Here is a 60948-nt window from a genome sequence, read left to right as displayed (position 1 = left end):
ACTAGTTGATGTTAGTTCACACATTGCTCTAAACGCGGATTTAGGCACAGACCCCGGAGGGAGTGTACGCAGGGAAGCCCGACCTGGTGGTCAAGGAACACAAGGAGTGGGTGATGGGGGAATCAGCCTCCAAGTGATATTCGAGATGTTGCAAGCTCAACAGATCGCCATTGCTCAACTTCAAAGTCAAAATAAGACTCCAAGTGTAGCTGGACATGAAAATAATCGACGTGCTGAGCCAGCGCCAGAAAGGTCAAATGGAAATGACTTGGGGACTGATCCCACCATTATGAGGATGCTCGAAGAGATTACCAAGAGGATCGAGTCCGGAGAAAAGAAGATTGAAGACAATGACAAAAAGGTGGAAACTTATAACTCCCGTGTTGACCAAATACAGGGGGCACCTCCAGTTTTGAAAGGATTAAATGCCAAAAAGTTCATACAAAAACCATTCCCTCAAAGTGCAGCTCCGATGCCTATTCCTAAGAAGTTTCACATTCCCGATAAACCCAAATATAACGGGACGACCGACCCTAACGAGCACATTACTTCATACACTTGCGGGATCAAAGGAAATGACTTGAATGACGATGAGATCGAATCAATCTTATTGAAAAAGTTTGGGGAAACATTGTCGAAATGAGCTATGATTTGGTATCATAACTTACCTCCTAACTATATTGACTCAATTGCTATGTTAGCAGACGCCTTCGTGAAAGCACACGCCGGGGCCATAAAGGTGGCCACGAGAAAATCGGATGTCTTCAAGATAAAACAAAGGAACGAAAAGATGTTGAGGGAGTTCGTGTCCAGGTTTCAGATGGAAAGAATTGAATTACCACCGGTCTCCGATGACCGGGCAGTACAGGCCTTTATGCAGGATTTGAACGAAACGAGTTCGATTGCATCTCGGCAGTTAAAGCGGAACTTGATCGAATATCCAGCTGTAACGTGGTCAGATGTACACAACCATTATCAATCAAAAATCAGGGTCGAGGACGACCAAGCCGTATGTTGATCGGAGGAACAATGGTTCAGGTCGAAACACCCCCAGAAATGATTGGAGAAACGATCGAGGTCAAAGTTCTCGAGGACTCGTGAGTAGGAACGGGTTCGATAAACACACCGATCCCGCGGAGGTACCTCGATTGTCAGAGTATAATTTCAGTGTAGACGCATCAAGGATCGTCTTAGCTATTGGAAGAATCAAATATACCAGGTAGCCCGGGCCAATCCAAGCCGATCCGTCTCAGAGGAATCCAAATTTAATGTGTAAGTATCATGGCACGCATGGTTATAAAACAGAAGATTGCAGGCAACTAAGGGAAGAAGTGGCTCGATTGTTCGACGAGGGCCATCTTCGAAAATTTCTAAGCGATCGAGCCAAGAATCACTTCAGGGAGAGAGATGCGAGAAAAAATGAAGAAGAAGAACCACAACATTTAATCCACATGATCGTTGGCGGCGTCGATGTCCCGCAAGGACCAGTGTTCAAACGCACCAAGGTGTCGATCACAAGAGAAAAACGTACTCGGAGCTACGTGCCCGAGGACGCCTTATCATTCTACGACGAAGAAGCAGAGGGCATATCTCAACCACACATCGACGCCCTGGTAATTTCTATCCTTTTAAATAAAATTCAAGTTAAACGTGTTTTAGTGGATCTAGGTAGCTTAACGAACATAATCAGATCGAGGGTCATAGAGCAACTCGGCCTGCAAGATCAGATTGACCTACATCCCGGGTCCTAAATGGCTTCAACATGGCAAGCGAAACAACAAAGGAAGAAATTATCTTGCCAGTAAACATAGTCGGGACCCTACAATATACTAAATTCCATGTCATCGAAGGTGACATGAGGTATAACGCACTCCTCGGGAGACCATGGATACACAACATGAGAGCAGTACCTTCAACTCTTCATCAGATGATGAAGTTACCAACGGAGGATGGAGTAAAAACATTTTACGAGAGCAACATGTTGCAAAGGAGATGTTTGCTGTCGAGGAAGTGGTGCCGATACTAGAGCCTTCGACCTCGGAGAAATCGAGCACCAAAGGTAAGCAGGCGGCCAAATAGCAATCACCGTCACCAGCCTCGACAGAATCGGAGCAATAGGTAATCGAGGACGAAGAAGAGGATTTCCTTACTCCTCGAACCTTCGTCTCTCCCGAAGAGTCCGATGCAACCAAGTCGACGGTCGAGGAGCTGGAACATGTCATACTGATCGAGTACATGCCCGAGAGAAAGGTATACCTGGGAAAGGGATTAACCCCCGAACTCAGGAAAAAACTCATTCAATTTCTTATTGATAATATGGGTTGCTTTGCTTGGTCCCATTTAGATATGACAGGGATTCCACCGGAAATCACCACACATCGGCTAAGCAGCAATCTGAGGTTCAAACTGGTGAAGCAAAAAAAAAGGCCCCAGTCCGAGGTGAAACATGCGTTCATAAAGGACGAGGTAACCAAACTCCTTAAAATAGGGTCTATTCGGGAGGTAAAATACCCCGAGTGGTTAGCTAATGTAGTTGTAGTTCCTAAAAAAGGAAACAAACTTAGAATGTGTGTAGACTATAAGGACTTGAACAAAGCATGTCCGAAAGTTTCTTTCCCACTGCCCAACATCGATCGTATGATCGATGCTACGGCCGGCCACGAGATCCTAACTTTTCTCGATGCCTACTCCGGGTATAATCAGATTCAGATGAACCTGAAGGACCGGAAAAAGACTTCATTTATTACTAAGTTTGAAACTTATTGTTACAATGTAATGCCCTTCGAGCTAAAAAATGCAGGAGCTACATACCAACGCCTAGCTAACCAAATGTTCGAAGAACAAATAGGTAAAATAATGGAAGTTTATATTAATGATATGTTGGTTAAGTCCCTGCGCGCAGAGGACCATTTAGTTCATTTGCAGGAAATATTCAAAATTTTGAGGAAATATAACATGAAGCTTAACCAGGAGAAATGTGCCTTTGGGGTTGGCTCGGGTAAGGTCTTCGGCTTCATGGTATCGAATCGGGGTATCGAAATTAACCCCGATAAGATCAAAGCTATCGAGGATATCACAATCGTGGATAGCGTGAAGGTCGTGCAAAGGCTAACAGGAAGAATTGCTGCCCTGGGTCGGTTCATTTCAAGGCATCGGATCGGAGTCACCAATTCTTTTCCTTGCTCAAAAAGAAAAAGGATTTCGCATGGACCCCGGAGTGCCAACAAGCCTTAGAAGAATTAAAGCGATATTTGTCAAGCCCGCCTTTGCTTCACACCCCGAAGGTAGATGAAAAACTTTACCTATACTTGGCGGTATCCGAGATAGCGGTAAGTGGGGTACTAGTTCGAGAAGAGCAAGGTACGCAATTCCCTGTTTATTATGTAAGCCGAACTCTAGGAGACGCTGAAACTAGGTACCCTCACTTGAAAAATTAGCACTTGCATTAATAAGCGCATCTAGAAAGCTGAAGCCATATTTTCAATGCCATCCCATACGTGTATTAACCACCTACCCCTTCGAAATGTTTTGCATAAGCCCGAGCTATCGGGCCGATTGGCCAAATGGGCCGTCGAACTTAGCGGGTACGATATCGAATATCAACCCCGAACGACCATCAAAGTCTCGAATCCTAGCTAACTTCGTGGCCGATTTTACGCCGACCCTCGTACCCGAAGTGGAGAAAGAACTCCTGCTAAGTTCGGGTACATCATCGGGGGTATGGACCCTTTTTACAGATGGTGCCTCGAATGTGAAGGGGTCCGGGCATCGCATTGTCTTGAAGCCACCCACGGGTGATACCATTAGACAATCTATTAAAACTTCTAGATTGACTAACAATGAGGCCGAGTATGAGGCCATGATTGCAGGTCTCGATCTAGCTAAAAGCTTGGGAGCAGAAGTCATCGAAGCTAAGTGCGATTCTCTATTGGTGGTAAACCAAGTAAACAAAAGTTTCGAAATTCGAGAGGATAGAATGCAATGGTACTTGGATAAACTACAGGTAACTTTGCACCACTTCAAGGAATGGACGCTAGATCATGTGCCTTGGGAACAAAATAGCGAGGCCGATGCACTTGCTAATCTGGGATCCTCGGTCGAAGAAGACGACATCGTCTCGGGGACTGTCGTCCAGTTATCGAGGTCTGCGGTTGAAGAGGGTCATGCCGAGATAAATTCAACAAGTTTGGCGTGGGACTGGAGCAATAAGTACATCGACTATTTTGAATAGTGGAAAACTCCCATCGGACCATAAAGAATCGAGGGCCCTACGAACCAAAGCTGCTAGGTTTGCATTAGATGAAGGTGGAACATTGTACCGGAGAACATTCGATGGGCCACTAGCGGTATGTTTGGGGCCGGGGGACACCGATTATGTTCTACGAGAAATCCACGAAGGCACTTGTGGGAATCACTCCGGCGTCGAGTCCTTGATTCGCAAAATCATCATAGCAGGAAATTACTGGGACAGTATGGAATAAGATACTAAGGAATTTGTCAAAAAATGTGATAAGTGCCAACGATTTGCACCGATGATCCTTCAGCCCGCAGAATAACTCCATTCGGTCCTATCCCGGTGGCCTTTTATGAAATGGGGAATGGATATAGTTGGACCCCTACCAACGGCCCTAGGTAAAGCTAAGTTTATCTTGTTTATGACTGATTATTTTTCTAAGTGGGTGGAAGCACAGGCCTTCGAGAAGGTCCGAGAAAAAGAAGTTATTGACTTCATCTTGGACCACATCATATGTCGATTCGGGATACCTGCCGAGATTATATGTGACAATGGAAAATAATTCATCGGCAGCAAGGTGACGGAGTTCCTCGAAGCACATAAAATAATGAGGGTTTTATCGACACCGTACCACCCAACTGGAAATGGACAGGCCGAGTCAACAAATAAAACTATCACTCAAAACTTGAAGAAAAGATTGAACGATGCAAAAGGGAAATGGAGAGAAGTCCTACCCGAGGTTCTTTGGACATATCGAACAACATCAAAGTCTAGCACCGGGGCTACCTTGTTTTCTTTGGTATATGGCTCCTAGGCTCTTATCCCTGTCGAGGTTGGGGAACCCAGTGCCAGGTTTCGACATGCATCAGAAGATTCAAATCACGAGGCTATGAATACCAGTCTCGAGCTATTAGATGAAAAACGAGAAGCAACACTCGTTCGGATGGCCACGCAGAAGCAAAGGATCGAAAGGTATTACAATAGAAGGACCCATCTTCGATATTTCAGAATCGGGGACTTAGTTATACGGAAAGTCACCCTCAATACTCGAGACCCGAATGAAGGGAAACTGGGCCCGAATTGGGAAGGACCGTACCGAGTCCTCGGAGTTGTCGGTAAAGGATCTTACAAACTTAGCACGATGGAAGGTGAGCCAAATAATTGGAACGTATCATTGCTCAAACGATACTACTGCTAAGGTATGACTTTATCCTTTTGTCCATTTGAGTTTAAAACTAACTCATTGCAGATTTTAGATCAAAGCTATCGAAGACACCTTTTTTACACGAAGGCCTTAGGTTTTAAAGCATGCGTTGCACTCTTTTTCCCTTAGACCATATTTTGTCCCAAGTGGGCTTTACCGGCAAGGTTTTTAACGAGGCAACGACTATATGCTACCTAAGGAAAACTCGAACAGTATCCAAGGCTTCTTTTCAATCAACCTCGAATACTGGGGGGCATCACTCTCGGAGACCATATTTTTGAGGAAAATACTTCACGCCTAAGAGGGCCTCGATAGGAATAATGGGCCAAACGGTTAGATGAACCGTGTCCATTTAGAATAGTCGAAGCCCCGACGGCAAAACATGTATGCATGTATCAATTATTGGAAGAAGCTTTCTGTTTATATCAAAAACACTTTATGTCTCAAAGAAGACTACTATTATGCGAGCTCTACACTTATAATCCTACGGGAAACGGCTCAAGGGCCAAAGCACGAATACAACCCCGAGATACTCGGGGCACATCCGAGTCATCAAAAACTCGGACTCATAAGACCTCAAAGAGGCATCCCCTCGAAACAAAGGCCAAGGCCAATATACTCGGGGACTAACTTTTTGAACAAGTTTGAAAGGTTACCGGGAAACAAGTCCAGGAGACATACCCGAAAGCTACGGCCATATTAAAGACTACGGTCATATAAAAAGGCTACGGCTAAAATAACGCGGCTCAGAGACGTCCGACTTCTGCCATAAATTAAAGGCCTTCAACACTTTGAAAAAACCGGTTAAATCAGGCTACCCTCGGAAAAAGCAATATATAAAGGGCTTCGATAAATTCAACCCTCGAATAATTTAAAGGCTTCGATAACATCAGCCTTCGAAAAAACCTCAAGAGGTATTCGATTATGTTTACACAAACTAGTTAGGTTCCGATTCGTGGAACCTTCTAAAAACCCAATGGGTACGAAAAATACATGCTAAGGAATAATCAAATTTTCACTAAGTCTTTTAGCCTAAAAGAGGGAAAAATTATATAGCCACCCTAGAGGCTGAATCGGCCCAACTTAAAATCCTAAGGGCCAACTTAAAGAGCCTAAGGGCCGATATATAAGAGCCTAAGGGCCAACTTCAAAAGCCTCAAGGGTCAAAACATATAGAGTTCGAGACCCCATTCTCACTCAACTCGGACTCGAGAGTCCCGACATCCCGAACTCGCATCAAATCGATTTAAACTTAGCTCGAGGACTATTATATTTATCAATATAAACCTAAGGGTTTGTTATGTTCCAAGTCTGAACTAGTACTCAGACCGATCATTCGAGTTATACAATCGAATTTTCCACAAATGCGGATAAAATGAAGTTCAACACAAGTCAAAGTTGAAACAAAGATGTCTTTCTGTATTTCCAAGAAATGTTTGCAAAAGATATTTACAAATACCCACGAGGGATCCTTACACAAAAACACTAAGGCAAAATAAAGAAACCTAAAACTACTCCGGGGCCACATCTTCGGCAGCTGCGTCTTCGGGAGCCTCTTCCTTGGGGACTTCATCTTCATCCCCTCCGCTCTCGGAGCCACTAGATGAGTCATCCTCATCAGAAAGCAAAATGGCAGACTCTTCTTCCAAAGTCTTCACCCTTTCAATATCGGCTTAGAGATTGAAGCCGCGAGCGTGCATCTCCTTGAGGGTTTCCCTCCGGGACTGCCGCCTGACATGGTCAAGTGCACATGATACTTAACTTCAGCCGCAACAGAGATCTCCTTTGCCCGGGCATTAGCTGCTTCAGCGTCGGCTCGGTATGAAGATATGATTGCCTCAACATCAGATTTGGCCTTGGCCAGCTCAACAGCAGACTTAGCTTTAAGCTGCTCGATTTTGCGGCCTCGAGCCAGGCTCTCCTCCTTCACACTTTGAAGCTGGCGTTCGAGTGAAGCTAGCTCCTCCCGAAGAGTTTCTTTCTCAGAGGAAAGACTGTCCATGCCTTGCCTCCACCCTAGGGTCTTGGCCTCCTTCATCTTGAGCTCCTCTCGGAGCTGCTCCACAAGCTCGACCTTTTGTTGAAACTGCAAATTAGAAGACCGATCAGGCAAATCCATAACAAAACTTCGGAGGGAATATTACCTTTTTGATGAGATCGGTTTTTTCTTGGCGAGCCTTTGCCAGTTCGGCCCGAAGATTGCTGATCTACTCCTCTTTCTTGACATAGAGGGTTTTAAGATTGTCCATCTCTTCCGAGATCTTCTTAAGCTCGGCCTCACATCGGGCAAGCTCAGCTCGAGACTTGGAGAATGCTTCCTTATGGAGCACGACGGCCTTCACAAAAACGGATAGGTCAAACTCAGAACGACAAGGATAAAGCACAAGCGTAATTTTAGAGGACAGAAACTTGCTTATTTTAAGAGCCGACAGGCCTCGTCGAAAATAAAAGAAGCATCTGGGTCGGGGCCATCTTCGATCCCTGCAAGGCATTCTCGAAAGATGTCATGCCCTTCGTGGCTCGTCCCCACATCAAAAGTTTTCATGTTCCGAGCATCTCGGATTTGCCCCTCTGAGAACTCAGGACCAGACGGCGACTCATCCACGTTTATCACCCCTAGAGACCCACTTAGGGTATTCTCTTCTCTTTGAGGTACCTCGGGACCAGGCCCCTCGGCCTCACCCTCCAAATGACCTCCGAGATGAGGTGCCTTTTTGCTGCCCGATAGCTCGGGGACTTTCCTTGAACTGCCTTCGGAGATCTCTTCGATTCTAGAATGAACCACGTCAGCCACCACCGGTTCTACAGACTTCGAAGCATCGGTACTTCCTCTTTTACGAGCTACCAACAGGCAGTCGTCATCTTCTTATTCTTCCTGTTCCCGAAGGCGTTGGGCCATTTCTGGAGATAAGACACCGTGTCGGCCTTAGGCTTTCGAGCTGCGCGTTTCTTGGGCTTTGGGGGATTTGCAGGCGACCCCCTTTTTCTTTTCTTTTCTTTAGAAAGCTTCGGGATCTCTTCTTCACCAGCCGGGGGCGGCCGTATAGCAACGCCGTCTCCGAGGCCTGCATAAAAACAAAGTAAGTATTCCACCAAAGAAATACAAGTAAACAAACAAGGGAACTCACCATGATTTTTAGCCTCCCATCGGCCCTTGGCCAAGTCTCGCCAGCAACGCTCCGCATACGAGGAAGTGGAAGCCAGTTTTTGGACCCAACCTTCGAGGTCTGGGACCGCACAAGGAAACCAAGCAGCAGCTACACCATCGAAAAAGGGTTAGACCAAGGGAAAAGATGAAGTCGAGAAAAAGAAGAGAGAGCACGGTATAAAGTTACTATGTACTTACGTTTCATGTTCCATTCCTCGGGAATGGCATCCTTTCAGCAGGAATCAGGTCAGAGGTCCTGACTCGGACAAACCGGGTCATCCATCCTCGGTCTTTGTCCTCATCGATGCTGGAGAAGAGAGATTCTGAGGATCGGCGTTGTAGTTTTATCAAGCCACCTCGATAAAGTCGGGGACTATATATCCTGATAAGATGGTCGAGGGTGAAAGGCATCCCCTCGACCTGGCTGGAGAAAAATCTGATCAAATGAACGATTCGCCAGAATGAAGGGTAGATTTGGCCAAGGGTCACTTGGTATTGTTGGCAGAAGTGAAGAATAACTGGATGGGACCCAGAGCTGGATTTGCAGGGCCCACCGTGAATGGGTAGGTATACACACTTAAGTACCCCGCTTTATATGTAGTGATGCCCTCCTTGGGGGAAGGGATCACTATGTTCTTTGTTCTCCCACTTGCAGTCCTTTCTTACCTGATCAAGCTCGCCCTCAATTATCAAACAAATGTATCGGTACATGGGCTCACATCGACTTGGTGTCGATACAGGTTTTTCAATTTTGAATATCAGATGTTGTTTTGCACGGCGGGGGAATACACTCCTCGATACGAGGTGGTACTACTGTTTTACTTTTGGCTGGTCGCGATAATGAAGAGGCTTTTTCTTTTTGCAGCACAGATTTAGATGTTTTGGCCCTTATGGTGTAGAAATTCAGAGAGGAAATGAAGTAAAGGTGAGCTAAAGAGAAGGATGAACTCAGAGAAGTTGAAGGAGCTGATGAGATTTTGAAAACGATTAGAGAAATAAAGTTTGCAAATTTGTGAAGTTGGCCTATTTATAGAGGTCGCTAAAGCGTATTGGGGAAGCCAAGTAGTCGACCGTCAACTGCCTCCAATTAATGACTTTGGGAACTGCACGAAAGCGACGTTTCAGTCACTTCGAGCGTTCACGTCACGGGAATGACATCGTCATTAGAGACTCCGGAGAATTAGGGTTCAAATCGTTTCTTATCGCCTTGCTTTAAGAAACGCTGGGACTATCTGTATACGGTTGAAATCGTATGCCTCCAACCTATAGGCTCGAGGGGTCGTCTTAAGCCCGAGTCCAAGCAAGTTCGAGTTCAAGCTCGAGGGCCCAGATCCGAGCTCGAAAACATGATGCAATGCCCGAAGATAGGAGTGCGAGGAATACCGAAGTCAAGTATGTTTGACCTCGAAATTGTACCGTTATGGGTTTGTAACAGAATGAGACTCCTGCCACGTCCCAAGATCATGACGCAAATCCCGGGAATAGGATTGTACGATTCCGTACTAGGTGGTTAGACAGCTGTATCAAGAATATTTCTTACTGTAAAATAGAAATGTACCTTATTTAGGGTTCCCCTATTATATAAAGGGGACCCCAATCATTTGTAACATCATCTCATCATTAGCAAGAATATACTATCCTGCCTTTTTCTCTTACTCTTCATCAGAATTGTTCTTTACTGTCCTTTATATTTTTTGTTCTTACTTTATTGCTCTTAGTCCATCTCGAGGTCACTAAGCTCGAGGTCACCACTGCTGAGTAACATTGGTTTGATTCACTTATTCCTTTTATTTCTATTTCATATTTCTTGAATACTAATTGGTATTGAATTTAATCACATATCTTTAAAACCACAAATCAAATTTAATTGTTACTCGTATTTTCGAGGTAAACAGAAAATAATGAGGTATCATGCAGAAGTTAGTAAAGCAAACCTTGAATGACGAAAAATCAGATAACAGAAGAGAAATATATCAAAAGAGACACAAATATTTAATGTGGTTCGGTCAATTGACCTACGTCCACAGGCGGAGATGAGCAATCCACAATATAAAAGAGAGCACAAATATCGAGAGAACAACCTCACAAAGAGGCAAACACAAGTAGCACGCTAATATTTGTCCCGCAATTCTCCCCCTAAAAAAGACTCTCAAAACCCATATGGCTACATTGTGGATGTTGATGAATGAGAAGGAAGGATCCTCGATTTATAGATGTCCAAACATTTTCCTCCAAGAAAATAGACTAGCCAAATATGGGAGATTTATAATTTCATTGTAAAAGAGGAAACCCCAGCTATGGTAAATATGTTGCCCTTTCGTTTAAGAAATAGAAAAACCAAATATGGTAAGAAAACCAGAACAACCGCCTAACACTTTGATCAATACAAATCTTTTTGACTTTATCGAGCATATAGGAAATGTAGCTTCCCTATTGGTATGAAATATTGAATTTGTCTCTTAACCATTTTTTAGTAGGAAAAATTACGTGACACAACAAACATAAACATTTTACCATTCGTAGCTATACTTTTCAGAAAATTTCAATTCATAGTTATATTTGATTTTTTATAGCAAATCGACATGTAATATTGAAACAAGAGATCAATTGTTTTGAAATGAAACAAGAGAGCAACAAGTTCTCGTAGCTCAGTTGGTTAGACCTCCCCGAATACAGTCGATACAGGTTGTATCCTTTGTCTCACCCTTGTACTTCGTCTTGGTTTTATTCGTTACGCAAACGCATAAAGTTGATATAGGTTGTGTTCATTTGATACGGGTTGCATTAATTGCTCAAAGGAATACAGTTGATATAGGTTATGTTCGTGGATACCGGTTGTATCCTTTGTATACACCCCTATATTTCACCTTGGTTTTATTCGTCGCATGAATGAATACAGTTGATATAGGTTGTGTTTGTTGATACAGAGCGCGAAGGAATACAATTGACACAAGCTATATTCGTTGCTCGTCTGAATACAAGTGATGCAAGCTGATAACAAATAAACATCAATTATGAATGGTAATTAGGTAAACTATAGGTAGATATGGTAATTAGGCTCTAGATTGTAGTGCTTTATGAAAATTCCTCTTTTTAATATTGATGGTATTCTATTATATCGACATAATACTCTTCCTAGAAGGTGGTCGAGGGATAAGGTGCTCTTTAGGTGTATCAAATTTTTGTTTTTGTCTGGGTAATTTCGCAATTATTAACAAAACAAATTCTTAGTATTCTATTCTTTATTAATTATTAATGTTTGTAGTATAACCTCATTTTCACATAGACAATATTCTATTCATCACATTTTAATTTTATTGAAAAATATTTAACTGAGTACTAGTTAACGTTAGTTTGACTTTATATTATGTTGGTAATAACAATAGACTAAGGGGTCGTTTGGTTGGAACATGATTTATACCGGTATAAGTTATGCCGGTATAAGTTATATTGGATAAGTTATGCTGGGAATAGTGATGCTGAGATTGTTGTTTATTCATTGTATGGTATATTGTATTAAGAATGACAATTGCATAATTTCTAAGAAGAAGGTATAAGTTATATCGGTGCTAATTACTCCACCTTCTATAAGGTATAAGTTATCCCAGTGTTAAATTAACACCGGGATAACTTATACCTAATTTGCTAACCAAACATAGTATTAATGTGGTATTAAATTTTTATACCACCCTTATACCTTTTTATACCTCATACCAAACGACCCCTAAAGATATTAACACAACGGTCGAAATGTTAGTTTATAAATAAAGGGTCAAACGTTTCAAAAACGTTAAAAACATATAGAATGTCATATATATTAAATCGGATAGTAGAAAATTTTAGTGGAACTGTTTTTGTTTGTATTTGTATTCCTAGAACGATAATCTTTTCCACAAAAATGCTAATTCACGTGCAGTCCCAAGTAAGTGCATTGTTCAAGCTCCATTAATCCAAAGCTGGTTTTTGAGAAGGGGAAGGTTATCAAGTGTTTTTCCTACTATTATATGGTAAGGAAAAGGGCCTAAACTACCTCTATCATTTGCTAAATGGTTTATAAATACCCTCCGTTCATCTATCCGTCCAAAAAAATACACGACGTTAATTCTATTAACAAAAATGCCCCGCGACTAATGGCACAATTGGTGGGTTTTTCATTTAATGACGTGGCGATTTTTAACTCGTGGCAATCTTTGATTGGAACAAAGAAAGGATATTATTTCAACTCATTTATCTTATCCAACCCATTTACAAAAATGGGCAGTATCTATCACACCCAGTCCCACTCATCTGACCTCCCCCTTTCTTCTTCTCCAGTTGGGACACTTTATATACACAACAACAAATTAATTAAAGAATAGATAAAACCCAAAATCAAATAACCCGAAATTCAAACCAGATTCGGAAATTTCTCCAATCAAACAAACCAGATTCGGAAATTTCTCCAATCAAACTCAGGATAAGTATTGAAACTCTTAAATGAAAAATCAACAGATACGTTTGGGTTGTTAAGTAAGAAGACAAGGATCAAAACAAACCAAAAATCTGAAACAAAAAAATTGAGTCCAGATGCTAAAATTATCCAAATATATCAATCAAATCTAGGAGCGTAAAGAACCTAGCTAATGAAGAACGACAAGAACGACTACTGGAAAAATAAAGATCAACATCAACAATGGGAGCCTTCATCTGAAAATTTCTCCGGCCAAAGTGAAGCTCTATTCTTTCCTTCAGTTTTTGAGAGACTTTTCGAGTCACTCAAGAAACTAGCTTGAAACAACGGACAATTTCAGGCGATGCTCGAACAGAAGGGTTCAACTCTGGCCGGTCAATAATATTTTGAGATTTGTCCGTCGTTGCCTTTTGTACTAATACTTTGTACCCTTCTCCGGGCCTCCGGCAGTGTGGAGTGACGGCAGTAGCAAGAAAGAGTTAGATAAATAAATATGGGTTCGATGCTAGAAAAAAGGAGAAAAAGAAGAGCAAAATAGAAAACATAGAAATAAAATAGAAGAAAAAACAGAGAACTAAGGAAGAAAAAGCCATGGCTGGTTGTCGGTGAAAGGTGCAAAGTTGGAAGAATAGGATTGGAAAAATAAAACGAGTATAAGGTTCTAAATTGGGAAAGAAGACAGTAAAATATGTGGGTGTAGGGTTAAAAGAGTGGGTATAAGGTAAAATGAGTGGGTCGGATCGGTTTAATGGGTCGAAAAAGACCCAAATACAATGTCAGCCCCACTGAGCCACGTGAACAAATGAAAGAACGCCACATCATTTAATGAGATGCCCACATGGAGTTCCGTTAGTCGCGGGGTAAATTTAAAAATAGAAATAACGTCCTATATATTTTCAGACAGATAGATGGACGGAGGGTATTTATAAACCATTTATCATACGATAGAGGTACTCTACGCCCTTCTCCGTATATCGTATGTGAAAGAGTAAAATCATCTAGTCTAAGCTCTGGCAGATAAACTGCAATAAATTCCCATTGTGTGAGTTATAAAAGGATAACAAAATTGTTATTTCCCCTGAAATGTCTCACATAAGGGGAAAAACTAAAGAAGAAGAATAAGAACGAACAAGAGTGTGAAGTTTATTTAAGGAAAATTGTGTGTAGCACATAATAAGTGAAGTAAAACTCAAAAGGAGTACCAAGATTTTTGAGATCCTCAAGAAGAAATCCTATCAGAAGACAGAAGTAGTCAGTTGCTGAACTAAAATACAACACTTTCCAGAGCACTCGAGAATTATACAACTTACAGAACCTCTTGTAAATTCCATTGTTCAATTGCTATTTCTAACTGTACGTCCAAACTTCAGCCTGCACTTACGACAAATATACAGTTGTGCTAGCTTCACATTTCTGCGCCTTCGGTTTGTCCTTGAGAGAGCTCTGGCAAAATTGTTTTTCCCTTACTATCAGAAATTCTTACAGCATCTGCTGATTTCTGTGTGTTTGGATTCTCTAAAAGCTTGAGCTGGTTTTGCAAAACCTGATCATAAATACAGGGTACAGGGGCATAATTGAATGAGAATTAAGCTCTCCGTGAGAGAATAAACAAAAGCATTACAGAAAACAGAGAGAAAAGGTAAGAAAAAACAATCATCCAACATAAGAATCCGGTCCACTATAAAGCAGCCAAGTGCATGATTCATATATCTCATCCACCAAGCATTAAAATAAAATTCACCCCCCCCCCCCCCTCCCCGCCCAAGAAAAATGATATAATAACAAATAAAGCAAAGCTTGCAATTGTCTAAAAATAGTAATAAAATCCCAGATTAACATTCCAATCCAGACTGTTAATGAACTCTACCTAGAGATCATTGTCCACAAACAAACTAATGAATCGAATGAATCATAAATACCAAACAGGAGCCATGTGAGCTTTAAATTACTTAGAGAACAAAGAAAGGAAATACTCAAGGAATAACAGTGTACAACTCATCCCAGAAGATCTAATAGGTTATCAGATGTTCCTTAATCCAGAACTTAAAATCACGATATTCTCTTAAAGAAAATTATCTTGCAGTTCGCTAAGATTAACAACGGTTTTTCCAGAATATTTCTTGGAATAATTTACACAAACAAATGTGAGTAGAATTGACAAAGGAGCATAAGGTCATTTCAATAACTTTATAACTCTAAACAAACATAGGTGAGTAGAATTGAAGAAAAGACCACACTTCAAGTTCAACGCATGTAGAATTCATTTGTGCATTGGGAATTTACCTGCTCTTTTACAGAGCAATACCAAATGTATAATAGAGGCATATAGAAAATGTTACCAATCAAGCAAAGAAACTTTAATACCTCAATTTGTTGCTGTAAAAGTATCTTATGGGCCTCAAGTTGAGCATTTGGAATACTAAGGTTGTTAGCACCAGGATACTGAAAAGGGAGGAAACCACATTGTGGATATTGAGCAAAGGGCATATTTGCTAACTGATGTTGCGGTGACTGTTCATTTGATGCCCGCTCCCCATCTGGGTGCACATTGACAGAACTGCCTGTTGGACTATCGGACGGAGGAACTGGAGCATATCCAGGAGACCTGCAAGCAAGACCCCATTGTTTCAATTTCCTTCCAACAGTTATGAAACTTACTAAAATACAGACTCCCTCTTCAACTGCCAAAACAGAAAGAAAGAAAACAGGAAAGGAGGTGGCATTGTCAAAAAGTTGAACTTGAAGCAGCCACCTTCCACCTCATTCTGCATCAACCATTAGTTTCTATCGCAGAACAAAGAACTACAAGTTGAAGGCAACCTCATTGACAGTCATGGACAGCTAAATGAGCAGCTATTAATAGAGGGTCCATGACAAGCAAGTAATTTCTAGGAAACTGACCCAATTGAGTGAATCGGAAATGACCCACAATCAGACTAGTGATTACATCACAATCCCTGAAGGCATGCTAGTGCGAGACATTGTTTGCAAATTCAAAATTTCATGCTCAATTCATCTCATGCAGAGCTATATTTGACTTTCCAAATACCAAGACGACACTTAAAATGGATCTATTTTAAATGTTTATTGGGTAGCATGTAAGAGGCACAAGTTAATTATGTAATTTTATAAAAATCGGAATAGGAAAAAAGAAGCGCAGTGGTATAGATTGTAACCTCTGTACCACGTAATATGCTAACAAAAGTTTCTTTTTAAGAAAGATATTTATTTGAGAAGCACAAGAAATGAACGTCCAACGTAGCCATCCAGTGGCAACGCAAGGACAAAGAGAAAAAGCAGGAGTTGACTTATCCATAGAATTTAAAAACAAAAACCAAAATAGATCTGCCCTGTGTAAAAGAGCAGTGCAGTAATAAAGTGCACAAGAGAGCGGACCCTTTACCAAGTGATAACAACTTTATGTTGTTAAACGAAGCAAGTATAACAAAGATGAAACTCCCTCTTACTGGTGTCTACAATGAAATCCTATCTAACCTGCTTGTAATGTTCCTAAATTTACTTATCGCTAACTAGTAGGCTGAAAAAGGAATATAGACAGGTATACTTCAGCTTTTCATATCTGTAAGATGAGGAAAGGTCTAAAAATATGCAAAGCAAATAATCAATAATGTGTCTACATAAAAGATAAGAAAATCAATACCACAATAGCGTTGGTACAGAAGGGTAAACAAAGGACTTCTGATAAACTGCTGCTGCTGCAGCAGCAGCTTGGAGTCTAGCCTGGTGTTGGCTAACATTATTATTTGCCACGGTATTTGCTTGCGAACTCTGAGATGTACTTGCACCACTTGATCCAGGGCCTGAGAGAGAATTAACAAGGGTTTAGTAAAATATATACAAGTGCCACATTCATTCATTTGTACAAAAAACATATATACGTGAAAGTGTCCCATCTCTGGATTAGCTATTCCGACATGACTGTCATCCTTAGGATACGGAAACTAGACATACAATCACTTCTCGAAAAAAAGAAAAAAAAATAGACATACAATCCACAATCATAGTGACAACAACAAAGTATAAACCTCGGGAAAAAAAATTCAGAACCACCCTCAAAAAAAGTCAGAAGTCTGCCATCGGACGGCCTGCTATTAATGAGATTCACACTTCAGCACTTATGCTACAATTTGATGCTCGAAAACAGATTATTAGCAATGAATGGAAAGACTTATACCTTGTTGAGCATCTGGTCGCGATCCTACCACATTCGTCCCATTTTCAGCTGGCACAACAAGGGCTCTGCAAGTAGGACAGGTGTGTTGACGCTCTAGCCATGAACGGAGGCAATGCACATGAAACAGATGCCCACAAATAAGTTTCTTAGCAGTGGTCATCTCCTCACGACATATGATGCAGGTAGCATCACTTCTGCATAAGCATAGAAGTAACTGATTACATTAGAAAGTTGCGAAGAAACCAAAAATATACAAAAGCTATGAGTGATCAACTTACACATCGAGCTCTTCTGGTGTAGCATCTGGAAAACGGTCATTCATATTTGAAGTGATCTTCCGATAGCGTATGTAATCGGCAACTCGAATCTTGAAGTTGCGGAATGTCTCATAAAGCTCCCGAATCAAATGCAGGGGCACGCCATAGTTCCTAGAAAGTAGAAGAAAACAAATAAAATATAAATGCTAAGCAAGGAAAAGGAAACGAAGATGAACAAGTAACATGAAAAAAACCAAGTGAGGTGTCTCAATGTACTAATAACAGAAGCAAAAGAAAAAAAGGCTTAATAAACAAGCCTGAGTCAAAGAATTGAAAGTAACATCAACATAGATAAAGAAGAATGAGCGCTTCTATCAAAAGGCATACAGATCTGCAGAACAAGCAACAAGAATCACACACCAGCTTGACTATGTAACTATGTCTACCTCAGGAACCTTAGTAAGGTTTTGGAACATTGTGCTTCCCTATTTCTAAATGTCCCTCATAAAGAGGCAGAGGATCAAAAAGAACATGGTGAATTCTTTAACACACAACCCCCCCCCCCCCCCAAAAAAAAACATGTGAACTGCTGGCAGCTGCAAGGTTTATTTACCAAAAAGAATGTCCCCAATCGTACATGAACCGATAATGTGTTTCAGATCCTATTATAAAAAAGGAAAGCCTCCAGGGGAAAAAGAGAAATGATGTACTCAAGTGGATTCATCTTAGTACCAGTTTACCAACAGAAAGTACCAAGCACATCGTAGAAATGAACATGCTTCACTGTCACCTATTTCATCATCACAAAATAATGATAACTTCCATTAGGGTGGCCCAAAAATTATGTATCCTCGGCACTCCTTCCAACACATAGGCAAAGCCGGCCACAGAACGTGCAGGGAGATCTAACAGTCTAACAGGGCCTATTGATCCAGAAACTTGACTGAAGAAAATTTAAAAAAGGAAAAAAAAGGTTTCAGGGAAACCTATAAATGTGGCTCATTTGGTTCACAGCAACGACAACCAATTATATATGAATGCTGGTGTGCGGCCAAACTTCTAGCTCTCAGTTCATTAATACTATAATCCCAAATTCTGTATATTTTCAACTCTATTCTAAATCTTGTGTTGGTGAGACCAAGTATAATAAGATGAGAGCAGCTTTTTTGCAACAAAATTGGCAACTGATATCATCAATAAATTTCTAGATAATGAAAACGGAATGGACTAATAAATGTTTCCTTACGGGAAAAAAAGTGAAAGCAGTCAAATAAATGGATGGATAGATGGATGGAGCTTTCTACAAGAAACCATGGCTGCTCTTGATCACAATAGAAACTTATGTAAGAGAAGGATAAAATTTTTTATATCCAGAAGAGATACACCTCTATATAATTACTCTTTTTTAGCTGTTGGTAGAAAAACCTCTAGACAGTTTATGAGCAGAGAAATAAACAGCAAAATAGAAGTTAAAATTTGACTTACATGAAAATCACCATGAAGAAGCACAAGTACAAAGACAAGTGGAGCAAGTCTCGGATAAGTTCTAAGTAGAAAGTATAGACAGGCTTCTTCTCCCATTGTCCTTCCATAAGCATGTCGCTTATGTAGAAGACATATTTTACAAAAGTTGAGACAGTTGTTGTCGCAAGTATCATGTACCTGAATCATTACCCAAAAGAAGTTGCTCGTCGTTAGGGAGAAGAATATAGGATACAGTTAACATGATCAAACTGCAGTTAGGAAAACGAATACGAGAAGTAATCAAGTTCAAGAACATATTTCCAACAACTAGATATACTAATACTTAGTAACCACAGTCTTGAAGTTCCCTCATGATGATCCTCAACTTGACATCTGGAGAGTATATACTGAAAGCTATGATGCAGAACTTAAGAACGATACGCGAATCAGCCATGTGTTAATAGAATTCATGGATATAACAATGTTAGTACATGCATGAAAAAACCAAAGGATTCTAACCAAACAGTGAATCATCATTAAAATATACATTATAAAAGATCAATCCTAGCAAAGAGGATTGAAAATTGGGTGTACTAACATCTTTACCTGATTAAGATTTGTAACGTAGCTTACATGACATACGAGATAAGACTGCTATTCCAAGAGATTTGACACCATCCAGCCCTTACAATAGACAAATCAGGTTTCTAACAAACAAGAGCTTTAACAATGCAATACTAATAAGTATACCGAAATCACGGCATTTTGCATCAGCTTAGAAGATAAGCAAAGTAGGAACTGTGTAAAAGAAAATAGCATTCTTAGATCCAAAGCCTACTGTCAACTTTGTTAACGCGCCAGCACACACATAAACATGATACAATCCATGCTCCAACCAAGTGATTTGTAAGGCATGAAACACGACTATGGAGGCCCTCAATCTAATAAGACTACTAACGTCTCTTTATTGTTTTTTGAAAAGGTAAGGTAGTAAGACTACTAACATCTCTAGCTTCTTCTCTTGGAATATCACTCGCAGTAGTAAAAACACCACAAAGTAGTAGTGGAACTCATGGAGCACATATTAAGCAAAAAAGGGAGCAACAACAGTGAGTCAGAAGAGCTTGACTTACTCGAATGCAAAGAATAGAGAAACAGATGCCTGTCTTGTCTGTATCAAATAGCTGACAGAGTCGTACAAGAAGAGACTGTCTATGAGGAGGAGAAAGCCCAAGAAGGAGACTATGCGAACGTGGGATAATGTAGTAACAGTTGGAGTTGTTTCAATATACTCAACCCTCTTTTGAGCCAACCAGTGCAAGCCCTTGATAAGCAAGAGCGCAGTTACCATTGCAAGAAACATAACTGAGAAGTCTTGCCGGAAAATTGTGATGGCAAAAAGTATTTCCATGAGTTCCCTCCAAGACTGCTCGTTCAGCCTCTCCACCTCAGCCTCTCGAAGGGAACCAAGGAAGATTTTCTTAGTCAGCTGCCACAAAATGCACATGAGGACAAGACCCATATTAAGAAGAAGCACCAGGCTGATCTTGGACGTTGATAAATAAACCATTGCTGGGTAAAATTGGCCTCTGCTATTAAATGCATGATAAATAACGGCCAGTGTAGCTATTATGCTAAGCCCCGCATAAGTTTGTAACCTCATCATCTTCTATAAATCCTGTCAATACCAAAAGCTTTAAATCAGATCAAATAAAAGAAGAAAATATATTTATCTCCATAAATTACAAGTGTTAAAAGGGATGGTTTTTGGTGTTCTAAGCTAAAAAATGAAAGAGCATCACGTTAATTTACATCCTAGGTTATAAAAAAGGCCAAACATCAAAACTATGCATGTTTGTAGATCGATTCCACCAGATATTTGGATCCTGACCTAATGCCACAATAGAAACAATAAACTTACGAATTAAAGAACAGATTTCAGAAATTTTAGTATGATTCTGAGATTTAAATTACCTCTAGAACCAGAAGAAAAATATTTTAGTAAATTTTGTATGAATCAGACGCGAATAGAGCAAAGTAATGGATACAGGGGATTCGATTAGCTGACTGAACCGGTTTGGGATAGACAGCAGTTGATTGAATGATTGACTGAAGATAGAAACAGCAAATTAAGGGTTACGAAATGCGTTGGGTTCACATATATGATAAGGAGAGCAACTTACCCGTCAAAGTTACCGTACCCTAACAGCGATTCCTTAGCTATTCCTTGAAGGCGTCTGTAAAGGGTTGGATATATGAGTACCTGAAGAAATTAAGTTTGATAGCCATGGGAGAAGGTGGATGAGGAGGGGAAAGGAATTTGTTTTTCGCGTCATCGTGGGAGGTTTAGCCAATTGTTATTTGCCACGTGTGCATTCACAACGCACAACCTGACCCGATCCGGCAACCAAAACGGTTTTCAACTGAAATTTTTTTCTTGATTACACCCTGTATTTCTAAATCACACATTTACATCCTCTTTGTAGTAAATTTAAACACTTCCAACCCATGTATATTAAAAATAATAATTCAAAGATTAAGAAAAAGACCTTTGAATCAATAAAGAATCAAACTCGATTAATTGACTTACGGATAAGCCATTTCTAGAATATCCATGGAACAATCTTGTATGCACAAACATGAATTATGTAAGAATTGAATACCGAGGAATCGAAAAATTAGATATAAAGAATTTCAGATAATTGAAAACTGAATAAGGCATAAAAGTTTAGAAATTTAAAAATCAAGTTTGAAGATTGAATCTACAATGGCTAGTTAGGGGTGGGCATATATCGGGTAAAACCGATAACCCGAACCGTTAATTATTTATTGGATTATCGGTATTGGGTTATTGGGTTAACGGTTCGGTAACGGGTTAAAATAAATTTTTTATTGGGTTATCGGTTTGGCAATTCTGTTATTAGGTAAAACCGATAACCCAATAAGGATTAACTAATTTACTAGTTTACCCTTAAGTATATACATACTAGGGTTTCATAATTCATACTTCATAGTTCACTCTTTGATTTCCCTATTCTTTCTCAGTTTCTCCGCCTCACGCCCTCACCAGTCAGCCTGTCAAGACTCAGGCCGGCGTCAGTCGCATTTCTCGGCTCCTTTCTTTCACTCGTCAGTCGCATCTTCACTTCATTTCTCAGATCCATCAGATTCTTCAGTCGCATCTTCTTCACTCTTCAGTCGCATTTCTCGGCCGCATTCTTCAGCTTCATCTTGATTCTTCGTGTAAGTTTTTTGTTGCTTCATCTTCATCTTTCTCTTAGTTTGTTTAAAAGCATTCTAGATCTGAATTTTTCTTAGTTTGTTTGAAAGCTAGAGTGAGATTTGTTGTGTATTTGTTATTCATTTAGATCCCTTGTATTTGCAGAAAGTGTCGAAGTAAAAATATGACTGATTCTATTTTTTCGTCACCGACTGATATTGGAATTTTTGTTTATAATTTTTGGGTTGAAGAATGAAAGATAGAAACTTCGGTTAGTGTTTATTTATTGGATATTGCAGTAAATTTAAATTCTTGTGAAATAGAACAGTTCTGAAAAGAGTTATTAGCAAAACAGTTCTTAAAATGTTATAAAACTGTTTTAGCAAAACAGTTTTATACCGAAACTATTTTATACATTGCGAACCTGTTTTAGTTGTTTTATCTTATCGGGTAAACCGATAACCGAACCGATAATGATAGATAACCGATTAACCGATAACTGATAACTAATATCTTATCGGTTTGGTTATCGGGTTATGATATTTTTAAACCGATAACCGATAGGCAAAACCGATAATATTCATAACCGAACCGAACCGACCGATGTCCACCCCTATGGCTAGTAATGACTAAAAGGAAAATATCCAACAATTGTTTAAGTAAGTATAAGTTGATGTAGAGTTTCAAGAGAGTAAGACACACAATAACTTAAAAACAAAAAAGATCAGCACAATTACCTATGAGAGTTCCGAATTGTATTTAATGCAATGTACTCTAAAAATAAGTTTTCATGATATTGAAAATAAATCCTTGGCTAAAAGAATGAAAGTCATAATCATTATAATTGTGCTAGATAAAATTCTTATTTTTAGGAATTATTGATATTATTTTATAAACAATATAAGCATTTAAAAAATAATCAAATCTTTTTATTACATTGAGTGTATTATTAGAATATTATTTTCTATTTGTATTTTTTTAACACTTTTATTTCATAAAATAAGTCTAAAATATCAGTATCAGAGTGGCTAATTTCGATAGAGTATGATTTTCTACTTGTATTATCTAGTTGTTGCTTAGTTGTTTCAAAATAATTTCTCTAAAGCTTAAAATGTATATTATGATTTTTATATATCAATAGAAATATAAAACTATTGGAAGCTTAAAGATACCGCTGAACTAATGAAATCTTAGGGAAAAAAATATGAATTATGAAATATTGAAGAAAGAAAGTGAGTAAGAATGTATAATGAAATCTTTATAAAACAATTTGCTTAGTTGAGAAAGAACTTTAACATTTGAAAGGCTAAAAGTCACGTTCAAAAATAAAATTGTTATATCGTCCCACAGAGATTGGTTAATTTAGGCTACAGACTTTTAACATTTTTACTATTTGAGAGAACCAAATTGATGAAAGGTGAGTGGGGTTTTAAAACTTGTTAATTACTTAAAGCAAAACAAACAATTTCCGAAAGATTTATAATTTAGAAAGAGTTGGCAATTGTTGAATTCACTTGATAATATTATTATAATAAAATCTCAATTTCTACATGTATTTCTCTAAAGAATAATTGCTTACTGCTAATGCAGTTATAGTTGCTCACTAAGAGAAAGTCAATTAATAGCACTTCGTGAGGTTATGTAATTAATTGAGGTAAAACTAGTGACGATCAAACCAAAATATTTTTTTGCTTGAATTGTGCTAAAAGGTAGTAAAAACTTCATCAGAATATTTTTAATAAAAATTAGTAATCTTGCCTACAACAGCTCCTCCTTGAGAATTAAAACTGAGACAAACAAGATTACAGATTTGAAATAAGAGCTTTACAAAAAATTATTCTCACTTTACTACTTTATTCATTGGTTATTGTATATTAATTTTGCTCCGTGAGAATTATAAAATTAATATAAGAATAACTTAAAGAAAATATATAGAAGTGATAATAATGATTAATTAGAAACCATTATTTCAGCACAATATGAATTATAAAAAGAAAATTTCAAGCCGAGGATGTATTAAAACTGGAATAATATTATAAAAATATTTATCAAGATTCATCAACTATCCCAACAAACGATATTACTCCATTATGGAGTATTTAAATCTCACGACAGAAAGGAATTCTAGAATATCAATGCTCTTAGAAAATCCGATAGCTTACAAGAAGAAAATGAAATAGTTAAAGAAAGAAGTTAAGACCAAAGTTTAGATAAAAGTAGTTCTTGCTTCCTCTCTCTCTCTCTCTTCCCCACAAATTTGCATTCAATTTATACAAACGTATTACAAGCATTAAATGCTTAGATGTGTCCAAGACTAGGAGCTTGGATGTGTCCGAAGACAGGAGCTAGGATGTGTCTAAGATAGGAGCTTGGATGTGTCCAAGATAGGAGCTTGGACACGTCAAAATTTCAATTGTAGACTTTCATTTGCCATTTCAATTATTGTGCTTGCCATAGCAGACTTTCATCGAGCATTCTGTCTTTTTCTTCTGCTATTTATAATCTTTTTTTTCTTTTTTTTTTCCTACAAAAATAGTTAGAAAGGGGCAAAATTCAAAATAAAATTTAAGTATATTATTTAAAGTATGATATTAAAAGTATAAAATAAGTAAATATTTTATATTCATCAAACTGGAGTTCAAGTTATAATCACGTTGTTCTTAATACAATCAAATTCAATGAACACAACAAACACATACTCCACTAAATTATCTGCTTATTATAAATATCCTAATGGCGTGAATTTTACTATGGGTTGTGATAAAGATAGCATTCTTCCCCTAAACTAAAATTTATTAATCTAAAGACATTGTATAACAAAATAAATCCTTAGTTATCTATAAATAAGTAACAAAAATCCTAACTCATGGATTCTAATATGTGAACAACAACTATTTTAAAACTTCTCTACAACTAGATAAGACAAAAACTAACACATGATTGCTAATAAGGGAAATACAATAATATATCTCAAATAATTCATAATAGAATTGCCTAAAGACATGTTATCTGCAACTCGGTCAAACACATTTCATTCTAGTACGAAATTGTTTACAACCAGAATACACGATTCGAATATGTCCCAAATCATGTTATAAAAAGAACAAAACAACGATTCACATACTAGAAAATAAACAAGTAAGTTGAACTTAGAGTAAAAGAAAACGAGAGAAAGAATTAAGAGAGTCACTAACCTTTTGTGGTGCAAAAACTGGGTCACGTCGAGTAGATCTACTGGACTTTGGCTTCAAACTTGAACTCGAGCTTACAACTACGGACTTTACAAGCTCCGAAAAGTGCAAAGGAAAATACCTATGTTGTAGCGAAGAGTAAATGTGACGACCCCACCGGTCCTTTTGAGCATTTGCACTTCGCTCGGTAGTTTGGGGGCACGAGTAGCTCCGTATGATGTATTATGACTTGTTTGAATTGTCGGTATTGGTTTTCATGTGTTTCGGAACTTGTTTAGATGAATGAATTTCATTGTTGAAGCTTTAAGTTGGAAGAGTTGACCAAGGTTGACTTTTGTAAATTTGACCCCGAACGAATTTTTGATGGTTCCATTAGGTCCGGATGGTGACTTTGGACCGGGGCGTATGACTGGATTTGCATTTGGATATAGCACTAATTGGCGAAAGTTGGAAATTTGAAGGTTTAGAAAGTTCATAAGTTTGGCCGGGAGTTGACTTTGGTAATATCAGGTTCGAATTGTGGTTCTGAAAATTGGAATAGCTTCGTTATGTCATTTGGAACTTGTATGCAAATTTGAGTTCATTCCGGGTTGATTTGATATGTTTTGGTGCGAGTTTTGGAAGTTCAAAGTTCAAAGTTCATTTAAGTTCGAATTGAGGTGTGATTCGTCGTTTCGATGTTGTTATATGTGATTTAAGGCCTCGAGTATGTCCGTGTTATGTTATGTGACTCGTTGGTATATTTGGACGGGGTCCCGAGTGGCCCAAGTGAGTTACGAACGTGTCTCGGACCATTTTCCATTCATATATTATGGTCGGCAGCTGTTGGTACTGATGTTGCGCACCTGCGGCTGATTATGTGCAGGCGCGGTGGTCGCAGAAGCGGAGTGGTGATCGCACATGCGAAAGGATCTGAGTTTGGAGTCATCGCACATGCATAGGCTTCAGGCGCATCTGCGGTCGCGCAAAAGCGATGTACTTTTGCGCAGAAGCGAGATTGAGCGCAAAAGTGGGATTGTGCACCGCACCTGCATGTGCGTAGAAGCAGGGAAAGTCCCGTAGGTGCGGAAGGCTGGTCTTCGGAGGGCTTCGCAGAAGCGAAATTGTTCTGCAGAAACGGAGGTCGGGGATGTGACAATGCGACCGCATATGCGAAAATGCTGGGCAGATTCTATACATATCGAGAGATGGCCATTTTTATCACATATTGAGCTATAGACTTTGGAATTGGGAGATTTTTGGAGGCGACTCTCACCACATGGATTGGGGTAAGTGTTCTCTACTTGGTTTTGGCTATATTTCATGAATATATCTTCGATTTTGGCATTTGGATTATGGATTTCAAAGAGAAAATATGGGGGGAGGGTTGTCTAAATTTTCATAGAGTGAATTTTTGAGTTTTGAACATTTATTTGGAGTTGGATTTGAGTGAAACTAGTATGGTTGGACTCGCAATTTAATGGGTTGTCGGATTTTATAAGTTTTATCGGGTTCCGAGGCGCGGTCTCTGGTTTGACTTTTTAGTTGACTTTGGGCTTTTGAGTAAAAATTCGACCTTTTATCATTTGGAATGGTTTCCTTATGATTTATTTGATGTATTTGAGTTGTTTTTGGCTTGTTTCGAGGCGTTCAGAGGTCTGTACGCGCGGGATGGCGTTTTCGGAGTATCGTTTGGCTTGCTCGGTACTAGATTTAGCTTGTTCGAGGTAAGTGACACTTCTAAACCTGGTGTTAAGGGTATGAACTCCTGAATATACATCATATGTGTTTGGTGTTGAGGTGACGCACATGCCAGGTGACAGCGCGTGTGGGCGTACACCGTGTGAATTGTGACGCGGTTATTTCTGTGTACTGTGTAGTTACCTAATCTTATTTGTATCTGTAAAATCTCTACCTGCTAGAGTAATTGAGCTGTGATCCATGTTAGAAACCATGTCTAGGCTATATGTTTATCCCGTTGAGACCCATTGAGGTCATTTTTGCTATCGAGTTGTCTGCTTACATTGAAAATGCATACTCAACATTCAACTGCATATCATATCTCATTCTCTGTTATCAATTATTGATATATCGCATTATTATTTTTTGAGTGTTTTTTCATGACATTGTGAGCCCGAGAGACTGGAAAAATTGATGACTGAGTGAGGCCGAGGGCCTAATTGTGAGGATATTTATGGGATCGAGTTGCACGCTGTAGCAGGTATTATTGATTCATGATGCGATCGAGCTGCACGCCGCATCAGATATTATTGATTCATGGTGGGATGGGGTTGCATGCCGCAACAGTTATTATTGATTCATGTCATGATTGGCTTGTTATAGCGCTTGGGCTGGAATTGCCCCTCTGGAGTCTGCACATCCACAGTGAGCGCATGTATCTACTAAGTGCGAGTGCGAGTATGAGTGCCGAGAGCGAGTGCCGAGTAATTGGAAGGACTGAGTGACAATGAGAACTGATTGACTGAGGACTGAGTGATTGTGAGGACTGAATGACTGGGATGACTGAGAAAATCGATACTCCGAGAGTATGCATATGGTTTATTCAGCGTGTTGTATTGCCTTCGACATGCACACTTGACATACAGGCATAGAGATGCATTTTTCTCATGTTGTACCGTATCACGTCATTCATGACTTCTCATACACATTAACATGTAGGCATAGAGATGTACTTTCCGCATGCCATTTGATACTGAAACCTTTACCTATTGAAAAGTTTTGGGAAAATCATGGTTTTACAAACTTACTCATATTTTGGTGCTTTCGGCTAAAGATTTCGGTTTTACTATTATACTTGAAAAGCGTGCCTATTTTTCTGGAATTTTGAACGAGCTGAGCATTATATCTCTGAGTTACTTCTTTTAGCACTTTTATTATGTTGTTATGAACTGTTATTGTCGGTTGGCATTGGACTCCGACCTTTGTTTCAGCTCGTCACTACTTTAAACCTAGGGTTAGGTTTGTTACTTATTGATTACGTGGGGTCGGTTGTATTCATACTATACTTTTTCACCTTGCGTGCAGATGTTGGATGTTGATGTTGCTCTGTACGGCGGGAGCTGAATCTGAAGATGTACCTACGTTCAGTTATGGCTATCCCTTGTCCTTGGTAGCATTAGATTCAAATTCTGTTCATTTACATTTCAAATGGATGTTTTAAATATTTCAGTTCAGTCTTGTAAAAATCTAAATCTTAGAAGCTCATGATTTGTACTACCAATCCTTGGAAAATTCTTGTATAAAAATAGTTATTTATTGGTTTATTAGCGGGTTGTGTTAGGTGCCATCACGACTAGTTGAATTATGGGTCGTGACAGTAACAGAGACGACACAACTAAGATTTTTAGAGTATTTTGAAGAATAAAGTTATTTGAAGAGGCAGAGATGCAGTGGCCCCAAAGTTGTCCAAAACCTCGATATTTATAGAAGAATCACTAGGGCTTTTCTAGGGTTAGGCGGAATTCTTGAAGGTTTAGGGTGGAAAACGACTAAAGAACTATTTGAAATAGCCTGTAGCAGGAAGCAAAGGACGATATGGGCAGAGGGAGCAGGGATTCGGTTGCCAAAATTGTGAATTGATGAAAAAGAGAACCATTTTTACCTTTGTGAACTACATTGTAAATGGCAAATGAATTTTGAATTCTTCAGTTAAATTGCTTGAGTTTGCAGAGAATTTTCTTAGAATGGCCACACAAATTTCTGATTATAAGCTATGGTAGTCAAATTTTGCTAAGAAAAGGAAGAAGTCAAAACCCTATATCATGGCAGAAAGAGAAGAGACGGTTGTTTTCTTTGAGAGAGGAAAATAGATGGAACACTAGTCAAACCTTGACTTTAATTCTAGAAAGAAATCCAAACATTGAATTAGATGTATCTAATGGCTGAGATTAATCCTGATATAAGTAAATAATATATAATAAAAAAATGCTAGCATTTATTTTGGAATTCTCTAGAAGATAGGAGAAATAATCTGTCACGACCCAATTCCCAACCCGGTCGTGATGGCGCCTCTCGTGAAGACAAGGCCAGCCAACAGAACAACAACGCCTCTTTCAAAAATTTTTAAACATAAATGATTAGATAAATACAACTTAATGACATTAACAATCGATATATATACGACCCAACACAGCCCGACCGGGGTGTCACAAGTCACGAGCATATAAGGAAGTCTGAACACGACCACAGGGTCAATAATATACAGAATAAAGTTTAGAATCAAAAGACGAAGTCCGGTGCCGCGAACGCCGGCGGTCACCTTGCTCAGCTACGATAGCAAATCCTCAACCAGCTCAAACCCGCTACCGGGTAACCAATACCTGCATCTGCACGCGAGGTGCGGGGAGTAAAGTGAGTACTCCAACTCAGTGAGTAATAAAGGTAAATAATAACTGAGCAGCAAGATATCATGAAAGGCACTCCATCATGCTATATAGAACAGTGCTACCCTTTGAGAAAACAGTAAAACCGTGAAATCCTTTAGAAAATCTATCTGGGCTCAGTTAAAACATCTTTTGAAAATGTCTTTTTCAACAGTTAAGCAAATAAATGCGAAACAGATAGTGCAAGTCAGCACATAAGTCAGCACATAAATCCTTTGGGCCAAAATGCTTTTTTTGGCCAAAAGCACTTTTGGCCAAAAATTGAGGTATTTGGCCAAGCTTTTGGAAGGGAAAAAAGTGTTTTTGAGGAGAAGCAGTTTTATAGCCCGTTTGGCCAAGCTTCTAAAATCAGCTTATTTTGAGAAGTGTTTTTCTCAAAAGTACTTTTAAAAAAAGTAGCTTTTGTTGATAAGTAGTTTGTGTTTGACTAATTAATTAGAAAAGCACTTTTGAGCAGTAATCAGTGTTTGGCCAAGCTTTTGAAAACTGCTTCTAAGTGTATTTTTTTCAAAAGTGCTTCTCAGAAAAGTGCTTTTGGAGAGAAGCTACTTTTTTCTGCTTCTCCAAAACTACTAGCCTGTTTGGCCAAGCTTCTTTCTGGCCACTTTTGGCCAAAAATTGAGGTGTTTGGCCAAGCTTTTGGAAGGAAAAAAAGTGCTTTTGAGGAGAAGCAGGAGCAGTTTTGGAGTAGCAAAAAAAGTAGCTTCTCTCCAAAAGCACTTTTTTGAGAAGCACTTTTGAGAAAAATACACTTAGAAGCAGTTTTTTTAAAGCTTGGCCAAACACTAATTGTTGCTCAAAAGTGCTTTTCAAACTAATTAGCCAAACACAAACTGCTTCTCACCAAAAGTACTTTTGAGAAAAGCACTTTTGAAAAAAAGCACTTCTCAAAATAAGCTGATTTTTGCAGCTTGGCCAAACGGGCTATACTTCTGCTTCTCCTCAAAAACACTTTTTTCCCTTCCAAAAGCTTGGCCAAATACCTCAATTTTTGGCCAAAAGTGCTTTTGGCCAAAAAAAGCATTTTGGCCAAAAAAAAAAAACTTGGCCAAACAGGCTATTAGTCCATTTCAAATATTTAACAAACTATGATTGTTAAATTTAATAGGAAGTATAATTTTTAAAATAAAAAATGTCAGAAAAGTCCCATCAATCTGAGAAATTGAAACACCAAAAATTGCACCAGATACAAAAGTAGAAAAATAAAATAAAAAGAACATCCTTAAAAAGATGCACCAAATTCTAAAGATAGATTTTAAAAAAAAAATATTAAACCTTTGTGAGTTCTTGTTAAAATATTTTTTTCCACAGTTGTCAATTAATCTAACAATTAAAATTACTATTAAATATTTGATGGAAACAGAAAGTGTTCCCTCTTGACAAAATTAAACATCAAAACAGCTCAAGAATAAAAATATAAGGACTACTTCGAACCTCGAATCGTCTTCAAACGGGTTCGAAGCGGGTCAGCCGTCGGATCTAAACCCGACCAACTCCCTCTCAGTCCCATAATATTTTCATAGCAGCAAGCGAATCTCGGTGTCTGTGGAGTTTCAGAATTCAGAGAACGAAGCAGAAGAGAATGGCGTCGGTGGTGAGGGGTATTTTCAAGTCAATCAGAGAAAAGGGCATTGGAAATTTCCTCAGGGAGGTCCGCGAAGAAGGATACCTGTTAGTTCTCTACCTTTTATTCATCTAATCTCATTTTCGTGTTTGCAAGTCGCAATCCGTTAATGGCAAGTCTGATATACATCTCTATCGATTTGATTCCCTAAAATTAATCTGAATCCGACTATTTGTGCTGATTATTTCCGTTTAATTTCCTAGTGTAAGTTCAAAATTGAGAATTAGAGGGTAAAATGATTATAGTTCTTTTTAGATTTGAAATCTCTATAGTTCTATTGTTTGGTTTTGTAATTTTGTTGAAAATGATGTCTTTTAGATTTGCAATAACAAGAACAATAAGATAACATTGAAATAAAATCAGTAATCCTATTAAATTGTCTGAAGTCTAAACATTTATTTTAATCCCGTTAAATGAGGTAACTTTCGTTAAACTGTATCCAAAAGATGTTAAAAGCCACCTCCAGGGAAAATGACTCGGCTTTTTGCAAACAAGGCAAGATGTACACCGCATACAAATGTTCGCCTCCGGTGACCGGCAAACAAAGGCTGTTTTAACCCTAAATAGCTTCTAAAAGGGTGGAGATGGCGGTGGACCATCAGAATGTGACAACCAATACCACTCTGATGATACTCCAGTCGTTACCCTTTTAACCGGATGGTACAGTGGAGGAGATAGGTGCCTTAACTATATCACCGTAGTGCTAATGGCAAGAGTGTGAAGGCTAAAGTTCTAGATGAGTGTGACTCTACTGCGGGATGTGATGACGAACACGATTATTAGCCTCCATGCCCGAATAATGACCTGGAGGTGACTTTTAGCTCCAGTACAATGTTTAAATGGTCTGAAAAAACGATTATAGAATATGATTCTGGTAAAATGCTGTGGTGTTTCCATTCGTCATTATTGTGCATAATGACATGTGATAAAGTTATTACAGTATATTTCCAGAAAACTTCTGATCTTTATGGGAGCTTTTTTTTTGGTGAATACAACCAGTTTCGGATTGAGGTGCAGTTGTTGTGATTTTAACCAGCTTAAACTTATTTAGCTCTGCCCTTTAATTGATTGAAGTAAATTGGATATTATGAGCGATTGTAGACTTCCAGATTTTGGGGCATTAACTTTTTATGTGTTCTTGGTACCGCTCATTTCATTTAAATGCTTTTCTATCATAATATCTGGAAATTTACTTGCTTTTCGCTCCGTCACCGTTGTTACCAGTTAAAAACATTTATGTTTCTTGTTTTTATGTGGTATTCATTACTCTCAGCTAACTATGTCTTCCATCTTTGCATTTACCAGGAACTGTCTTACTGATGGAAATCTTTTGTAAGTACCTTTTTAGCTCTCTTTCTAATGAAGTACTTTAAAGAATTGAGCTACTTTTGGTGGGGATACCGCCTTGAAATGATGAATGCATAACTGAATCGTTCATTTGTCAATGAGAGTAAAGAGTGTGTGTGTGTGTGTGTGTGTGTGTGTGTGTGTGTGTGTGTGTTGAAGGGGGGGGGTGTGTGGCTTTTCATCTTTATGATATTGTTCAACACTTGTTGGAGTTTTGGCTTCGTATCGAAAAACTATTCGGGTCTACAGTGTTGTTTTCTGTGTTTGTTACCATCTAGACTAGTGATTATTGGTTGAGCAACTGAAAAAGCTGTTCATTCCATTTATTTGTTGTTTGGTTGCCCAAATTCTGGCTGACTTGAGCTAAAAAGATGACAGCATGGAATATGGACCATGGATTTTTCCTTTAAGATTCGTGGTTGTTCTGGAGGGATGGGCCAACGTGACCTCTTTGTTTGGCCTATTTCTTTAGCTGCTTTAATAGGGTGGTTTAGCACTTCAGATTGTCTCTCTATTGTTGCGAAGTTCTTCCATAGTACTCTTTGACATACTGGACTTTCCCCTCCTCGGCTGTGGCTTTACCTTCTGTGGGGGTTTCCACTTAAGTCTTGGTGTGGTTTAATTTAATTTTTTATGTTGTTTGTTGCGTTCATTTGCTTACATTATCTTTAAATTTTTCTTTTTTTTTGGGGGGGGGGGGGGGGGGGTCAGGGATAGGGGAGTCATTAGTAACTAATAAAACCTTAAAGTTAGATTTGTCCAGGCTTTTATGTGTATAGATAGTTTGGCACTCATATGCATGAGCAGTAGCTGTGTTTTCATTTCCCCCAGCAACGTGTTATATTGAGGTGAATAGGAACTCAATGGCCAAATACTTTTACATGCACAAAACTTCTTACCTTGACGGGCAAAGAGGCATTACTGGCTCTTTTCCCTGTCTAGTCTCATTAAGTTTTCGATCTTGGACCTAAAGTCTGTATAGTCAGCGATTGAGATTGAGTATTGACTGTAGTAGAACTTAGGAAGAAAGTAAAATCAAGAAAGTGATAGCTCTACTACGTGAATACCAATAAGTTATTACCTATCTGTAGGGCAATTGCTAGATTACCATGTCAAGGCTTTTGCTAAGTCTGTATCTGTAATTGTTGCACTTAGACCAGGTGACATGCACCTAGTAGGCACTATGCGTTAGAGTTTTAAATTTTTAACCCTCAAAGTATGGTCAGCGATTGACTGTAGTAGAACCTAGGAAGAAAATGATGTTTTTAGAATGTGAAGTTTACTTGAGTACCTTTAAGTTCTTACTTCGTTGAGCTGTAGGGTAATTGCAACATTACGATGTGAAGGCTTTTGCTGATACTGTATCTGTAGTTGTTGCACGTAGACCAGGTGGCTTGCGCCTAATAGGCACAACAACATGAAATCTTGATAGTGAATTAGACTTTCAGCGGTGAAGTCTTGTTTTTACTTGGCTCTCCTACAATTGAAGACCATATGTCTCAAAGTTGCGAGCAATGTATTATAAGAGACTTTTGTGATAAGTGAGTAAAATTTATTAATCTGTTTAGTACCAAGTAGGTACTGGATAGATACAAAAGTGTTTGAAGGAATCATGGGCTTCACATGCTAAATGAGACCAGGAAATACAGTATATATTCTGTTTACATCCTTTCTATGCCAAAGTTACAAATGCTGAAGACATTAAACTTTACAAAAGGTAAGGATAAAAGCTTATCCTCAAAGCACCTATGGTTTCTCTCTATCCAAACTGTCCAAGATATACATGATGGGGTATTTTTTTCATTTCTTCTTCAGCTCCTTCCTGATATTCTGTCCATTCCAACTGGTCATTGCGTCTTCAAGTATAGGAAATTATCTACCTTTAATTGGTTTTCATCACTAGTTGAAAGTTTTCTGTAGTTCTTGCCCTCATGACTTTAATCTAGTGGTAAGAGGGAAACAAGTGACGTGTGGGTTAGGCGCACGTCACGAGTTCGAAATCTACCGTAGACAAAAACCTGGAACTTAAGTGGAGAATGATAGATGGGCAGGCCCATTATCAATCAAGTTTCAAACGGTGTGCCAATGGGCCCTTGGGGATTTCTTGGTTATAAAAAAGATAATTCTGAAGTTCCATGGTGGCTGAACTAGATGCCCTCCTTAGTCCTTGTGGCTGAACTAGATGCTCTTCGTAGTCCTTAGTATGTAATAATTAGACAATTGGTCCATTTCTTGGATGAAATGGGGGTGGAGTTAGAGCTGTTAATTGGTTAAAAGTTATTAGGCAAGACAAATTTAAGGGGAATGACTTCATTGTAGTTATTGTCTGAGTTTTTAGTACTACTTCTTCTTGTTATTCTCTATTTTTAGCTTGCTTATGTCATGATCATGTCAAGCAGGTCAACTTTTTGATTTCTCCCAGCTTCTTGTCTGGGGTTGACTTCTTTGTTGAGGTTAATATTTTTAGGAAATCTGGATAGCTAACTCTATTATGAAAGAAGTCCTACAAAGTCCTTTGGTGTTGTATGTGTAAATCTTGGAAAGTATTTTTTCTTGTTTTCATAACCAGCAATAATAATACTCTCTTTCTCGACCTTAAATTTTCTCCGCAGATGCTAAGGTTTCAAGCCCTGAAGAAAATTTGCTTTGGTAGAAATGTGCTGTAACTTTAGATGTTCAACATAGAACAGCAAAACTCATATTCTTGTAATTGGCTGAAAGTTTGAATTGGCTAGTTTCCCTCTTTGGTTTAAATGTTAAGAGTTCTTTTTTCATCTTGTTGCTTTCATGCTTTCGAAGCGGTATATTACATGCCTGTGTAAGAGTTCTGAGTAAGACAATATTTTCTCTGTGAGGTATCAGTGAGACAATATTGAGAGACCTTGCCACCTCGCTTTCTCATTAAAGTGATTCCTTAAATTTGCATCTAAGATAGTATTTGTTTTTGGTTTCTTGTTTCTTCTTTCTTGTTGGTTCAGGCAAACCAAGATCCACAACATAGGTGCAACACTTGTCGGTGTGGATAAATTTGGTAACAAATACTATGAGAGGCTAGGCGACGAGCAATATGGTTGGTACAGCTGCTTCCTGCTTTACTATGTCTGAATCAGTTTGCCTACTTGTTGGTACATCTACTTGTTGTTATCTTGTTCAATGAGAGTGCCTGCAGAATGCATATTCAAGGTTACGGGTTCCCTTAAGTATCACTTAAAAGTTGAGGGTTGTGTCATTTGTGTTGTAATATCTTATGCTCCCCTTTTCCCTTAAGGCGATCAGAGGAAAGGCTTTATGTAGCAAAGAATGATTATATATTCCCCTTTTTCTAGGTAAAAAAGCAAAGACCTCTTGCACTTTATTCACTGAGTAGTTTTTGCCGCCTGCTTGCATTATCCACTAGCAAGAGTTGCTACTTTATCCAGACAATACTTCATGGTAACAGAAGTTAGTGCGTTTCAAATAATCTGCTTCGGCATGTGTATTCTAGTGATCTTTCTTGGTAGAGGATGTTAAGGCTTGTTTGTTTCACCGTGTGAAATAATAGTTTTCTACCTGGTTAAACATGCTCTTATAGGTGGTTTTCGGAAGCTTGAAAATACATTTTCATATTCTAGAGATATGTTAATCTTGTTTAAGTAACTAACTGCATAGCCTTGAGAGTAAAAGTTTGGAGTCTCATCGCCCTTAATCCCCATGTATATGCTGGGAATAGTTCCTCTACCCAAATTTGAGAGACCTTTGACCTCAGTGATTTGTTTATTTTGTATTTATGATTGCTCAAGTAAACATCTTTCTGTAACATGATTATACAGGAAGACACCGGTGGGTGGAGTATGCACAGAAGGATCGTTATAACGCTTCACAAGTTCCAGCAGAGTGGCATGGCTGGCTCCATTACATCACTGATCACACCGGAGATGAAGTAAGTCCTTACAACTTCTCTTTGATGCGTACCACACCATTTCAGAATTCTTATAGTACATGCCATGCAGCTGCTATTGCTGAAACCAAAGAGGTACGGACTTGAGCACAAGGAGAACTTCTCTGGTGAAGGTGATGCATACATATATCACTCCAAGGGACACGCTTTGAATCCTGGACAAAGAGACTGGACTAGGTACCAAACTTGGCAACCCGCTAAGAAGGAATAAGTTCCGATTTTTTCAAGAAAAGCAACTTCTACAGCAGCTGGAGAGTTATATGGATATTCTGCCATGCTTCGTTAATAAAAAGCCCTTGTACTGAACCTATGGTCTTGTGTGCCATCAAATTTCAAGTTGATACACTTGCTGTAAAATTTTCTTATCCTGGATATGGTGTTAGGTGTTGAATTGGATCCTAAATGTAGTAATGCATACTTCATTCCTTCACCGGTTTAAAGTGTCTGATGGTTATTTATTGAAACTAATCTAATCAGTGATGTGTGATCCCATTGAAACTGAAAATGGTGGCACGTGGTGGAAAGAGCCAATGGTGATTGTGGCCATGCATGCACTGAATGTTATGACTCGATTTGTGCTGAGTAACTGCGGAGAGTTGTTTAATACCACATGTTTTAGGCTTAATACACAGTTGATCCCCTCAGCTTGTAGACAAATTCCTTCAACACACCCCAAAACATGAGCAATTTTGTATTACACCAACTGTTTCTCCCAATCGTGTGTATTTTACTCCCTTCTTCATGTACATACTAAATTGAATATAAAACAGAAAAAAAGAGTGCTCAATCAGTCTAGGTTTCAGACTCTACATTTCCTTTTCAATCTTGGTTTCAGACTTTAGATTTACTTACAATTATTTTCACCAATTTAATCCAAAGAAAGATTTTGATTACCTTTTTCAAGTAGCCCATGGAACCGAGAGTGAATTCACATGGAGCAGGGATGTTGAAGTCTTGAGAAGCATACGAGACCTTGATTGTAATTTGCAATTGTGGCATTGAACCTATCAGTACCAGTAAAAGAAGCATCATCTTCTCTCTTTTGGACAAGCATGCCGCTGGGTCTCATTACCCACACAGCTTCGTCGCTGCTACTGCTATTAGCTACCCCATTTATTCCCAAATATAGAGAAAAGAACAAAAAAAGTTTAGTTACATTCACTTCATTTTGAGTAGTTGTGCCTTGATCCCTTCTTGTCTAGATTTAACATTATAGCACGAAGTTGCATAGATTATACAATAGTCATAAAACTTTTACCTTTCCTTCTACTTTGATGCATGACTTCCATTTTGTTTCAAAAAATTTAGCAAATATGTGTCAGAAATTATTTATTCACTCAAAACTAAATCTTTTGGCTATTCTCACTTTTATTTCTACATTTGAGTATTTTTGATATAATCAAATAATGTTAAATGCAGTTTCTTTCGGTCCAAATAATAAAATAAGTAGCACCTGAAAGATATATTTTATTATTATTATTATTATTTGTTGCTGTTTTTAACTTGATTATTTCGGTTGCATATACAAAGTTTTAGTTTTTTTGTAATTACATTTTTAATTCTCTCAATTAGTGAAAAAGAAGTTTTGTTAGTTGTGGACATACCAAGTTCAAAGAAAGCCCTAGGAATTGCACAGAGTAGGATATAAAAAGTTACCTTTGTTCAGTTCCCACATCGACAAAGTAACTATTGAGATACCGAAACTAGAAATATAAAAGGCCAAATGAGAGGCGATTCAAAGCATACCTTTCTCGGCCTTTTGGCTAAGATCAAGTGTAGTATCTGTTCTTATCAGTTTAATATCTGATATGTGGGCCATCGGCCCACTTGATATTAACTTAATTTTTTAAGGGGGAGAGTCCATTAAGGTAGCTTGCTACCTGGGCTCTCAAGCGTCGCTTATGTGTTGCACTACAGCATGGGCCTGGCGCACCCCACCAAATTAGTACAATTTTGATTACAATTGTGGCCAACGGCCCAGTACGCGTTGCTAGACATTTCTCCTAATTCAGCTGAGCTCTTAAATGCTCCTCTTGGAAGGAAACGTCTTTTAAAATAGGCACACAGATTAAATTGTACCAGGGTTACACTACTTAAAACTTTTGAGTAATTATAGTGAGAAGTAACTTCTTTCATTTTCGCATATAATTAAGGCTTTCGTTTTTTCTTCTTGTTTTTCACGGTTACATTACTTCTATTTTATGTGTTTAATTTAATTAGATAGGGAATTTAATGTGTCTTTTCAATTAGGCATGGAGTTTAAAAAAAGAAAGGAAGATTTTTGAATTCATGTTCAAAAGTATACATAATTGAGTTAATTGCTACTGTAATTTTGGGTGTTGTTCTGTGTGGTTAATTGTTGACTGTATGTATGCATATCTTTATCGAACTAATAATTGTCTCTTTTTTTAATCGAATTAGAGAAGTATTTGTCGGTTTTTAATAAAATAATCTATTAATATATAATAGGAGAGGCAAAGATGACAAATGGCATAACATTAAATTGACACATGTAAAAAATTTGGACAATCCTCCAATTTTCTTGGAGTTTCAAAGTTCAAATTTATTTAAAAATAGATGTGAAAGACACGTTTTTTTTCAAAATTCAAAAATTTTAAATTTCAAGCAATAGAAACTACCAGTAAAAATCACCAACTACTCTCATTTCCTCCACTCCCTTTCCTTTTAAAAACTAACTGAATTTCTGCTCTTGCAAGACACGTTTTTTTTTTCAAAATTCAAACATTTTAAATTTTTTAAGCAATAGAAACTACCAATAAAAACCACCAACTACTCCCACTTCCTCCACTCCCCTTCCTTTTAAAACTAACTGAATTTCTCCTCTTGCATATATTGGATTAGAAAAAACGTATAGTTCCCTTTTTTCTTTCACCGAAAAATTTGCCGGGGAAAATTTCATCCAAAATCGTTCTTTGTGATTTTTCGTTGTTCGATGAGTAAATTGCTAATCATCTAATCATCATTTTGACATTATGCATCTCAGGTGATGTACTTCCTTCTGCTTTTGACTTTTGCCTTTCATGTGTGAATGCTGAATATATATATATGACTATCTACATACTTTGTTTTTATCAACGTAATACATAAAACTTTTCCCTTCTTTAAAATCTTTAAAATACAAGAAAGAATTTCTTAAGTTTTTGTTTGTTTACTCGATTTAAATAGTGAAAGGAAGATTTTTTTTCTTCTAGAATTCTTTCATATTAGTTTAGCCTTTATTCTTAGCAGAAGGGGTTGTTTTTAAAATGGAATATTCTCATTAAAACTCATAAAGTATTAGGAATGATTAAACTATATGGATTAAAATTTGTAATTTGCGCGACTCTAAATGCGAAGAAACATTACCCTTTCAGTTAGTTTAGGCATGATCTTAGCAAGTTTATCCAGAAATTATACAAGTTTATCCGGGGAAAATTGCATCCAAAATCGTTCTTTGTTCGATGAGTAAATTGCTAAGCATCTGATCATCATTTTGCAATTATTCATCTCAGGTGATGTACTCCCTTCTGTTTTTGACTTTTTCCTTCCATGTGTGAATGCTGAATATATATATTTTTTTTAAACTTAAAATATGATTGGGACATTGAGACTTAACTCATCAGGAAGTGACGGATACGAGTCAGCCCTAACTTTGCTGGGCACTGGTGTATTTAATCTTGATTAGCATTTTGTGGGAAAAATCATGCTATCAATCTCCAGTTTGTTCATGAAGTCCTCATTGCCATTTGAAAACAGGATACACATAAATATTTTGAAGGTAGCCTTTCAGATTAAAGTTTTTAACACTATCAAGTTTTTAACTCAAAGTAGGAATGGGACATTATCACATTGAGACTTAACTCTGAAGCATATTGTGACAAAATTATGCAAGGACAGTATACTTTACATATTAAAGTAAGAGATACTAATTAGTAATAACATTATCATGTGACAATTCAATCTTTACAAAAACTAAAACTATTTTCGCCGATATCATACTTAATTATATAGCCAACTCTAAAGTCAAACATCATAACGAATCTAAGGTTACAGAAGCCTTCGACACTTTTAATAGGCATAGCATTGCAAGTGTTATTGGCGCTATAAAACAAGTGCGCTCAATCATTTTGACAACACATTCTATGGAGGAAGTTAATATTTTATTTTATCAAATTGGAGTTATGTAAAAGGGCATACTTTACTGTCTTGATGATGTGAATTCCACAAGTAATATGATAGACAAGAAATGTATTGAGATTGTCAAAGAATTCTTCAGACATGTCCTTTTACCAAGAATTTTTTCTTGATATTTTCTACTATTAATAAACTCATGCTCCTAACTTAAGTTTTTTGTTTGACTTGACTTAGATGTCACACCAAAAGAGGAAGATAAGTCATGCTTGGCATTTGTTGTTCCTCACGACAAGGAGAATCAGAAGACGTATTAATATTATAACATTTCTGATATTCTGTTTACATGTGTGTGTATGTGTGCACGTCTGCATCAGAAGCTCTTTGCTGAGTTAGAAATTAGTTAAATGGAGTTTGGCATATGGGACATCCATATATCTTATAATGCTAAGAAGTCTTCTTGAACATTGCTGAGAAGGCAGAGCTATAAGAACATGAATCTGAAGGAAGCATCAAAACACTAATTTTAGCATTCAAAACTACTCCAAGTAAGTGCTTCAGTTTGAGTTAATATTATGTTGTCAAGTGGCTCATTACAATCTAACGAAATACAACTTGATATAACAAATAGATTGATGTATATAACAAATAGGTTGATGTATATATGTAGTTTATAAACAAAATTTGAGGGATCGAACAATTAATATCTTTAGTATGACAGTGAGATGTCATGCACAATGATTGTGGGTTTATTTGATTTTTAAAGTGTGCAATTAAAGATTTGTTCACTTTGATAAGATTTATGGATATCCTTTGTCCACATGGATACTTAAGGATATTGCATAGATTTTGGCAGCTTAAGAATGTTTTCGGCCAAAAGATCTGATTCTTCATTTCTAAAATTAATTCTCTATAACTAGGCTAAGTTATTCAATTTACTAGGATCTATCTTTTATATAAATTCAATACTATTGTATTATACTTTGTTTTTATCAACGTAATGCATAAAACTTTTCCCTTCTTTAAAATCTTTAAAACACAAGAAAGGATTTCTTAAGTTTTTGTTTGTTTCCTCGATTGAAATAGTGAAAGGAAGATTTTTTTTTCTAGAATTCTTTCATATCAGTTTAGCCTTTATTCTTAGCAGATGAGGTTATTTTTAAAAATGGAGTATTCTCATTAAAACTCATAAAGTATTAGGAATGATTAAACTACATGGATTAAAATTTGTAATTTGCGCGACTCTAAATGCAAAGAAACATTACCCTTTCAGTTAGTTTAGGCATGATCTTACATATGTTAATGTAACATTGCCCGTATTTCTTTGCCAAATTCTGTCTTCATTATTGTTGTAATATTTTTGTTGAGTTTTTCGCATCGAGTTAACAATTCGGGAAGTGTAAAGTCATACATCGAGAAACAACAACTTTGGTTGTGAATGACAGAAATCATACAAGTTTATCCAAAGTTTGATCTTTGATGTTCGATCTTTGATCATTACATGAATTCATTTGTCAGATAAAGTTTCTAGCCAGAGAAAACAAACAATTTCGTGGAATTTGTTGTAAAAAGTGAGTTCAGTTTGCATTTGCTTAGATTTATATTCCAGAGAAAGATGGAGTTCGACGAGAATGCTTTGTTCGTAAAGCTCATTATTTTATTTTATGTAAAAATTCAAGCTAATTGAACAGAGACAGTGATTTTGTTACATATATTGTAGAGTCTTAAAGATTGTGACTATTTTTTTTGTTCAAATACGATTTAAGAAGTAGAGGTTGTTACTTTCATTAACCAATAACATATTATTTTTGATCACTTTTCATTACCATTTCAAGTAATATTTCTTATTATTTTTTAATTTTATAATTCCCCACGCATCGTGCGGGTACGGATACTAGTAATAATAATAACAATAGGTTGCACTAGTGAAAACAAATTTTCAGTATTTAGCAAAGAACTTCAAAAAAATAACAAAAATAGAGGAAGAATTACAGAAAGAACGAAATTATTTCTTGATGTGTTATTATTTGTTTTCTATTTTGTTTAGTTTTGTTGTTTTTCAAGGAGAAGTCCACCATGTTCCATCTACCATTTCAATTTTCTGCTAAGTTGAATAGCAACGTTGCTCTCTTATTGGCCGCTCCTTCGAAATTAGTCATCTCCCTTCTACTGCTTTCTAATTTCTATATATCTATTTTCGTTCCTAATCATTCTCATTTCTTTCACCTAACTTTTCCAGAATTTAAACCACTAAAATAAGAAAAAGAGTAAATACAGTTAGCTTGACATACTCTAAGCTGTGAACTTACATCTTCAAATTCGCCTTCTCTAATGGCGACAGCCAGCGATCCCGAGCAGCCGATTGTCTCATTCATTGACAAGGTTTTTTACTACTTTTATTATTTGCTGTATACTCCATGTTTTTATCTGTTATTTGGGGAAAGTGTTGTGCAATTTTTCTGATTGTGAATTGGTGTAGGGTGAGATTAACAACGTGCGAGAGCCACTTCTAAAAGGCGAGCATCTTCCTGAGAATTACTCAATACGTTCCGCAATACTTCCGTGAGTATCTACTAATTGAGTTTACTTTCGAATCTGAGTCATCAAATTTTAGCATGTGCTACTGAAATTGAACATTGTAATCACCATTTGGAAACCACACGTAAGGCGAGCTTTTAGTAGATTGTGGAGTTGTAAGTCAATTTCTTTGATAATTCAAATAATATGTACATAACTTATGATATGAATAGTGGCTCAATAGCAATCCTCTATTAGGTTATCTTAACTATCTATACAAAAGGGAATCTTCTCTTTAAAATTTGGATTTGCTAAGTCATCCTTGCTGTAATTCGGTGTACTATGTATATTGTTGGCAAGATAGATATCCGTCTTTATTCTTAGATATGAATTAATCAGATGATCCAAATGATAAAAACTCTGATGTTTGTTAAGAAGAAAAAAGAAAGAAAATCTCCAGCTTCAAAGTGTTAGCTTTGGGTTATATTCTACTGAAAATTGTACACGGCCAGTTGCTAAGGTTTAGCATTCCAGAATTAAAAGGAAAAGAGAATTAGGATAGAAAAATATTATTACTTTATTCTGGGATTTTGTGGGTCCTATGTTGATTAGCTTAGTAGAGAGACTTATTCTTTTCATCTTTTCCGTCTGAATACATTATGATAAGTTGATGAGCAATTTCCAGATTTCTGTTTCCCGCTTTTGGAGGACTGCTTTATGGTTATGATATTGGAGCCACATCCTCTGCTACAATTTCCATAGAGGTATCTTCTTTCCTTTGACCTAATAAAGAGTCCTTGTGTTTTGTTATAACTAAAAAAAGAAAAGAAAAAGGAAGTCTAATTACCATGTTTCTAGCTCCCCTACTCCTTTCTTATGTTCTCCTAGCTTTCTCAGATGATGCATAAGACTGTTCATAAGAGCCTCTCTGGATTCTGGATTTACTTAGTGAGTTAAAAGCAGAAGAGAACTGATATTGGAGGAAACAGATTGAAGTTTCAGCGTTGGTTCTAGCAAGTAGGAAAAAGACTGAACTTGACATTTTTATCTGTCTTTCCGGTTACCATAGGCGGACCTATGTGTAGCCTTGAGGGGTCACAGGACCCCGTAAACCTCGGTAGAAATCTTGTATATGTGTATGTGTATACTTTGAAATGGTTAATTAAATCACTTGGCACCATGAATACTAAGGGGTCGTTTGGTAGGGTATGTAAGAATAGTGCTGAATAAGGTGTATTAGTAATGCATGGGTTAGTAATGCAAGCATTAGTTATGCAGAGATTATTTCTTATCCACTGTTTGGTTTGGTGTACTAAAACTTAAAATGCATTGCATAATTTTTAAGAAAATTAGTTGTTTACAGAATTGCCCTCCATATTCTTTAGCTTTAACGGACTTTAAGGATAATTTTTTGTCTTTAACCATGCTAATGCATGCATTAATAGCCTTAGTATTGCTAATACCATGGTTTGCTATGTATTAGTTATACATAGGATAATACCAAATAGGTAGTATAACTAATACTTGCATTAGTAATACATAGGTTGAACAAGTGTACCAAACAAGGGATTAGTAATACCAAAAGCTAATGCATGCATTATTTTCTCCAATGCATCCTACCAAACAACCCCTAAAAGCCTTTAAGGGCACTGGTTGAGCAGAATACATGTGCCCCCGTCGCGTTAAAGTCCTGGTTCTGCTTCTGCCGGTTACCTTTTTTTATATTTCCCAGCACATGGTAGTTTGTAATTTCTTTTTAAGTTTATTTTCAATTTAGATCAGGCTTTGAACATCGTGTGTCTCAAGATATTTACTGTTGCAAAGATGTTGATAACCATCGAAATACATCAACTTGAATTGCTTGTTCTTCTTCAACGACAGCTATAGATATTTTCTACAGTTTCAAGTTAATCTGGAAAAGTCATCAAATGATGCTGATAGTGATCCTTCTAAATGCACCCAACTGTTGACGGTTCATAATATTTGCTTGTCACATATGCTATTGTTATTAGTTCTGGTATATAGAAGTTATGGCTTCTAATTGGTCACCTTGGATATATTCTGCAGTTTGCTCATTAATTAAAAAGAACAACTTTTAACATGTTAATGTTGCTTATATTCTGCAGTCAGCTACATTTAGTGGAATTTCTTGGTATGACTTGTCTTCGGTGCAACTTGGTCTCGTTGTAAGTATCCCCTTTTCTTGTAAATCATATCTGCCTTCTTCTGTCAGAGCTTTGTAAAGATCTTATGTTTGCTGATTGTCACAGACTAGTGGTTCACTGTATGGTGCTTTAATTGGCTCAGCCGTTGCTTTCAAAATTGCTGACTGGCTTGGTTAGTTTTTCTATTGATCACAATTGGTGTCACATTTCAAATTGTGACTGAAACTACTTAACTAATTTGCAGGGAGAAGAAGGGAGTTGATTGTGTCTGCTTTGTTCTATTTTGTTGGAGCTCTGGTAACAGCATTTGCTCCAGTCTATGTTATTATGGTAATTGGGCGCCTGCTGTATGGTGTAGGAATTGGACTGGTAAGATACTGCAACGTCTTTAACCTTCTCTTCCCATTTTATTTATTCTACCAGGGGTCTTCATATTTTCACCTGTGAATTGAGATGGTGCGTTCTCAGGCTCGTGAGTCCTTCCACTTGTTTATATCTCCTTTAAAAGTTGTCTACTGTTTACCATTTTCTTTATTCTCTGAGGTGTCTTTCTACTTTCCCTGAACTCTACCTGGTGCTTTCACATACATGAACCTCTCACTTCTATCGTTCTCCTTTATGAGTTGTCTCCTGATTATACTGAACACAGAAATGAACTCATTTATCTTCCTTTCTTCTTCCTCTTTGGTTTGACGAGCAACAATTACAATAGGCCATCAAGGTCAAGTCAAGAATTAAAGGGTAGTAACCAGAAAAGTATTTCGGGAATCTACTACTTTTTAAAGACCCAACTTGCAAACTGATTGCTCCATTTTCTCCTGTTCCATGGCAGGCAATGCATGCTGCTCCCATGTACATTGCTGAAACGGCTCCCAGCCAGATACGAGGACAGCTGATTTCTCTTAAGGAGTTCTTCATTGTTTTTGGGATGCTAGTAAGTACTACATACTTGACAGAAAATTCTGGTTGGTCTATACGGCCATTAATGTAGAGGAAGTTGCACTTTGGATCTATAGGTATATTTCATGGTATTATTATTTGTTGTACTGGGCTCTTTTCAATTGTGGAAAGCTGTCATTTGTAGGTTGGATATACAGTTGGAAGCCTTCTGATAGAAACTGTTGCTGGTTGGCGATATATGTATGGAGTTAGTGCCCCTTTAGCAGTTATTATGGGAATTGGAATGTGGTGGCTTCCTTCGTCGCCCAGGTGGATTCTTCTATGTGCTATACAGGGGAAGGGTGAGTTGCAGGGTTTAAGAGAGAAGGCCATATGTTGCTTGTGCCAGCTTAGGGGAGCAGCAATTGGTGATTCAGCAACTCGTCAAGTAGATGACATTCTGTCTGAGCTTTCGCAACTAAGCGAACAAAAAGAGGCTACAATTGGTGAAATGTTGCAAGGAAAATGCTTGAAAGCCCTAACAATTGGTGCTGGACTAATCTTGTTTCAACAGGTAGCTAGCTATATATATAATAGCTTCATTTCCGTTCCACTAGCAATGATCTAACTGTGTGCTCATATCTTTTGCTGTCCACATGGCAGATAACTGGGCAACCAAGTGTCTTGTATTATGCTGCAAGAATTTTTCAGGTACACTTGCCAAATAGGTGAAGGTTGCTAAATGCTAATGCTGTTCTTATATCACTTCTCTTCTTCAGACCATTCTAACTTATCATACAATGACAGGATGCAGGATTTTCTGCGGCAGCTGATGCTACAAGAGCTTCGATTTTCCTTGCACTGTTGAAGGTGGTTTCTTGAGGGAGATCGTTTTCTTTTTCTTTCAATTTTAACCTTGTTCTTACCTGGAAAAGAATGAAAAAGACAAGATGTCCCCTCGGGTGGTAAAGGACACTGTTTTAAGTAATATTGTTTTTGGTAATGTCAGTTTGCAACTTCCTGTGGTGTTAAGTAGATAAAATACTTGCATTCAAGGTTTGTTCAGAACATCTTTGCGAAGTTGATGCAGCAACATTCATTGATGTAGAAATAATGATAATAGTCGTACTAGTCTGGCTTTTCCTTTTAGCTTGCTTCCTCTGTGGCTCCTAGTTATCCTGTTTGCTTTTATGGGATATTGCTGCTAGTTTCTGTTAACTTTTGCTACAGCATTATTATGACCCTGCGGTTCCCTTTTGCTCACCATGTTCAGCTCATTATGACTGGAGTAGCAGTTGTAGTTGTTGATAAGCTTGGGAGGAGGCCTCTGCTTCTTGGAGGTGTGTCTGGGATTGTAAGTACTACACCCTATGTTTCATTTTATATGTTTGACTGGACAACTGAGTTTTAGATGTTCATTTGACTTGTGTATAGTGATAGTAAAAAGTATTAAATTAATGGTAACTGGTTTGAGAAAACATTACTTTATAGTTAAATGTATTGGGATTCTAGAAATTAGTGAAACTTTGTATTAAATGATATTATCAATGGAATGTTGTCAAACATTCTGGAGCATGTCAAAATGAAAAGTGTCATGTAAATTGAAATGGAGTGAGTATTAATTATGTTAGTTTATGATTTCAGAAGGCCAGGTGGATTTGATAGGTTTAATCTAAGATAACTTACTTCCAAAGAAGCAACTTCATAACAATCAATGTTAATTTTACTGACGCTCCCACTAATCATGTATTCTCTGCAGGCAATATCACTTTTCCTCTTGGGATCATACTACACTTACCTGGGTAATGTACCAGCTGTGGCTGTTACTGCCCTGCTACTGTATGTTGGCTGTTACCAGGTAATTCAAGCTTTATTTCTTTCTATATTTGTGGTTGACAGTGCTAAGATAGATTTGTTTGAGCGAGTCCAACTTTAGCTATACAGTGCAAATGACATCATGATTTTTGTACACATTTTATTAGCTGCAGTAATTGTAGATTTTTGTCTTCTTTTGAAGAGTAAGCAGCAACCTTTGCTCATCTTTAACCCCGCTAGTATAAAATTATTTCTTTGGACGTTGTGAATGTCCATTACTTTAAAATTCAGTGAACTGTGAAAATAGTAAAATATTATTGGTAACTGGGATTGAAACTGTTTGTTGGGAGAAGCTTCTTCTTTTCATTGATCTTATACTAGCAGAGCTTATGAAAAGGAAAAAGGTAGGCGATCATTTTTTGACTGTCACACACCATCATTCTGCAGATCATGAAATTAGGTCATAGATCAGTAGAAGAAAAAAGTAATCTGAAAGTTATTCACTGGGGTACTAGAAAGTAATTTTTAATCCAGTATTGGCTTACCTAAGAATTATGTTATAGGAATAAAAGAAGGAAAGTTGGGGCTTTGTTGAGTATGTTTCCACGAGTTTGTGCCAAAATCATAAAGTCTCCCACAAATCTTTCTCTTGCTAGTCTTATTTATATCAATTAAAGTTCTGACAAGTCTTTTCTATTATTAATCTACTATATGTATGTCCATGTCCAAAAAGTGAAGAAGATTTGGATGAAGGGTTTGAAAGACTTCTTGCATTCTTTTCTGATGTACTAGTTTGCAAGAGGTTGAAAACCCTAAAACATTAGTACTTCCTGGCTTGTTCCCAAAAGAAGTGAAGTTTTGGACATACTTTTTGAGAGAAGAGACAAATAAAAAGGAAAAATGAAAGATTTTACTATGGTGTATTGACAGTTCCAAGATAATATCTGCATTTTTTTCTGTGATTTTCTTAGTATTTTTTATTTTAGGAATTTTTTGTACCATATTCTAGCCTACGGTTTTCTAAACGACCCTCTTGCCTCTTTTCATGTCTTCTTTTGTTTTAATTATAACATTCCTTGAGCCACAAGGAAAAGGAATGTACGACAGCTCTATCCAGCTTCTTTTGGTTTTTGAGCTAGCCCAAGTATTGCTCTAACATTTTGAAGTCATCTTTTGCAGTTATCGTTTGGTCCTATTGGTTGGTTGATGATCTCAGAGATCTTTCCCTTGCGCGTTAGAGGGCGAGGGTTGAGTATTTCAGTTCTTGTGAATTTCGGTGCAAATGCACTAGTGGCATTTTCATTTTCTCCTCTTCAGGTAAAGAAAACTCTTTAATACTCTGGAATTTTCTAGATGGTTATTTTTGCACTTAGTCTGTTATAAAATTCCTTTAAAAGCAACGTGAGGCATGCTGTTTGTTGTCAATTCGTTTGAGGAGTTTCTTTAATTATCATTTTAAGCTTAATCTTGATAAGAAAAGAGATGAAAATGATAGAGGGTGTAAAGGAATAAAGTGTAGGACTTCCCAAGGGTACCAATTTCAAATATCTGGTTTTACCCTCTATCCTGGAAGAAAAGGATAGAGTGTGAAATTGGTACTCTTGGAAAGTCGTATGCTATATTCCTTTATCATACAGAATTAAATAGTATCCATTTAAGATTCAATTAAGGCATCTCTTTTGCTTGTCATGCATAGGTGTAAAATATTTTCTTTTACGGTGGAATATCTTCAAGCTTATTATGTATTTGAATGTGCAGATATTGTACACCCTCTAGTTCTTACAGATTGTATTCTAAATAGTAAATTTAAAGATTTGACAATAGGGGGTCTATTAGGTGCTAATTCTGGTACTGTCTCATGGTCAGAGTACATCTTCTTCTGCTGATTAGAATCTGGGTTAGTGGTTGAGCTTTCGGACTTCAATTGTCTTTTTGATTTTGGAAATTGACTCAAAAGAACACATAAAGTGAGTAGCGATTACAATATATTAATCAATCATACCTTAATCCAGAGCTAATGGGGGTAGGTTATATTATATATTTTGGGGGCACATTTCATTTCAATAGTCAATACTAAATCAGATTCTTCAATCTCGAAAAAAATACTACATGGGGTTCTTAAAACTAGTTAATCTCTAACTCTTACACTTGTTCCTGGACTAACTTACAAGTCTAAAATGACTCCTGACAAACAACAGAAGTGATTAAGTGTACGAGTCCATCATGATACCTGGATTAGATTAAGATTTTAGTAACAGTAACCGGATCTGTGCATCAGAATTTAATTTTAAGCAGAGGATTATTTTTCTTTGTTAGATTGAAGATCTATGAGGGACCAATAGAAGGACATACTTGGCACCTTAAGGAATCATGGTTTATGATTGTTAAAGGATAAAACCGTAGGGTAGCCCCTACGCGAAGTATAATTACACTGGATAGTTTGGTCTAGCACTCAAATTCTTTATTGCTTGGAGACAGCATTTTGCCATTGGTGAGTTTATATCATCTAGAGGTGGTGATGTAGTTTATTCATACAAGTTTATGTCATCTAGCCGTCCATCTTAAGTTGACAAGGTACTGGTGAATTGTGTATTCAAGGTTATTCTCTCTTGGGTCGCTACCTTTTTTCCATCATATGTTTCTTTTAAGTCTGGTATTATTTGGCTTTTGAAATGGATGTCTTTTTGCAAAATCAACTATGAGTTGGTAACAAATAGGTCTTTGAGAAACTATATGTTGTGTTACTCCTAATTGCAGGTCTTACTGGGGGCTGGAACTGTTTTCTTTATCTTTGGTGGCATAGCTGTTTTATCTCTTCTATTCATCTTCTTCATCATACCAGAGACAAAAGGGCTTACTTTGGAAGAGATTGAGGCCAAATATCTCTAGAACTCCCATCTTTAGAACAGATTGGGTTAGTTCGTTTTTCGTACTTGAATTTGTCTCCTTGTCACAAGACGTGGGGCAATCAAGTTGTTTGTAAATGCTCCTACACCAGTATACGAAATGGAGGGCTTGTTTTTAGCCTAGTTGTGTATTACATCATAAATGTATTATTGTCATCAATAATGGGTCACTATTTTGTACAAAAGGAGAAATATGGAAAGAATATTGTTCTAGTTTGTTGTTTATCTTGATCCCCACCTTGGACATTCTTTCAGCATAAGTATATTCTCGAATGTCAGAAATTTTTCAGTGTACTTTTCTCTATTGCCGTTGTCGTATCTACCATTCATAAGATGTTGTTTCTTGAATAGTTTGGATTGGTGAATTTTTCATTTAAAAAAGAGATCATAATAATTCTAATGAACTAAAGTAAAATGGTCAAAAAATAAATAAAATGCACAGATTATGAGCCCGTTTGGATTAGTTGATTTAAAGTAGATGATAAGCATTAGGTGCGAAAAAGTACTTTTAACTTTTAAGTGCTGAAGTTGATTTATTAAATAAGCAACTACGTATTTGGATGCAAGTGCTGAAATTGATACTAAAAAAGTGTTGATAAGCTCTTATTCGGTTAAAATAACTAAAATAACCTTGAATTGGTTACAATTATAAGGATGTAATTTCTTCAAGATTTTAGATTCTAGATTGAATCATATACAAAATAATCTATTTGTCATTTTATTTTAAATACAAATGTAATTAGATAAGATAATTTTATGATAAGTATAATTTATTTTATGGTAAGCATATAATCATAAGCTATATAATAATAATAATAATAATAATAATAATAATAATAATAATAATAATTTATCTTTGGTCTTTATCACTAATGTCCATTGAGATTAATACAACACTTAAGAAGCAATACACCAAAAATTTGATATGCCCTCGTATATCACTTATACACAATCACATAGATACAAAATATGCAAAAGAATAGAGAATTCGCTTACCTCAAATATTGTTAACGAGAATTGCAGACTTGAAGAGGCGGAGGGTTTAGGTTTGAAGAAATACGAGGTAGTGAATATCAATATATAGAGGAGTTTTGTTTTAAAGAGGAATATTTTAGGAATAAAATAGTAAAAATCTTGGTAAAACTTAAAGTGCTTATAAGCTAAAAATTCATAAGCTGGGGATGACCAACTTATGACTTTTGGCTTATTTTTGACCTATAAGCATTTGACTATAAATACTTTTAACTTTACCAAATGCGTAGATAAGCCGAAAAGTGCTTATAAATTGGTTTGACTAGCTTATAAGCTTAGCCAAACACCTTTTATATTATTTGGTTTTTGCTACGGGAATATTGTTTCAACCAAGCTGATGTTTTGTACTTCAATACCACACAAGAGGGGAGGTGATTTGTATGGTGTCTAATTTTTTGCGTGCATAGACTGCAAAAGGACCTGGTTCTTCTACGTGTTCCTTACACTACAATTGCGGAATAGTAAATGCTGAAAGTAAAGAACACAAGTATTTTTACGTTGAAAAATACCTGGATCAAAAGGTGAAAAAAACCACGGCCTACTTCCCAGTAGGATTTTTCCCAAGACTCCACTAAATCACTGAGCCAAAAACAACGTTTACAAAACTCTTGTAAACCCAATGATTACCTCTAACCCTTTGTGGCAACCAGCCTCAGGCTGTTGCGACAACTTCAAGTTGACTCTAACTTGAACAATACACTCAGAGTACCTAGTACAAATGCTTTAGAGAAAGCTTAAAGGTACAACTCAAAAGCCCTGTACAATTAAATAGAATAAAAGACATATACTTGAAACTAGTTCTTCTATCTGGTTCATGTAGCTTTAGGTTCGCACACTTAAAGCACACATGAATTGCTTGAAAAATGCCTTGCTATTTTGCTCTCAACTCTTGTTTAACTTCAGTGTATGTGCGTACCTGTAAAAGAGAACACAACTGATGTATATAGAGTTAGTAGAATAAGGATTAACTACAGTTCTATTGCTATACTCTTCCATAGTGGAAGAGTTCTAGTTATCTTCAACTTCTAACTCCTCCCTTATCTAGAATAGAGTTCTCTTCAAGTAAGGAGTCATGCTCCTTATCAATTATGCAACATTTTCGTTCAGGAGATATCAGATATAACTACTTATGCTTATCTTCTTCACGTGCATGCCTTGTGCTTGCATCTGCCCGTGCCCTGTGTACACTGTGTATGGACCTGGTTCATGCATGTGTTTCTTTGTCAATCATCAAAACAAACTTACTTTGGCCAATAAATCCCCCTATTTTGGTGATGACAAACTTTGTGCTTTTCATAAGCATGAAACCTGTTTCAACTTAGCTCAACATCAAGACAATGTTAGAACACTTTTCATTTTAAAGTCACAAATCATTAAGGACCAGATTCATTAGGTTATAAACATCACAGTCCAAAGCAAAAGAACAACCTATCTTCCCCCTTTTGGCATCATCGAAAAGTTGCATAATTAAGTTGTATAACCAGATTACAGCAGATCTTACTCATGGTCATTTAGGCTACTTCAAATGCAATTATGGAGTGAAGTATCACTTATCAATCTAACGATATTAGCCATCTAAGAAACATCAACAAACAATTAGAGCAAAAGTATGATTATCATTGATAAGAGTCATCCACAAAGCATAGAAGGAAATAAAAGTACTCCACTATGAGCAAAAAAACAAAAAAGAATCCCATTCGGGTCATTGGTTTTCTAACTAGTCTAGGAAGGTCTTAAGGTTGGGAAGGACCAGGTTTTTGGTTTCTGGCTTGAAGCAGCTTCAACATATCATGAAGAATGCATTCATTTTTCTCTTTCTCCTTTGCAAGCTCAGACCTGAGAGCATTCCTCTCAGTTTCTACTTCAGTCAGCCTCTTCTTCAGCCTCTCAATCTCAGCATCTTTAGCCCCACTCTCCTGCTCCAAGGCTCTCACTTTGTTGTTCACAGGCACCCTCTTGGATGAACCATGTTCTTTCGGAACAACATGGACCTCATAGTGATCTTTGGGAACATCATGGACCATATGCAATCAAGGTGTTGGCCCCAAAGTGATCTTTTCTTGTGCTAACATCCCATTTCTTGATGGGAACCTTGAAGTGAGCAAGCATAACAGTGAGAATGAACCCATAGGGTATAACATGAGTTTTGGTGCCAGTGAGTACCCTATCAAGGAGCTGGATGACAAACCCCGGCCAATTGATTTGCCTCCCTCTATTTAGGCACTCCATAAGGACCAGGTCTATGAACATTGCAGTGTGCTCCTCTCCTGCTTGGGCAGAACAACCTTGTTGAAAAATTCAAAGAGCAGCTTGTGGGCATGATTCATTTCACTCTTGTATACAGTCATGAGCTGTAGCTCTAAGTCTCTGTCAGCAAATATTTTGGTAATGGCAAGGGAGGTAGGTAGGTTTTCTAGGCTTGGCCATTTTAGCTTCTCGTAATCATTGTGCCCTTCAGCAGGTACCCCTAGAATCTCTTCTAGTTCTTGTCATCAAAGCTCACAGTCACCCCTTTCACTATACTAGTTACCCTGCCGTTCTTGATCTCACAATTTGCAAGGAACTTCACAAATTCAGCTCGGGCTAGTTTTCTTTCTAACTAAAGGACCATGTCCTTCCAGTCCTGGAATTCTAGCTTCTCCAGCAGCAGTACCATTCCTTCCTCCTCCAAGTCCCTAAGGAGTCTACCTTAGATTGTTCTTTTTCCAAACATCACTATCTTGTCATGTTCTTCGTCAGTTACATCTTCTTCCTCACTCTCTTCTTCCACTACTTGCACTTTTCTTGATTTCCTGGCAAACCTGGTTCTTCTTTCCAAAACAGAAGGTTCTATGTCAACGGACTTTGCAGGGGACTTCTTTTTGGAAGCCTTTTTTTTTTGCTTTTGGAGTCATAGCCTCCACTTCCTCTGACTCGTCCTCATCATGAAGGACCAGGTCCATCTCCTCAATTTCAATTGTCTCAACTAGTTCAACCACTTTCTTCTTTCCCTTTTCAACAACTTTTCTTTTACTCTCTTCTAAGGGCCTTTCAAGTTCAGCCTCACTCTGCTTTCTCTGACTCCTTGTAGCTCTTCCTCTTGTAGGAGGAGTCTCTACAGAGATAGAATAGACAACCTTTCTCTTTTTGTGTGCCCTAACAGTTCCAGTGATTTTAACTCCTTAACTATTCTTCTTTTTTGGATTGTAGCTATCAGACACCCGTTTCGATAAATCTTCGAGGGGTTCCTTCACAAATGGAACAGGTTCTTGGAACCTCTTACTCAACCTAACCAGCCTCTCAGCTGCACTTGCATCTCGAAATCCCCTACCTCCTTCTTCTCTCCATCTTTCTTCCTCCTCAATTGTGAGGCCCCGTAAAATTTTTGGCTCATAAACCAGAATCTTGTGGTGTCGGCTCCGAACACGTGTTAGGAATGTGTTGGTATTGATCTAAGCTTGTAAAAATCAAAAGAAATCAATTTTTCCAGAAAATGCTATTATGCGGTCAAGAATGCGGTCGCAGATCCGGTATGCGGACCGCATTCCTACCGCATAGTGAAGCAGTGGTTTGGTTAAAACTTGAGGTCAAGATGCGGTCCAAAATGCGACCGCATAATTGATATGCGGACCGCATTTCTACCGCAGAGTGGAACAGTAGAGTTGTCAAAATTAATGTTGAAAATGCGGTCTATTATGCGATCGCATAACAATTATGCGGACCGCATAGTCGTCGCATACTCTCCTTTGAATTTTGTGAATGTCAGTTCTGCGGTGCACTATGCGACCGTAGTACATGAATGCGGACCGCATTCCTGTCGCAGACCCAAACAGAATCCTTAGAGTTTTGGGGGCAATTCTGCGGTCCAATCTGCGGACCGCATTTCAACTCTGCGATCGCAGAATACGACCGCAGATCTTGCTCGGCTTCTTTTTTTTCTAAATTTTAAAACCCGACCCCTTTTGTAATAAAACACCCAACCCCTCATTCTTTAACGATCTTCTACGCAAAATAAGAGAGAGGAAGAGAGGGTCTTGAGAGAGAAAGTCATCTCCTCCAAAAAATTTGATTCTTCAAAGCTATCCGGGCCGGGAAATCTCAAACTTATCTTCATCCCCTTTTTCCTGCAAGTAAAACCCCTAACCCTTTTCATTGAATTTCTGGTTTAAATTAAGGGGGGAGGGGGGGAGTCTCATGCATTGGTTCTTGGAAATAATAGCAAAAATTGTGCATGCATGTTTATTAAAACCTAAAACCTAGTGGGGGTAATTGGATGGGAGCAAAGACTTATGCAAAGAGGGGATTAATAACCTAAGTATGTTCGGGTAGTGGTTTTGAACCTTGAATTCTAAGTTACGAGTATTAATTTGTGCACTATATTGCCGTTGCTAGATTTTCGGTGAATTGGAAGTAGAAATTAAAAAGGGATTCAACTCCAGGTATGTATGGCTAACTTTAACCTTTGAAAAATCTCCATGCTTGGTGTCCAAATACTTGGTATGTGATATCTTCATGGATTAGTTGTGAAGTTGAACTCTTGTGAGTAGTATGTGTTTTCTTGTGTAAACCATTTGTGATTCATGTCAATGTTGTGCCTTAAACGTTGTTGGTTAAGACGTCCGATATGGTTGTGTAAGTAAATGGCAATAAACCAAGTTGTAATTGCGAATGTGTTATGTGATAAGAACTGTGGAATAAATGATGGAAAGGAATCGAAATTGGTGATATTGAAATAACTGTGGTAACATCCTTTGTGCCTAGCTGTGGAAAATTATTGCTGTGATTTAAATGGTACAACGGGCTGTTGAAAAAGATGGAAATGGCATTGATAGTCATATAAACTCTGTGTGAGTTGTGTTGTTGTTCTTTGAGGTGTGTTGCTGTTGTTATTGGGATTTGCTGTTGATTATTCCTGAAACTTGTTGCTGTTCTCCTTGTAAATTGTTGTTGTTGTTGTTGTGCTATTGTTTATGAATTGTGATTGTTCGGTGGGATCGGGTTGCGCGCCGCAACACGAAGTAATAAGGTGTGGATTGTGGTGATAAGGGTGGCCGAGGTAATAAGGGTGGCCGAGGTAATAAGGATGGAAAGTGATCGATATCACTATTGAAATGAAACATGAGAACATTGTGAAATTGAGAATGTGGAAATTATGATGGGGAAAAGGAGAGATTGTCAACTTGTTTGCCTTGATTGTTTTTCCTTGTGTGTATTCAATTGTTGTTTCCCTCTATTGTTGTTATTCATGTATGGTTTGAGGTTACTCTGGGTAAAGTTTGTTATACATACCGGTACAATTCAAATGTACTGACGTCCCTTTTGTCGGGGGCGCTACATTCGTGTTATGATTGTAGGTGGATCCGTAGCAGGTACTCCAGTCCACCGATCATAGCTTCCCTTCGTCCTCCATCAGCTTTTTGGTGAGCCCCTTTCCTCTCGGGGTCCTGCGTGGCTCAGGCCGCTTGTTTTCGGAGTTTTATTTTTGATTTGTGTAAGGTATGGCCGGAGCCTTGTTACCGGCAAATACTATATTATCCTGTTGTACTATTAGAGGCTCAGTAGACAGTAGATGTGGGTTAGAAACTTGTGTAAATCCGTGTTTTCATACGTTGGTAACGAGTTGGTGATTTCACTACTATTATGTAAGTATGTATGTGTTCTGTAAATTAAAAAGTGTTCTTAATTAATTATTTGGCAAATCCTTGGAATAACTGAGTAAGGAAAACGTGGGGTAACATGTGGGTTAGGAAAGGCATCCAGGTTCGCTTGGCTGGGGCTACCCGGTCGGGCGCCGGTCATGTCCCTCGAATTTGGGGCGTGACATCAATAGCTTCCTCACTCCATATTACCATTGCGCCTGTTTCCTCAGTCAAACCAACAAGAGTGGGTGAAGATTCAACCATTCTTTCTTCTCCATTTCCCATGACATTTCCTTTGAGACCCTCGCTTTATTTTTCTTTTTTCTTTTTATTTTACCACCAATTTTACCAAGCTCAGTAGTCTCTACACCAGCAATAGTACCAACAAGAACAAATTTGTTCTCCACATTCTCAGCCACATCAGAGATGACATCAGATGTAATATTTAGCCCAGAAGTTACCTGTTCTATTTCAGACAAAACATATTCTTCCCCCTCAATTGCAGACTTGAAAGAATCTTCTGATTTTTGGGGTTCCTCTGCTTGACTGGCCTTTAATTTCTCATCCAATTTCTTGGATAGTTCACTAACAACCACTGTCTTGCGAGCAAGCATCTTGACTCAACATTTCTTTGATGTAGGGGTGGTTGAAGGTGTTGGTGTTGGTGATGGTTCTTTGGGTAGTGAAGAAGGGTTTTCAGAAGGGTTTGTGTGATGACCTAAAAGGTCATCTTACGTTTTAGAACCAAATTCGGTGTTCCGAGGCTTTCAAAACCTCACTTTATTTTTCCTCGATTTGCGTGCGCAGTCTGGGCAGGTTTCCGTAAAGCCTTTATGTGGAAATTCGAGAAAATAATAACTTTTGCCTTTAAAAGTTGATTTTAGTTGACTTCGGTCAACATTTTTAGTAAACGGACTTGGACCCATGTTTTTACGGTCCCGGAGGGTCCGTAGTAAAATATTGGACCTGGACGTATGCCCGGAATCGGATTCGGAGGTCCTTAGCCCGAGTAATGAATTTTTGTTAAAAATTGTTAAACTAAAAATCTAAGGATTTAAAGAAATTGATTAATGTTTGATCTCGTTGGTACCGGGCTCGTATTTTGGTTCCCGAGCCCGGTACAGGTTCAATATAATATTTAAGTCATGTTTGTGAAATTTGGTGAAAAACGGAGTTGATTTGACGTGATTCGGGCATCCGATTGTGAAAATAGGAATTTCAAGTGTTCTTGAGAATTTCATGCGTTTTGGTGTTAAATTCGTAGTTTTAGATGTTATTTTGGCAATTTGATCGCACGAGCAAGTTCTTATGATGTTTTAAGACTTGTGTGCATGATTGGTTTGGAGCCCCGAGGGCTCGGGTGAGTTTTGGAACTTAGGAAAATTTGCTGGTATGACTGAACCTGTTGCAGGCCTCTGATCTCGCAATTGCGAGATCAAGCATCACAATTGCGAACCCTATAGGTTCCGCTTTTGCGAGGCTTTTATCGCAATTTCGATCATAAGCTGGGCCATGCAGTCTTCGCAATTACGAAGACTTCTTCGCATTTGCGAAGTAACACTGGGTAGGGTAGTGATCGCAAATGCTATCATTTAGTCGCATTTGCGGAGGCTCTTCTTCGCAATTGTGAACATACCTTCGCAATTGCGAAGAGCAGAGGTGTGGAGAACTTTGCAATTGCGATGGTTCTTCGCATTTGCGAGCTTCATAATTGCGAAGCTCAGGTCGCAAATGCGACATCTGCATCTGTGTAAAAGGGACTTAGACGGGATTTTTCATTCATTTCCCAAATTTTCAAAACCTAAACCTCAAGAGGCGATTTTCCAAAGGCTAGTTCTTCTCCAAATCATAGGTAAATGATTCTTAACTCTTTTCTTTCAATCTTTCACTTCTTATAACAAGATTTCAACCTAGAATCTAGGATTTTCATTGTGGAATTGGGGGTTTTTGGGTAGAAGCTAGGGATTTTGAAATTTGGGGATTTAGACCTCAAATTGAGGTCGGATGCCAAAACCAATTGTATATCCGGGCTCAGGGGTGAATGAGTAATCGGGTGTTGGTCCGAGTTTCAGGTTTGGACCAAGCGGGCCCGGGTGTTGGCTTTTTCCAAAATGACATAAACTGAATTTCTTGCTATCGTGGGTAGTTCCTAAGGCTTAAATTGAATTGTTTGGTTGGTAATTTGCTAGATTCTATTGGTACGGGGGCGTGTGTGAAGGGAGAAGCGGTGATTGAGCCTTGATTTTGGCCGAGGAATGAGGTAAGTGTTGTGGCTAACCTTAGCTTGAGGGATTAGGTGTTATTTGCTTATTTTGTTACGTGTTTGGTTGTTGAGTACGATGTATAGGCAAGGTACGAGTATCTATACGTTGTTGTTGATTCATAACATGTGAATGAGCTTTATTCTTGGAAATGTTATATTTTGACCATATTGTTCATGTGTAGACTAGTTAATCGATGTGTTGAGAAGTTTTTATCATGTTTTTTTTGGAATATGGTATTTATGGGGTTTTTGCCCAAAGTTGAGATCGGTATTGTGGAATTAAGTGTTAAAGTAAGGCTTGTTGTTGCCATTTCTACCTCTCTATTATTTTTGTCTCTTGTTTGGTGAGGTAGAGTGATAAAGCACGAAGGGTGATGCCGTGCACGTTTCTATTATTTATATGATGAGAAAGAGTGATAAAGCACGAAGGGTGATGCCGTGCACGTTTCCATTATTGATTATCTGGTGAGGTTGAGAGTAAAAGCACGAAGGGTGATGCCGTGCATTTTTCAGTTTGCTGTGTTTACTTGTTATTACCGGTTCAAGGTCTACTTGCTGTGTTAAATTCCTCTACTGCTGTGATTCTCTGTTTTGATACCCTCAGCATGTTTCCCCTCCCGTTAATGTCTGTTTACCTTCTGTTAATTGTTATTTCTGTTAGCATATTGTATAACTCCACAGGTTTATATATGTGCCTTGTCCTAGCCTCGTCACTACTTCGCTGAGGTTAGGCTCGGCACTTTCCAGTAAATGGGGTCGGTTGTACTAATACTGCACTCTGCACTTTCTGTGCAGATTTCGGTACCGGACCGTGCTGACCCGATTTGAGCTGCTACCTTCAGTCCAACAGGAGACCCAAGGTAGATCTGCCGGCATTCGCAGACCCTGGAGTCCCCTTCCAGTTATCCTAGTTTCCTATTTTCTTTTAATTCGAGAACAATTGTATTTTTCTTTCAGCCAGTATTTGTA

At 37.9% G+C, this 60948-nt stretch overlaps 3 protein-coding genes across 3 annotated transcripts; 2 read left to right on the top strand and 1 right to left on the bottom strand.

The window, feature by feature from the left end:
- Positions 1 to 13317: 13317 nt before the first annotated feature.
- On the bottom strand, positions 13318 to 21286 carry LOC109205346 (ERAD-associated E3 ubiquitin-protein ligase HRD1B-like). Its single transcript, XM_019368061.1, has 8 exons — positions 21136 to 21286; positions 20086 to 20630; positions 18974 to 19150; positions 17510 to 17659; positions 17232 to 17425; positions 16698 to 16857; positions 15401 to 15641; positions 13318 to 14579 (listed from the first exon to the last, which is right to left on the bottom strand). Exons 2-8 carry the CDS (start codon positions 20616 to 20618, stop codon positions 14442 to 14444), a joined length of 1593 nt encoding a protein of 530 aa, XP_019223606.1. The 5' UTR covers positions 20619 to 20630; positions 21136 to 21286; the 3' UTR covers positions 13318 to 14441.
- Positions 21287 to 31129: 9843 nt separating this feature from the next.
- On the top strand, positions 31130 to 37117 carry LOC109205345 (probable NADH dehydrogenase [ubiquinone] 1 alpha subcomplex subunit 12). The gene is made up of 5 exons (XM_019368060.1): positions 31130 to 31416; positions 32675 to 32701; positions 35695 to 35786; positions 36526 to 36635; positions 36706 to 37117. The coding sequence occupies exons 1-5, from the start codon at positions 31328 to 31330 to the stop codon at positions 36862 to 36864; spliced, it is 477 nt and encodes a 158-aa protein (XP_019223605.1). The 5' UTR covers positions 31130 to 31327; the 3' UTR covers positions 36865 to 37117.
- Positions 37118 to 42860: 5743 nt separating this feature from the next.
- On the top strand, positions 42861 to 51360 carry LOC109205344 (D-xylose-proton symporter-like 2). The gene is made up of 14 exons (XM_019368058.1): positions 42861 to 43166; positions 43264 to 43346; positions 43987 to 44065; positions 45428 to 45487; positions 45572 to 45638; positions 45711 to 45835; positions 46299 to 46400; positions 46551 to 46919; positions 47009 to 47056; positions 47153 to 47215; positions 47619 to 47699; positions 48105 to 48203; positions 49340 to 49477; positions 50918 to 51360. Exons 1-14 carry the CDS (start codon positions 43116 to 43118, stop codon positions 51047 to 51049), a joined length of 1497 nt encoding a protein of 498 aa, XP_019223603.1. The 5' UTR covers positions 42861 to 43115; the 3' UTR covers positions 51050 to 51360.
- Positions 51361 to 60948: the final 9588 nt, after the last annotated feature.

Source organism: Nicotiana attenuata, unplaced genomic scaffold, assembly GCF_001879085.1.
Source record: "Nicotiana attenuata strain UT unplaced genomic scaffold, NIATTr2, whole genome shotgun sequence".
Lineage (NCBI taxonomy): Eukaryota > Viridiplantae > Streptophyta > Magnoliopsida > Solanales > Solanaceae > Nicotiana > Nicotiana attenuata.
Note: the sequence above shows the minus strand (reverse complement) of the source record. Positions and strands in the feature narration are given on the sequence as shown.

Excerpts from the sequence above, each read along its gene's own strand:
- LOC109205344 (XM_019368058.1), top strand. The coding sequence starts at position 43,116 with ATGGCGACAGCCAGCGATCCCGAGCAGCCGATTGTCTCATTCATTGAC. Across the intron at positions 47,057-47,152 it reads ATGCTGCAAGAATTTTTCAG|GATGCAGGATTTTCTGCGGC; the intron begins GTACACTTGCCA and ends ATACAATGACAG. Across the intron at positions 47,216-47,618 it reads TTTTCCTTGCACTGTTGAAG|CTCATTATGACTGGAGTAGC; the intron begins GTGGTTTCTTGA and ends CACCATGTTCAG.
- LOC109205346 (XM_019368061.1), bottom strand. The coding sequence starts at position 20,618 with ATGATGAGGTTACAAACTTATGCGGGGCTTAGCATAATAGCTACACTG. Across the intron at positions 17,660-18,973 it reads TTCTTCATGGTGATTTTCAT|GAACTATGGCGTGCCCCTGC; the intron begins GTAAGTCAAATT and ends TCTACTTTCTAG. Across the intron at positions 17,426-17,509 it reads ACACCAGAAGAGCTCGATGT|AAGTGATGCTACCTGCATCA; the intron begins GTAAGTTGATCA and ends ATGCTTATGCAG.
- LOC109205345 (XM_019368060.1), top strand. The coding sequence starts at position 31,328 with ATGGCGTCGGTGGTGAGGGGTATTTTCAAGTCAATCAGAGAAAAGGGC. Across the intron at positions 31,417-32,674 it reads GTCCGCGAAGAAGGATACCT|GAACTGTCTTACTGATGGAA; the intron begins GTTAGTTCTCTA and ends TGCATTTACCAG. Across the intron at positions 36,636-36,705 it reads CTGATCACACCGGAGATGAA|CTGCTATTGCTGAAACCAAA; the intron begins GTAAGTCCTTAC and ends CATGCCATGCAG.